Source organism: Lepidochelys kempii, chromosome 13 (genome assembly GCF_965140265.1).
Source record: "Lepidochelys kempii isolate rLepKem1 chromosome 13, rLepKem1.hap2, whole genome shotgun sequence".
Lineage (NCBI taxonomy): Eukaryota > Metazoa > Chordata > Testudines > Cheloniidae > Lepidochelys > Lepidochelys kempii.
The window spans coordinates 32,518,379-32,590,467 of NC_133268.1; the positions used below are offsets into that span (position 1 = coordinate 32,518,379).

The window sequence follows — 72,089 nt, forward strand, 5'->3', positions numbered from 1 at the left end:
AGTGTGATCTAGACAGGGGAGGAGGCAAATGAGTACAAAACAAATCTGGTCTATTTCTTGTTCTGACCCACTCCATCTATCTTTTACATCTTTGGCTGGCAGCAGACGGTGCAGAAGGACTGCATGCCATCCACATCTCATGGCTGCCTGGCATAAGATGGTACAATACGACTGCTAGCAATCCTCATCTCTTGCCTGCCTGGCATAAGATGGTACAGTACGACTGCTAGCAGTCCGTATCGCCTGCCCGCTCACCATAAGACGGTTCAATAGGACTGCAGGACTAAAGAGAATGACCTGGTGAAGTCACTCCAAATTTAGTCCCTGCACCCATGTCTGCCCAGGCGCTCCCAGCCAACGTGGCCAGGAGCACCTCGGACACAACGAGGACGACTACCAGTCGTATTGCACCGTCTGCTGCCAGAAGGCAATGGGTTGCTGCTACTGTGTAGCAAAGCCGTACCGCGTCTGCCAGCACCCAGGAGACATAGGGTGACGGTTACCTGAGCAGGCTCCATGCTTGCCGTGGTATGGCGTCTGCACAGGTAACTCAGGAAAAAAGGCGCGAAATGATTGTCTGCCCTTGCTTTCACGGGGGGAGGGAGGGAACGGGGGCCTGACGATATGTACCCAGAACCACCCGCGACAATGTTTTAGCCCCATCAGGCATTGGGATCTCAACCCAGAATTCCAATGGGCAGCGGAGACTGCGGGAACTGTGGGATAGCTACTCACAGTGCAATGCTCCGGAAGTCGACGCTTGCCTCGGTACTGTGGAAGCGCTCCGCCGAGTTAATGCACTTAGAGCATTTTCTGTGGGGACACACACACTCAAATATATAAAACCGATTTCTAAAAAAACGACTTCTATAAATTCGACCTAATTTCGTAGTGTAGACATACCCAGTGTTCGGGTACAATTTTCAAAAGCACCTAAGTGACACAGATATTATATTTTTATCATTTATTAGTTGAATTTTTCTTATAATAGCTCCCCGGTCATGGACCAGGACCCCATTGTTCTAGGCGCTGTACAGATGCGAACAAAAACATGCGTCCTGCTCCAAAGAACAAAACTGATGGAATTTTTCACAGTAATAAATTTAAGCTTGTGGGGCTATGGCCCCATTGACATTCATGGCACTGTGGCTGACAGGATATGTCCTACGTAGCAAAACTTCTCCACAGACTTGAGAGGAGTGGTATTGATTTTAATAACTGGGTAGACATGAATCCCTGGGCAAAGCTTGGTGCTGACCCATATAAACTGGGAAGACTAAAGCCTTTCAGGCTGCAGGAGACTAAACTGTTTGAACCCAGGCAGAAACAGAGAGAGTGAAGTTCCACCAGTGACCAAGGTCCCTGCAATGGCATGGAATGGATTAGCTGAGGTATGCCCAGGTGATCCCAGCAGGAGCCCCACGCTGCAGAGGATGGTGAAAACCCTCAAGGTCCCTGCCCAATAGGAACTAGGGGAAAAATTTCTTCCCCATCCCAAATCTGGTGATTTGAAGACCCTGCACACATGAGCAAGACCCACCAGCCAGCCATCTAGAAACACGATTATCCAAACCACCTCATAGCTCTGTCTCATCCCATTCCATGTCCCATCTCTAGTTGTAGCCAATCCCTGATGCTTCACAGGAAGCTGAGCCTGCCAGCCCTCCCCCCATCTGTGTAATTGTGCACTGTTAAAAAAAAATCACCATAGTATCTGAGCATCGCATAGTCTTTAATGTATCCTTCATATGCAACAGCTGTAACTGTTATGAAAATTAATGTATGTAGTGTTGTTGTAGCCGTGCTGGTCCCAGGGTATTAGAGGGACAAGGTGGGTGAGGTGATATCTCGTATTGGACCAACTTTTTTGGCGAGAGAAACCAGCTTTCTAGTTTACACAGAGCTGAAGAAGAAGTCAGTCCAATAACAGATATTACCTCACGCACCTTTTCTTATGAAAATTCATGACAGAGATCGGTTTCATTGACTTAAACTGAAGGAAACGCATGTGCAGTAAAAACTGTGTGTAATCCCTCTGGAGCCTGTGCCTTATTTTTTACTGACTCCTTATTAGAGGGAATGGAGCTGAATCTCTTCTCACTCACAGGTTCAAGGAGCTCAATCTATTTATCTTCACAAAGAGACGGTGAATGGGTTACTTGATTACAGTTTATAAGTATCTACTTGGGGGAAAATATTTAATAATGGGCTCTTCAATCTTGCAGACAGAGGTCTAACTCCATCCAGAGGCTGGAAGTAGAAGCTAGATAAAGTAGAAGCTAGACCCAACTGCTGGGCAGCTAAATTGCGGAGAGAGGGGAATCTCAATATCTTTGGAATTAAAAGGAAGATGTTAGTTACAAATTTAATTGATTTTCTTCTCTCCTTTAGATGCAATCAGTGGAAAACACTGAGTGGGGAAATCAAGCCACCATCACAAAATTCATTCTCGTGGGATTCGGAAATCTCCCTGAACTGCAGATTCTTCTCTTCCTGCTGTTTTCATTAGCGACTTTGTGACGATGGCCAGGAACATCCTCATTGTTGCTCTGGTTGTGGGTGATTAACAACTTCACACCCCCATGTATTTCTTCCTTAGAAAATTGTCCTGCTTGGAGACTTGCTACACCTAGCCCACCCTGCTCAGGATACTGGCCAGTCTCCTGACTTGGGACAGAACTATTTCTTTTGACGGCTGCATTGTACAAATGTATTTCTTTGGTTCTCTGGAGCTAAAGAATCTAGCAGCAATGTCGTATGATCATTATTTAGCAATGTGTAAACTCCTGCACTATGTAACCCTTATGAATAGGGTTCGGTCTCCTGCTTGCAGCTGGCTCTTGGATAAGTGCATTTCTGGCTCTTACCATAATAGCATTGTTCGTATCACAATTAACTTTTTGTGGCCCCAATGAAATGGACCATTTCTTCTGTGATCTCAGCCCTGTGTTAAAGCTCTCCAGAACTGACATCTTCTGATGGCACTTACAGCTTTCATATTCGGCTCGATTTTCACTTCCCCCCCAATTCTGTTAATTGTTATGTTGTCTGTTGCTATTATAGGCACCATCCTGAGACTCTCGTCTGCCACGGGGAAGCAGAAGTCCTTTTCTATCTGCTCCTCTCACCTCATGGTGGTTGCAGCTTTCTATGGGACCCTGACGATTGTGTATGTCTTACCCAACAATGATACCCTGGGGGACCTGAACAAAGTGGGCTCGGTCTTCAACATGGTCCTGACTCCCTTGCTCAATCCTCTCATTTACCGCCTGAGAAACTGGGAGGAAAAAGAGGCCCTGAGAAAAAGGTTAAGTAAATTTGTGCTGTGCACGAGAATGCAGACACTGTGAGCCAATTTATTTAGGATAAAATGAAATGGAGAGAATCTATGGTCCCATTGCAACAAATGGGAGTTAGGCACCTAGGTGCTCCTGAAAGTCTCAGTAGGTGCCTAAATATCTTTAAAGTTCTGGCTCCTGTATCCTAAGTTACTCAAAGGTCATCAAAGTTGAATTCAACCATATTAATAGAGAAAATAGTTTTTTAACAAAAAAAAATTAATGTAAAAAATGACTTATTTTACAAAAAAAGTTGTCACCAAAAAGATAAAAAACTTTTTTTAAAAATTCCATTTTTTAATGAAATTATATTTTTATAAAAAAGATTTGAGAGGTTCTTCCTCCTCTCCTTCCTTTTTGCCCTTTTTGTCCCTTTTTTTCAGTGGCAAAATGGGAAAAGGACAAAAGGTGCGTGACCATTTGGGGAAAATCGTACCTCTTATGAATGCTAGTGGATCCTGGGGATTGTCCATGCTTTTCTGTGTCAGACTGCAAACTTCTGTTTGATTTTAAGGCTGGTCTTTGCGTTCCTGCTGTCTTTTTGCTTCCACCCTAGACTAACATTCTAAGAGGTATAGTGAAGAACTCACAACAAAGGGTCATTCAACTTTGATGATCATTCATTTAAATGGAGCACTTGCTGTGATGGAACAAATAAATCCCACACTATCTTAAGGGAGTAGCAGGCTTAATTAGGGATGAGCCCCAGTGGGTGGATAATATAAAGGAAGGACTTCAGGGCAGTAAAAAGGAACAGAGTGAGTGGCTAGGAGTCCTGATTGTCTCTCCTAGGTAAGGAGACTGAGGGGGAGAATAGTACTTGGCATTCTCTCCTGTGATGGGAGCTCTGTCAGAGAGACCAGGAGCAGTAAAGGCTACATAGGGAGTTTTTACCCTGGTATTGGCCCGAGAGGGGGAAGGGCAGCAAGGGTGAAGAGACTCCTGAAGCATGCCTGGGAGAAGAATTCTAGGGAACAGCCCTGAGGGTCAGCGACTTGGGGGAGCTCAAACTCCAGAAAAAAAGCCCTGGGAACAAGCAATCTGTAGTAGATCAGGAAACAATTTTCCAGAGCCTGGGAGAGTTGATGAAGAGTTTGCCAAGGACTGGGCCCAGGGAGGACAGAAGAATTTATGTTCTTTTGTATTTTGCTGGACTCTTTGTTTTACCCCAGAAGGGATGGGACAGAAAGTGTCCTGGCTGCTGGGCCAAGTCACTGAACGAACGGACCACTAGCAGGCCTGAATAGTGTCTGGTGGAGGCAGCTGAGGAAAGCACCCTGCAACAAGGCACACAGCCATAAGGGGGTTGCATGCTGGTGAGACACCCTTCCACAATCCCCCTTGCACAACGGCCTTGCCACCTGGGGCAAACCCACTTTTTAACACCGAACTCCAGGGGTGTGGAAGTGTCCAACAATGAATCACCTGGTAGGGTGCATAGGCTGGGTCTACACTACTACTACTTAGAAGTTAGATGGCCTTAGCTATGTCTTTCAGGGCTATGAAAAATGTTATGCACTGAGTGCTGTAGTGGGATCAACCTAACCCCTGGTGTAGATGCAGATCGACAGAAGAATTATTCCATTAAACTAGCGACTGCCTCTCAGGCAGGTGAATTAACTAAACTGATGGAAAATCCCCTTCTGATGAAGAAAGCGTCTACATTATGGTGCTACAGCTATTCCATAGCTATGCTGGCCGAGCCCCCTCATCTAGACACCGCATACGCTGACAGAAAGAGTTTTTCTGCTGGTGTAGGAACAGCACCTCCCAAATGATGTTAGCTATGCAGAGAGTACCCTCTTCTGTCCACATAGCTGTGTCTAAACCAAAGGTTTTCTTGGCATAGCAATATTGCTTGGGGTGTGGGTAAGGGTAGGTCATGGCTTTGATCTCATGCTCAGTCTGACTTGGGAAGTGGTCACTTGACAAAGGGGATGGGAGGTTAGAGAGTCTCTCACCAGTTAGTTGAAAGAGAGAGTAGAAGGACACTGACTGCAGGGGTCAGAGATAGAGATTCAATTCAATTCAGAGAAGGAGGCATGAGCTACAGGAATGGGAATCCTAGGTACCATAAAGGACTCTGGCCCAAATCCTAAGAATGCCCCAGATGGGTGAGGAAACTGAGGCAGGGAAATATGCGTAAGTTTTCTACTGTTTTGTTCAACACAGTGTATTTCTCATTCAATCTAGGTAAAGAGTAATTGTGTTTAGAGGCCTTCGCAAAGCCTGTGCATCTGTTTGCTTTATCTTTCATCTGCCCCTGGAGCAGTGAACTGTAAACTGAGAGCACCTACGTGGGTGGATCTTTGGGATGGGGGGTCCTTGACCTACTAGGGCATCTGGGGCAGCAGCACTGGTCCTCGGGGACTAAGGTAACTGGGTCATGTCGTTCCATTTCCATGACGGGTTAGAAAGCAGAAACCATGCTGCAGCCTGCTGAGATCCGGGAAAGCTTAATGCACACATGGCTACAGTACTGGGACCCAACCCAGCTGCCTGGCAAATATCCAATTTTGGTTCCAAACAAACCAATTTTTTCCTCTATTTTTGAGTCAGCCACTGAACCAAAATCAATTTTTCGCTCAGTTCTAATCTTCAGGCACCTTATTATCTGTAAGGCCTGGCCCTAAGTGACTTATAAATACAAGTCCAACTCGCAGGTAGATGATTTAGGTAATAATATGTATTATCCACACCATATATACGTTAGTGTGCATTAAGTACAAATAATATTAAGCACAAATAAGACAGCATAGCCTAAATTGGCCTACGCCTTAACTATACCCAATTCTCTTATTCTAAGTATCCCATAACAGCCTGCATTATCAAAAGTCAGCTTTGGCTGAAGTATATTGTATAGTTGCCCAGATCAGGATAGATGATAATTTTAGCATAGTGACAGCTAGGGAGTTATTTTCACAGGTGTGTACTGGAATGACCCAGACAGGACAAGACATATGTCTGTTCTGCCCTAGTACAGGCCTAGCAGATGCTTTCATGCCCTTTGGTGCTTGAAATGCATCTCTTCAGACCAAGGAGATAATGGGTACACCATAGAAAGCTGAGACTGAAGCAGCTACCAGAAGCTCTCCGCTACCAGAAGCTCTCCTGTCCCACCGCTCCCGCTCTGCGGAGGTGGGTTACATGGGCAGGGGGGAGTGAGGGAGGGGGACACCCTGACATCAGCACTCCCCTTGCCCCCCCTGCTCTGCACAGCAAACAGCAAAGTGCCAGGAGCCGCTTGCAAGGGGCTACTCTGAAACCTGTCATTATGCAAGGCACTATATAGTCATGTGTCCCAGTTCCCTCAGCCTCTCCCATCCTTATTCAAAATGTGGGCATACCCTGCAAATTTTGTCACCTCACTGTTTACCTCTTTTTCCATATCATTTATGAATATGTTGAATAGGACTGGTTCCAGTACAGAACCCTGGGGGACACCACTATTTACCTCTCTCTATTCTGAAAACTTACCATATATTCCTACTGTTTGTTTCCTATCTTTTAACCCGTTACTAATCCATGAGAGGACCTTCCCTATTATCCCATGACAGCTTACTTTGCTTAAGAGCCTTCAGTCAGGGACCTTATCAAAGGCTTTCTGAAAATTTAAGTACACTATATCCACTGTCCTCACAGTTGTTGACCCCCTGAAAGAATTCTAGTAGATTAGTGAGGCATGATTCCCTTTACAAAAATGGTGTTGACCCTTTCTCAGAAAATTACGTTAATCTATGTGTCTGACAATTTTGTTCTTTACAATAGCTTCAACTAGTTTTCCTGGTACTGAAGTCAGGCTTCTAATTGCCTGGATCACCTCTGGATCCCTTTTTAAGAATTGGTGTCAAACTAGCTATCCTCCAGTCATCTGGCACAGAGACTTATTTAAATGATAGGTTACAGACTACAGTTAGTAGTTCTGCAATTTCTCTTTAATTTATCAATTTGTTCCAAAACCTCCTCTAATGACACCTCAATCTGGAACAGTTCCTCAGATTTGTCGCCTAAAAGGAATGGTTTGGGAATCTCCCTCACATCCTCAGCTGTGAAGACCAATTGAAAAAAATCATTTAGTTTCTCTGCAATGTCCTTCTCATCCTTGAGTGGTCCTTTAGTATCTCGATCATCCAGTGGCCCCACAGTTTGTTGAGCAGGTTTCCTGCTTCTGATGTATTTAAAACATATTTTTTCTATTACTTTTTGAGTCTTTGGCTAGCAGTTTTTCAAATTCTTTTTTTCCTTCCTAATTATATTTCTACACTTCATTTGCCAGAGTTTATGCGCCTTTCTCTTTTCTCTCTAGGATTTAGCTTCCACTCTTTAAAGGATGCTATTTTGCCTCTCACTGCTTCTTTTACTTTGTTGTTTAGCCACGGTGGCACCTTTTTCTTTCTCTTACTATATTTTTTAATTTGGGGTATACATTCAATTTGAGCCTCTATTATGGTGCCTTTAAAAAGTTTCCATGCAGCTTGCAAGGATGTCACTTTTGGTGCTGTACCTTTTAATTTCTGTTTAACTGAACCTCCTCATTTTTGTGTAGTTCCCCTTTTATGAAATTCACTGCTAAAGCGTTGGGCTGCTGTGATGTTTTCCCTGCCACGGGGATGTTAAATTTCATTATATTATGGTCACAATTATCAAGAGGTTCAGTTATATTCACTTTTTGGACCAGATCCTGTGCTCCACTTAGGACTAAATGAAGAATTGCCTCTCCTCTTGTGGGATCCAGGACTAGCTGCTCCAAGAAGCAGTCATTTAAGGTGACAAGGAACTTTATCTCTGCGTCCTGTCCTGAGGTGATATTTACCAGTCAATATCAGAATAATTGAAATCCCCCATTATTATTGAGTTTTTATTTTAATTTTCCCTCTAATCTCTCTGAGCATCTCACAGTCTTTCTTCTAGCATTGGTATATAAGCACTTTAAAATCTTGTCACTTTTTAGCTGTCTGCCATTACATGATGTAATTGAATGTGCCTTTTTACATTTGACTCTTTCTCATCAGATCCTACCTGTATTTTACCATCTTCCATCCTTTCCTCCTTACTAGGACATAGAGAGTCTCCATTAATAGACTCTCCCCTAAGAGATGTCCCTGTCCAAACCATGTGCTCCTCTGCACCTGTCGGCTTTCCCCCAGCCCTTAGTTTACCTCTCTTACCTTTTTAATTTTAAGTGCCAACCTCTTAAGGATAGGAGTCTTCCTCTGTTTATTGACAACGAAACTTTTCCAGTGGAGAGATGCAGTGGCACGAGGTTACCTGCTCCAGGTTTCTGCCAGTGTAACCGACAGCACAACCTGACTGCGTGTACTCCATCAATATTTAATGATTTTCTGTTTCTAGGTACATATTATGGAGAAAGCAGAAGTAAGAAATCAAATGCCCATTGTGGAATTCATCCTTTTAGGATTTGGGAATGTCCCTGAACTGCTCATAAGACCTGACTTTCCTCCCCCACCTAAATAAAAAGAAAGGAATGAATTAAAATGAATAGGAAATGAGACCAAAATCACTAGAAAACTTTTCAAATCTCAGCCTAGATAGTGTCACACGGGCCTCCCTCATCACAGACAGCAATACGCTATACACCTAAAAATATTTACCACCCAAGTTTGACAAAAATGAATTAAAGAATAAAATCTCACTGAGACTCCCTGGTATTTTTGTTCTTCCTCCCAATTTTTGGGCCATGTGTTTTGCCAAAAAATAGCATGATTCCCCTGCTCTCCTTGAAACTGGTTAGGTGTCCATTGCTATCCTGACCACTCATCCCACCCTCCTGCTGTCCCCTGATGCAGGGCCATGTGGGGTTCATAGACAGGGGTATGTACAGTTTGTGGACTCATGTATCAGGCTTTGTTTGGATGGAGAGTTGATTTGGTCAGCTCGAAGTGATTCATGAATTTAACTCAAATTAACTGAATGCTTTCAGCAAATATCAATCAGGATCTTTCAGGATTTAGATGCTGGGCAGCAACCCGGCCTGTTTTAACATTTACCCTGATGGTTAGAGCACTCATGTGGAGTGTGTATGTGTGTGTGGAACACCCACGTTCAATATCCCCCCTGCCTGATGCGGAGCTGGAGTCTTCAGTCTCCCGCACTGGAATACTCTCTGCATGAGTTCACTCTCTCTTGCTCCTGTTAAAGTGGTTCCGTTTGGTATAAATAATTAAATAATCATTGAAACAGGGAGTTGAACCTTGATCTCTTTGTAGCTAAAATGTGCATCTTAACTACCAGGCTACAGAGTCATCCTTGGACTTGCTTTCAAGCTCAATGACTATTGTGGTAAACCCAGGACAAACAGCTACAAAAGGGGGGTAGTAACTAGTACTAGGGGATGAAAAGATATCCACTGAGGAGAGATAACCAGGGGGCAATAAGGTTCAGCTGGAAAAGGGGTTGCTAGGGTACCAATTAGGTTCAGCTGACTCCAACTACTTGGGACCTTTTTAAACCCTCCCCTGGATGGAAGGAGGGGAGAGTGAGAGGAGCGAGTAAGCTGCCAGTAGGCTGTTTGCAGCAAGACACCAGACCTTTCCAGTAGGGAGGCTGCACTCAATCCCCACAAGGGAAGGAAAATAAGCACAAGGGACTGACTGAGGAGAGGAGTAGCAGGACCCTGTGCCACCTATAAGGGTTCATCTTGCCCCAAACCTGAGTTTCCAAGGCTAAGAAGGACTGAGCCTACTGAGGCAAACAAGGTATTTTGCCACACTATTCATTCTCATCTTGAATGACAGTGACTAGTCATTGGGCTAGGACAAGCAAGTGAGAATGACTTCATAGCTTGGTGGTAAGGCTTTTGTTTTCCATAACTGCCAGAGAAATGAAAAATCATTGGTTCACTGAGGTCTAATTGTCATCTTCTGCCACAGAACATCTGGCAGGACAGAAATACACGCTGAATGGGTTATCCATCAAAGGTTGTGTGTCCTGTGGTTAAGACATAGGTATGAGAATCATGAATCTTCGTTTCTCTTCCTAGATCAGCCACCTCTCCCTGTAGGCCAGAAAGTTTGTCACAAAGAAATTCATCCTTATCCAGAGTGTAGTGTATTGAAAACTGTGTTAAAATTACAAGCTATCATTCTGAGTGTAAGGGGTTTTTCTGGTCCTGCTTGCAGATGTGGAGCTCTGTATGGAAACATATGCTCTGGTTGTCGTGAGTCATTCTGCAGCCTCCCAGCCTAGAGCTAGGCCTCTTTGTTTGAGGGAGCAGCCTGCTTTGTCTCTCAGTTTTTGTGTCGTATGGGTCTGAATTCTATGAAATATAGTAATGTTACATTGCAACCTTCAAGCAAGACTGTTTTATGTTTTTATCTGACTGTGAACATAACACAGATGCATGGAAAAAGAGGTTGGGAAATGGGATTTTTTTCTCACGGGGGGGTTGTTTTTAAGCACAATACAAAAAAGGTGACTTACAGCTGGTCAAAATTCAGTGTTTTTTTGCAGCAATTGTGAATAACTTTTTTTGTTGAAAAACTAAAAAAGTTCTGTTTTTCTGCAACCACAAACCATAATGTTTGGGCTGAAGATTGTGGAGGACTAACAATTTTGGGATGGAAACTAAACACTTAGCAGCTGAAAACTGATTTTGTTTGTTTGTTTCTTTGTATCTGACTTATTATTATTATTATTTGGAGGTTGTCTATTTCTGACAAAAAAAATTAGAATGTTTGAGGAAAGCCAACACAAATGTTCATTTTACTGAAAACCTATTTTCTTGAAAAGAAAAATTGATGGAACAATGTCAACACTCCTGATGTGAACAATAACTGATTTTCCAAAGCGTCTGAGTGACTTAGGAATGTACGTCCCAATCAAAGTCCATTGAAACTGCGCACTTAAACACTTAGGGATGTGTCTACACAGCAAAGAAAAACCCTGGCTGGCCTGTGCCAGCTGACTTGGGCTGAGGGGAGGTTTCATTGCTGTGAAGCCATTCAGGTTTGGGCTGCAGCCTGAGCTCTGGGCCCTCCCACATCACAGGGTCCTAGAGCCCACGTTCCTTGAGTCTACACTGCAATGAAACAGCTCCGCAGCCCAAGCCCCATGATCTTGAGTCAGCTGGCACGGGGCAGCTGTGGGTTTTCTTTGCTGCATAGACATAGCCTTAGGCACTTTGGGGAATCCTCCCCAACATCTCTTGCCTTTCAACCCCAAGAGTAAAATCCCCCATTTTAGTGTAGGGTTTCAGAAGCACTCAGTGCAGACCTAACTCTGTGTCTTTGATAGTATTTAAGCACTTTTGCAAATCCCACATCTACCTACAAATGGAATTGTTATTATGTTTCTGTTAAGCAGTAACACAGAAAACTGAACAGGTCGGTGAACTACAAATAAAGAAACAGATTCAGAGTAAGTGCTTCCGACTCCTCAGGCAGTGCTATTCAGCCATATCACTATTACTATTATTCTTACTAGCCTAGTACCTTGGCACACCATTGTGCTAGGTGCTGTACAAACAGAGAACAAAAAGCCAGTCCCTGCTGCAAAGGGGGGACTGTACAATCTAAGTTTTCCCAGTTTAATTGGACAGTTTGCTCTTGCTCCTTTTCATTTGGCAGGAGAAGCTGAAAGCTGCTAGAGATTACTAGGGAATCAGGCCTTAAAATTAAGATAAATGAAATGATATCTACGTATATGGAGGCCAGGGTTGCAGGCCCATCCTTAAGGCTGATATCCATTTTGTATTTAAGACACGGATTTTGTCCTTGTTATCCCAGGACAAAATAACCTGTGCAGGAGAATTTTATCGTGGGTGTCAAATCACAGAAGAAATGGCTACTTTCACTGGGACCAGAAAAATGGAGGCACAAGATGTTGATGAGGAGATTTATATACTAATCATGGAGCTGCTAAGCCTGGAGCCAACTGCTAAATGGGTACAGGCCTTGAAGTCTATGAGAGGTGCACAGTGCAATGGGTTCCCTACAGGAAACGCTCTGTAGTTGCCAAGTACCCAAGGAAATATTATTCTGTGATATAGGCTCTGACAGAAAATATTATTATTCTCAGTCGGGCAATACATCAGCATCTGGGGTATGATGGAGGATGTTTAACAGGTCTCCAAGCAGAACAAATTTCCCAGGACCACAGGCGTGTGAAGGTGGTGATGAACGGCAACTAAGGTGGAAAGGTAGATGATGAGAAACATCAGAAAAAGTAGGACCTGCATCTCATAGGGGTTCTTAGATCCCATCAGTGTGAAAGTGGTGATGGATGTTTGGTTTCCTCTTCCTTTACTGAGCATCTAGCTAAATGAAATAAATGAGAATCAAGTGGAGATTATAAAATAGAAGCAAAATGTAGTATCACCTGTATAATTTTAATGTGTTCACAAATATCTCACTGTTACATTATTCTTACCTTATATGTTTGCCATCTTCACATCACTTAGATTTTAGGGGCCAGAATTTTCACAGATACCATTGTCATCATATAGTCTGACCTCCAGCATAACACAGGACAGAAACATAGAATCATAGAATAACAGAGTTGGAAGGGACCTCTGGAGGCCATCTAGTCCAACCCCCTGCCCAGAGCAGGACCAATCCCAACTAAATCATCTCAGCCAGGGCTTTGTCAAGCCTGACCTTAAAAACCTCTAAAGAAAGGGATTCCACCACCTCCCTAGGTAACGCATTCCAGTGTTTTACCACCCTCGTAGTGAAAAAGTTTTTCCTAATATCCAGCCTAAATCTCCCCCACTGCAACTTGAGACCATTACTCCTTGTCCTGTCATCTGCTATCACTGAGAATAGTCTAGATCCATCCTCTTTGGATCCACCTTTCAGGTAGTTAAAAGCAGCTATCAAACCCCCCCTCATTCTTCTCTTCCATAGACTAAACAATCCCAGTTCCCTCAGCCTCTCCTCTTAAGTCATGTGTTCCAGACCCCTAATAATTTTTGTTGCCCTTCGCTGGACTCTCTCCAATTTCTCCACATCCTTCTTGTAGTGTGGGGCCCAAAACTGGACACAGTACTCCAGATGAGGCCTCACCAGTGTTGAATAGAGGGGAATGATCACGTCCCTCGATCTGCTGGCAATGCCCCTTCTTATACACCCCAAAATGCCCTTGGCCTTCTTGGCATCAAGGGCACACTGACTCATATCCAGCTTCTCGTCCACTGTAACCCCTAGGTCCCTTTTCTGCAGAACTGCTGCCTAGCCATTCGGTCCGTAGTCTGTAGCGGTGCCTTGGATTCTTCCGTCCTAAGTGCAGGACTCTGTACTTGTCCTTGTTGAACCTCATCAGATTTCTTTTGGCCCAATCCTCCAATTTGTCTAGGTCCCTCTGTATTCTATCCTTACCCTCCAGCGTATCTACCACTCCTCCCAGTTTAGTGTCATCCGCAAATTTGCTGAGGGTGCAATCCACACCATCCTCCAGATCATTTATGAAGGTATTGAACAAAACCAGCCCCAGAACCGACCCTTGGGGCACTCCGCTAGATACCGGCTGCCAACTAGACATGGAGCCATTGATCACTACCCGTTGAGCCCGACACAGAACTGCCCCAAAATAATTCCTTTTGGAACTTTTAAAGGTATTTAGGCACCTAGTGGGATTTTTCAAATCATCTAGGGACACCTAAATTTTAATAGGTGTTAAGCACCTGGACGCTTTTGCAAAGGCAGCAAGTCTCCTAAATACATCCTGATGATGATGATTTAGGGTAAAATTCACAGGGCCAGCAAAAGGTCTTTGTAACCCAATGGTCAGTGTGTGTACCTGATCTTCAGAGGATATGAGTCGGTTACTGTCATAGCTAAGCAGACTTGGCACTTTAGAGCAACTTGTAATAGTTTAAACTTTTTAGCTCTGTGGGTCTCGGTTTCAAACCCCAGTGGGTTGGCTAAGATGATGGCCATTTCACATGCATCACATAAGGCCAACCTAATTGGCAAGGACTGGAGAACATAAAAGAGAAATCAGAAATTTTGAAAGCTGCCTAATGGAATTGGGTGTCCAAATCCCCTACGCATCTTTGTACATTGCAGCCTCAGGGTGAAATTAACTGAAAATCACTTCAGTCCCACCCAACCTCTAATTTGAGGATTTAAGGGAGATTTAAGTATAACAAAGGCCTTGTGCTGGTCCTGTGCACAGCAGTGAATTTCTCTCTTGTCTATTTAGTCTGGATTTTAATAGAGCCTAAGGGAGTTGGGCACTCAATGCCAGTGAACACTTTTAGTCTCCTTTGACAATCAGAGCCGGAGACTACAAAGTCTTTGGAGGCTGGGATTGTCTCACTATGTGTTTTTTCTAGAGCCTAACACAAGCGGTCCTTCATCCCTGCTGGAGCTTCTAGACACTAAAATCATCATCATCAATCATCATCTCAAAGGAGAACACAAGGGAAAGATTTGACATCTTTCCTAGGCCAGATGAATGGAAACTCTGTAATTTGGGGTATGGAAAGCAATGCACATTCCTTGGTCAAAGTCACTCTCCAGATTTCTTTTACAGCAAAAATAAGAGAAAATCAGCACATTTTCTCTGCCCCTTCCTGCCAGAAATGCTGATGCAGGCTGTGTCTAAACCATATCTGGTTTAGGTATGTCTTTAGAGATCTGAATCCAGACTGGTTAATTCTAACTGTTTTTTTTTCAACCAGCCATTCAAACTTTTGTGAAAATTCAAATTTTCAGACACTTTGGAAAAATTCAAGAATATTTTGCATTAACATTTTTTCACCATTTTTCAACCAAATTCATAGGAATTGAATATTCAGATGTTAGGCAGCTCTAATATGCCTTATTGATTGATAGAGGGTGTGTATGGAGAAAGCGAGCCAGAGCACTATTTGGTTGTAGCCAGAGTACTCCCCATGGATGTGAGAGTCCCCCAGTTCAATTCCCCCATTCCGCCTGAAAGGGTGAAGTAATTTGACTAGTGATCTTCTATCTCCTATGTAAGTGACTCAACTACTGAGCTATGGGATATTCTGATGTGGGTTCCATCAATCTTTTCTGTGTAAGCTGTTCCAATGCCTAAGCCCTAAGGGCTAGATTTACAAAGGGGGCTCAGTGCTGCAATGGCCAACTTTAGGCACCCCGCAGCCTGGCGGAATCTAGAGCTCTGAGTCAGGTGCTGAGGGTGCTTATACAACGCCGGGGCAGTTAGGTACCTAAGAAAGTTGTTAACAAAGGCCAGCACGCTGAACAGGTAACTGCCTGAGCATCTTCACCCTGATGAGATTTGAAAGCATCCATGAGCTACAGATCCTGCTCTTCCCAGTGTTTCTCATCATCTACCTTTCCATCATGGCCATGAATTGCCAGATAGTAGCTTTCGCTGTAGTTGACGATCACCTTCACACCCCCATGTATTTCTTCCTGGGGAATTTGTCCTGCTTAGATGTCTGCTACATATCCTTCATTATACCCCAGATGCTGAAGTATTTCCTGACAGGGGATAACACTGTTTCTGTTAGCTCCTGTTTCATGCAATTATATTTTTTGGGGGTTCTCAGTAGCTAGAGTGTTTCCTCTTATCAGCTATGTCTTACGATCGCTATTTGGCCATATGCGACCCATTGCTCTGTTCATCCCTCATGGACTTCAAGGCCGGCATCTAATTAGCGTCTGGGTCAGAGAGGCACGAGCAGCAGGTGGCGGTGGGGGGGTCTTGGGGGAAGGGGAGGCGCAGGAATGGGAAGAGGCAGAGCAGAGGCGGGAAGAGGAGCAGCATGGGTAGGGCCAGGGGGTGGAGAGGCACTCGTTCAGTGGCAGTACTCCAAAGGCAGCAGGACAGGGCTCCTCCAAAGGGAGGTGTGCTGCATCCCATTTGGGGAGGCTTAGCCTCCCTTGGCCTAATATACCCCTGTCTCTGGTGAGAGAAACCTCTTTTGTGCCTTGTTGCCTCTGAGATCTGCACCAGAGACAGGCACCAGTTCATCCCTACAGTTCTTCAGAGGATGGGTTTGTGGCCACTGATTTCACAGATTCTTTGATCCTAGCTCCAGCCTTAGCACAGGGGGCAGATATAATGTACGTGGATGTTCTGGGGCTGTTTTTCTATGGATCCAGGTTCTTTCCCCTGCCTGTCAGGAGAGAAAAGATCAGCTTTGAGATCATAGACGCAATAGTTTGTAGGCAGCTGACTCTGGGATGACAGACATGGCAGCTTGTGGGAGGTAACACCAGGGATATGCATCACTATTGTAGGGGGAGATGCATAGAGACCATGCTGACAGGGAAGGTGAGATGTGCTTGCAGAGATTACATTTTTAAATGATAGATCCTTTTCTATTCTAAAGGGGTTTACAGGTATTTGCTGGGTATTTCAGAAGAGCCTAAGTCAGTTAGGAAGATAACAGCCCACAGGCCTATCACTGCCATCACTGTCTGAGACCGTCGCATGATTAGTTCTGTGTCACTAGCCTTCTTCCATGGCAAGGGCTCTAAGTTGCTAAAACCTGCAATGCATTTTTTCTGCGGCAGGTTGGAGATGGAAAATGGACCAGAGAAGAGCCCAGATCTGCATATAAAACCAGAGTGAAATTCCCACCGTGGACTTCTTTCAGTTAGAATCTTTCATGTTTTTAAGCTTTTGAATAACTTTAGTCTGGAATTTTCTCAGTCGGCCCATTTCAGAATTGTTCATGGAGTCACACATTCTGGGACCAGAAGAGGCCAGAGAATTTTCCCCAGAATAATTCCTACAGCTAGCTCTTCTTTTCTATAAGATCTATCTTGATTTACAAACTGTCAGTGTTGGAGAATCCACCACAACCTTGGTAAGTTGTTCCAATGGAGTTGGGCACCTAACTCCCTGAGAGCTGAGAGCACCTCCCATTTACATGAAGATCCTAAAATGCTTAAAGGTGACTTACTTCACAACAGATCAAGGTGTAGCCCACGCTGAACTAATGAGGCACCTCTCTACTGGCTAGAGCACATACAGAGCACATCTGCTACAGGCTTTGAATTAATGGCTCTGATCTTTTATCTCAGCCAGTAGACACTGATGTGTTTCTATTGAGAGGTTATGAGTTCAACCCTTGTATATGTCCCTCTCAAATTCCCACAGCAGCCTAAGAAATGCAGCAGCCTCTGGAATCTCTGAAGTCTAGATGAGGGAGTGATCATTCCCCCACTGCCTTCCACCCAAGTTCTCCACCTAATTACTTGCACGGCCCCAATCATCACGGTACCCATGTGCCTGACAATCCTTAATGAATTAACCTACCCAGACTCCTGCAATGTAGGGGAACTATTGCTAATCTCAATTAAGAGAGGAGGAGCAGAGACAGGGATTTTCAAAGGACCCGAAGAGTTTAAGCATCCAACTTCCAACAAAGATCAGCGGAGGTGGGCACCTAATCTTCTTCTGCCTTGAAAAGCCAAGACTGAGAGGAGGTGAGAGTTATCCGTAGTCACAGAAGTTGTCTGTAGCAAAGCAGAGACTGAACCCAGCTCCTGAGAGTCTAGTGCTCTACCTTCAACGCCATCTTCTCCAACTACTCAGACCAAGCTGAAGCCATCCTTTATGGTCAAGGTTTTTAGAGACAATTGGCATCCTTTTGCAAGACATGTCAACAGACTGCAGATGGGAAAATCTGTTTGTGGGAGCTTTTTTGCCCAATGGTTTTTCATCTGAAAATGTCAATCAAAATTAACTTTTTCCTTTAATTTAAAGCAACATTTTCTTTTGAAAAGACTGTCATGACAGGAAAAAAAGGTTGGACGGAATCAAAATATTTAATGGGAAAATTGTTTTTTTTCAATTATTTCTTTTTGCTTTTTCATGAGAAATTTTCAAAATATAATGAAGCTTTTCATTTCACTTGGATACAAAATGTTCACTTCTTACACTTTTGCATGGTGAATTGTGAGAGAAAGTCAAACTTTCTCCCACTTTTCCACCCTAAAATTGTGGAAAGGAAAGTATGAAAAGTGGGAGTTTTTATTTTTTTTTTTAAAGGAGGGGAAAAAAGACTGAAAATCCAAAGCCTAAACATCGAAAAAAAATGGAGAGGTCTAGAGCATCAAAGTTGAGGATGGATGAATGGACACTGTAAGGAACAGGGACACTTTTGTAGAGCAAACCACTCCCTGTCACTCCCAGGACAAGTTCACCACTCGAGGAGTAAAGAGGGTCTGCTGAGTCAGGATTCTCCTGAATGCAGCTGAGCACACAGTGTTTAATTGAGAAAAAATATGAAAATTTCCAAACAAAATTTGTTTGCTAACATGGATTTAACAAAAATGTAATATCAGTCACTTAGGCTATGTCTACACTACTGCACCAGATCGACGCTCTGGGGATCAATGCACGGGGAGGGGGTCAATTTAGCCCGTCTACTGAAGAACCTGTCAGACCACAGATCGCTCTCCGGTGAACCCCAGTACTCGATCCTGAAAGAGAAGAGTAAGGTAAGTCGACGAGAGAGTGTCAACCTCAGCTATGCTGACTCCAGCTACGTTACCATAGTAGAGTACACATAGTCTTAGAGCAGTGGTTCCCAAACTGGGGTTCGTGAACCCCTGGGGGTTTGCAGAACGTTACAGGGGGTTTTCCAGAAAAATGTCACTAATGGTGGCCAGAGGACCCCGGGCATTGGAGGCAGGAGGTGGGAGCCAGTTGCAGGGCAGACAGCCCAAGCCCCAAGGAGAGCAGGGCCAGACAGTTGGGGCTGGCAGCCCGAGCCCTGCCCCCATCAACGGGGGAACCGGCAGCCCAAACCCCAGCACTCCGCACAGGGCTGGCAGCCCGAGCCCCAGGGAGACTGGGGCGGGGCAGTTGGGGCTGGCAGCCCTAGCCCCAGCGGTCAGCGGGACCTGCAGCCCGAGCTCAGTGGAGCTCAGTTGACTGTGGCGTCCAGCAGCAGGAGCCCCACGGAGTGCGGAGGAAATTTAAACTTAAATCCCTGGAAATATTCATTTTTAGGAGTGGGTTCATGAGATCTCAGAATTTAGAGAAAGGGGTTCACAGGCTGTTAAAGTTTGGAAACCACTGCCTTAGAGGGAGAAGTGGGTAGAATTACAAAAAGGCCATAACTGTTGTTGTTGTTTCTGTTTAATTGCAGATATATTTTAAGTCCACAAAATGGACCAGTAGAATCTCACCACTACAATGGCTGAATTTGTGCTCCTGGGACTCACCCAGAGTCCTGAGTTACAGCATTTTTTTGTCATTGCCTTCTTCATAGTATATGTGACCACTTGGTTGGGAAATTTCACCATCATCACCACGGTGATCTCTGACCGCCGGCTCTCCACCTCTATGTACTTCCTCCAGGCCAACCTGGCTTTCCTAGATGTCAGTGACTCATCAGTCAATACTCCCAGATTACTGTTGTGTCTCCTCTCCCAGTGTAAAACTATCTCGTTCAATGCCTGCCTCCTCCAGATTTTCTTCTTCCACTTCATAGGGGTCGCAATGGTATTTTTCCTTATAGGGATGGTAGTTGATTGGTATGTGGCCATCTACAAATAACTGAGATACTTGATTATCATGAACCGGAGTGTGTGTGTGGGGATAGTGGCACTGACGTGGCTGGCTGGATTTGCTCACTCTGCTGTTCAGATTGGACTGCTCCTCCAGCTACCATTCTGTGGGCTGAATGTCCTGGACAGTTTTTACTGTGATGTCCCACAGGTCATCAAACTGGCCTGCACTGACACCCATGTGATCAAGCAGAAGATGGTCTTCAATAGTGGAGTACTCCTTCTAACTGTATTCATCATTTTGCTCATTTCCTACATCATCATCTTAGTCCAGATCAGGTTGCATGTCACCGATGGGAAGTGCAAGTGTTTGTCCACCTGTGGAACCCAGATTACTGTGGTGTATTTAATGTTCATACCCACCATCTTCATCTATGCTCAGCCCTTCAAGAAGTTTGCCCTGGACAAAGTGGTTTCTGTCATTGACACAGTAATCACTCCAGTGCTGAACTCAATGATCCACACGCTGAGAAATGCTGAGATGAAAAAGGCCATCAAGAAACTGATGAGCAGATTCCTGTTCTCATGCAGGAAACTAAAAACATAATTTATTTTTGAATGATCATTTCCATTAGAAACTAGATCTTAACATATCAGAGAGGGGATGGATATGCCACATGAATTGTGTATCCTATCGAAAGAGATCACATCCTGCACACTATTATGTTGTGTGCATCAATAAATTATGGAACAAGGGCCATAATCTCCACTGAAATCTGTGGAGCCAGTTGGTGCAAATCAGCCTAGCTCCATTGGAGTAAATGGATCATATCTCCAGCTGGTGTAAATCAATGTACAGTAGTTGCTGTGATGAAGTGAGGTTTTTTTCCACCTTGTTATGTTGCATGTGTCTTACTGTCCTATACTAATACTGTATGGACCTCAGTTTCCCTGTGTCTAGGTGGTGGGAATTGGGTGTGTGACTTTTGCCCTCAGGGCAGGTGAGGCTGCCCAGCTGTCTGCACATAGGCAACGGCTGGTGCCCTTCAGAACCTGAGATCCAGGAGGAGGATGAGACCAGGTGACACTGCCCGGGAAGCAGGACAAAGCCCGGGAGAGGAGCAACAGGCGTGCTGGAGGTCAGGCAGTGGGGTTCAGGACATTTTGCGGTGTGGGACTGGAAGAGGGAGAGTCCAGGGTGTCTGTCCTGGGACCCTGCCCAAGATGAACTTGGCTGAAAGTCACTGATTTCTGTGCTAACAAGTTCTGTTCCATGCTGTGTACCTCTCGACTAATAAACCTTCCATTTTACAACATTGGTTGAGTCACAGCTGACAGAGGAGTTGGGATGCAGGGCCCTCTAGCTTTCCTAGGAGCCCCACCTGGGCAGACTCACTGCGGGAAGCACCCGGTGTGGAAAGGGATGCTGAATGCTGTGAGGTCAGATCCAGGAAAGTCGAAGCTGTGCAAGCTTCTTGCCCTGGTGACAGTGTGCTCAGAGATGAGGCTCCCCCGGAGTCCTGGCTGGCTTCATATGGAGTAGTTCCAGAGCATCGGCCCGGTGACTCCATGACAGTTGCATTGGAGCCAATAGACCATATCCCCAGCTGTAAACCTGAATAGCTCCATTGGAGTCAATGGGTCAGATCCCCAGCTGCTGCAATTCATTGTGTTTCCTGAATATTTTCCAACAGCAGAGGATTTCACCCTGAGAAGTTTTGGTAAAAAAAATATTCTATGAATATTTCCAGTACTGAAAATAAGATCATAGTCTTCTCAGGAGAAAAAAATTCAAATAAATTAAAAAATATATGTAATTTAAATAATTCTTAACTGGTAGGAGTCTTTTATTATAAAATGTTCCTCTAAATTAACTAGAAAATTCTAATATTTTATGGTTTATCCTTTTCTCTCTTGTACAATTATACAGCTTATTTATATTTCCCATGTGACAAGCCGGCAGTATGATTTATCTTTATTTTTACCAAGAATTAGTGGGATTGGATTGTTTGTTTTAACACAAACCTTCCATTTCTATTTCTATCTTTACAGGTTCAACTAAAGTTGTCTTTGACTATCTAATCCTGATGTAAAGGTGTATTTATAAATAAAGCTGGGCAATCTTTGTTCTTTAGTTGAAAAGGTTTTTGTTAATGTGTGTTTTTTTTTTTAAATTGACAATCAGGAAATAAAAATTTTCATACTTTTCCAGATTTTCAGAGGAAAAAAATTAAAAAATATTCTCTCATTTACTTCTTTAGGTTTTATTTTTTCCCCCACTTTTCTCCTTCCCTGCCCTTTTTCCTTAGAAAAAGAGGAGAAAGTAAAAAAGAGAACCAGGAGAGAAGTAGGGAAAAAAAGGAAAACTGACAAAAACAAAAAAAAAACCTGTGAAAAACCACTGACTTATCAGGGATGCCCATGGCTGGAGATGGGACAATTGAGGGTGTGAGATGGGCTCTGAGGTTGCACTGAGCATTCTCCCTCTTAGGTGCTTGGCTGGTGGGTTTGAACATGCTCAGGGTCTAACAGATGGCCATATGTGGGCTCAGAAAGGAGTTTTCCCCCAGTTCAGATTGTCAGTGAAGTTGGGGATTTTTCACCTTCCTCTGCAGCACTGGGTGATGGTCACTCACCAGGATTATCTGGGTATACCTCAGTCATTTTCCTACCATTGAGGTGTCCTCTGTCATGGGTGCATCCCTGTCCCTCCTATTCTCTGCGTGTGGCACATAACAGCCTAGTCTCCTGTGGGCCGTAATACTTTGTTCCAATTTCAGTGGCTGGATTTAGTGTGAGGGCGCTGAGTGATGTTAGCAGCCTGGGCTACACAGGGAGTCAGACTAGATGATGTAGCAAACAAAACATGTTTGAACACAGCCAAATGCAAAGGTATTCATCAAGGAACAAGGAAGAAAGAGCTAAAGGCAGAACAGGAACCAGTGGCTGGAAGCTGAAGTCAGACAGATGTAATTTAGACACAAATTTTTAACATTAACCATCGCAACACGCTACCAAGGGAAGTGGTGAATTCTCCATCTTTAGATGCCTTCAAATCCAGATGGGGTGCCCTTCTAGAAGATGTTGTGGGGCATAGGGGCCATTGAGTCCTCACCAGACCACAGTTTGGGTGGCTTCCCTTTTCTAGCACTCACTGACTCCTTCCCCTGCTTGGGGCATACCAGAGTGTCTCAAAACAAAAAACAGTGCAGGGAGGATCAAAGTAAATAAAGGGGAAAGGGGGGTTAGTCTCTTGGTCACTCCTTTGGGGCCTAGCTTGTCTGTAGGCTTTTTAGTGTCCTGCTAAAGATTAGAGTCCATCCTTAGACCCTCACACCACCTTTTTGTAACCTTCATTCTGTATCAGGGGCAGACAGTGTCAAGGGCAGCTGGGTCCATGACTCACTCTCCCTTTGCTGATCTGCCCTTGTAGCCAGCTTTCTCCCAGCTATCTGCTCCTACTTGCCAACCCTTCCTGTGGCAGGCTTTCCCTTTTTGAATCCAGTCCTGCACGTCTCTGTCTAACACACCGTACTTCACTCTCCTCCCATATTTGGGAATATAGTCCAGGAATATGGACATAGACTTCTCTTGTTATAACTCACTTGACCCACTCCCCACCTGGAGGGGAAAGAAGCAGGAGCCTTTCTATTAATCATCCTCCGTATATTTCTTAAACAAGCACCTAAGTGACAAAGGGATGTAAGTCCCATTGACTTTTAATGAGACTTAGGCACTTTGGAAAACATTACCCAAGTGTTCTGATCACTCATTCCCACTTCCCTCTCAGAGCCAAGGAAAGAAATAAGGGGTTCTGACTACCACTATCCTTCTCAAAACACTTCATCATGTTCCCCTCCCAGGTAGAGAAGGAGACCCCAGGAGTCATGGGTTTTTCTCTCTCTCAGGAGTCAAGGAAACATCTAACTTTTCTCTGAGTCTCATATGTTTTCCAGCAACTCAACACTCAGTTAACTCCACACAAAGAAAACACTTGCAAAATTTAAATCCAAAAACTGAAACTTCTGTGAACTTTTTCATAATCCCACTTGGAATCAAAATGACATGTGCATAATGCCCAAGGTAGCATCTTTCTTGACCATGTCTAGTGAAACTCTGATGGATTCCAGAGGATTTTTCATCCTAATACCAGTGTTAGTGGAAGGGTCAGAAATGATATAATAAGATGACTTTTGAGGCTGATTCCTCTTTCAGCCTAATGTGACAGTCTGTATCCCTATGTTCACCCTTTTTACAAAACTAGAATGGATTTTGTACAAAGTATACCTTGTGAGGTATCATTTAAAAACTCATAATGTGCTGATCATTATTGTCATGGTAAAATATGTGTGGTAACATTGTAGGTAAAGTTATAAGATTCTACTGTATAACATTATTGAGGCATATTCCAAGCAGGCACAAACCAGTCCCTCAAAGACAAAAGGCAAACTGATGCCTCAGCCAGGTGTCAATGAAATTAAATGGACTATCACATGGTTAAGTGGCCATTCTTTGGCAGGAAAAAGGATGTGAGCAAGGAATTTACATGTTGGCAAAGAAACAGGTGGAAGTTCCCATCGCGCAGACTTTCTGTCTCCTGAACCCCTGCTGGACATGATTCTCAAAGAGGAGGAAAAATATAAAAATGGAGAACAGACGCCCCAAATGTTCTCTCCCTTCATCTCTACTCATGTCAGCCACAACACCTGAAGAACAAAGGAAACAGCTTGGGACTGGAGGGGTGTTCCTGATGGATAGATTCAGCCAGCAAGGCTGCTAGAACATGTGGCGAGAGAGACTTGCACTTTGAATTCACTGAACTTGTTTAAGGCTGCTAAGTTGGCAATGCTACCGGTGCTACTGTTCTTGGAGCTCTGGTGTTAGCTGCACAGAGAGTGAAGCGTGCTGATTCAGCAGATCTCCATGTTATGCATAAAGAAAGACCACAGGCTCTGTACAGTGGGGAGGGCACTTTGCCCGGTTAATTGTCGACAAAGCACAGTACGAGGTCCTAATAGAAACACTTAACATATGGATGCCCATGAGAATGGTACTGGTTCAGTCAGGACACCAGAATCCTGTCCCCCTACATCTGCCCAAAGATGCTCCTCCTATGACTTCTCCTTTTATACATTGAATCATATGACTGGAAGGGACTTGGAGAGGTCATCTAGTCCAGTCCCCTGTATCTATGGCAGGACTAAGTATTATCTAGACCATCCCTGATAGGTGTTCGTCTAACCTAATCTGAAAAACCTTCAATGATGGAGATACCACAACCTTCCTCCTTGATACAAACAAGTTATGTATCACACTCCAGATGTTGTTAGGTTTCAGAGTAACAGCCATGTTAGTCTGTATTTTTGCAAAAAGAAAAGGAGTACTAGTGGCACCTTAGAAACTAACCAATTTATTTGAGCATAAGCTTTCGTGTAGCTCACGAAAGCTTATGCTCAAATAAATTGGTTAGTCTCTAAGGTACCACAGTACTCCGTTTCTTTTTGCAGATGTTGTTAGTTACCATCCTCATCCGGATACCTGCCAGTTTGAATAAAACATCCTTATCTGTTATCCTCTCATCCCCTCCTTATCTTTTGAGGTGCCCACGTGTTCCTGTGCCATCTCTTAGGAATGCATCTATGTGGTTACCTGAGAAATCTTGGTATTTTGGTCAGGAATATCCTCGATTGGTTTGATGACACCTAGTGTGTGCTACTACCTTGCCAAGTCCAGGCCTACTCTGGTTCACGGCCTTTGGTTCATGCTGCTGGTTTTGCCGAGGGCTCCAGCAAGACCTGTGGGTGGCATTGACCATTACATTCTCCAGGTTGCACTGCTCATCCAGCTCCCCTTCTGTAGGCCCAATATGCTACACAGTTTCTCCTTTGTTGCCCCGCTGGTCATCAAACTGGCCTGCACTGACATGTACATGATAAAGCTGCTGCTGGTCTCCAGCAGTGGGCTGGTCGCCACAGGAGCCTTCATCGCGTTGTTCATATCCTGTACCATCATCTTGGTCCACATAAGGGCACACGTCATGCAAGGGAAGCACAAAGCCCTGGATACATGTGCCACTCAAATCAAGGTGCTGAGATTGCATTTTGGGCCCTGGATTTTTATTTATGACTGGCGTTTCCAGAAGTTCATGATGGACAAGCCAGTGTCTGTGCTGCACAGTGATCATAGAATCATAGAATCATAGAATATCAGGGTTGGAAGGGACCCCTGAAGGTCATCTAGTCCAACCCCCTGCTCGAAGCAGGACCAATTCCCAGTTAAATCATCCCAGCCAGGGCTTTGTCAAGCCAGACCTTAAAAACCTCTAAGGAAGGAGATTCTACCACCTCCCTAGGTAACGCATTCCAGTGTTTCACCACCCTCATAGTGAAAAAGTTTTTCCTAATATCCAATCTAAACCTCCCCCACTGCAACTTGAGACCATTACTCCTCGTTCTGTCATCTGCTACCATTGAGAACAGTCTAGAGCCATCCTCTTTGGAACCCCCTTTCAGGTAGTTGAAAGCAGCTATCAAATCCCCCCTCATTCTTCTCTTCTGCAGGCTAAACAATCCCAGCTCCCTCAGCCTCTCCTCATAAGTCATGTGTTCTAGACCCCTAATCATTTTTGTTGCCCTTCGCTGGACTCTCTCCAATTTATCCACATCCTTCTTGTAGTGTGGAGCCCAAAACTGGACACAGTACTCCAGATGAGGCCTCACCAATGTCGAATAGAGGGGAACGATCACGTCCCTCGATCTGCTCGCTATGCCCCTACTTATACATCCCAAAATGCCATTGGCCTTCTTGGCAACAAGGGCACACTGCTGACTCATATCCAGCTTCTCGACCACTGTCACCCCTAGGTCCTTTTCCGCAGAACTGCTGCCTAGCCATTCGGTCCCTAGTCTGTAGCGGTGCATTGGATTCTTCCATCCTAAGTGCAGGACCCTGCACTTATCCTCATTGAACCTCATCAGATTTCTTTTGGCCCAATCCTCCAATTTGTCTAGGTCCTTCTGTATCCTATCCCTCCCCTCCAGCGTATCTACCACTCCTCCCAGTTTAGTATCATCCGCAAATTTGCTGACAGTGCAATCCACACCATCCTCCAGATCATTTATGAAGATATTGAACCAAACCGGCCCCAGGACCGACCCTTGGGGCACTCCACTTGACACCGGCTGCCAACTCCAATGCTGAACCTGAAGATCAACACCCTGAGAAACACTGAGATGAAAAGCCCATCAGGAAGTTAATAGAGAGGAAATCAAAACTTTGATAGACTTGTGCAGTGATTAGTCGGAAGGCTCCTGCATCTTTCCTCTGGCTTCAGGTGGGGAGTGGGTCTAGTGAGATATAGCAAGAGAAGTCTGAGTCCAGATTCCTGGGCTATATCCCCAAATCTGTGAGGAGAGTGGGGTCCAGTGGGTTAGACAGGGGTGTGCGGGACTGGATTCAAAAAGGGAAAGCCTGCCACATGAAGGGATGGCAAGTAGGAGCAGATAGCTGGGAGAAAGCTGGCTATAGGGGCAGATCAGCAAAGGGAGAGTGAGTCATGGACCCAGCTGCCCTTGATACTGTCTGCCCCTGATACAGAATGAAGGTTACAAAAAGGCTGGGTGGGGGTCTAAGGATGGATTTTAATCCTGAGCAGGACACGAACCAGCCTACAGACAAGCTGGGCCCCAAAGGAGTGACCAAGAGACTAACCCCCCTATCCCCTTTATTTACTTTGATCCTCCCTGCACTGTTTTTGTTTTGAGAGATTCTGGTATGTCCCAAGCAGGGGAAGGAGTCGGTGAGTGCTAGAAAAGGGAAGCCACCCAAACTGTGGTCTGGTGAGGACTCAATGGCCCCTATACCCCACAGCATCTTCTAGAAGGGCATCCCTCTGGATTTGAAGGGATCAAGAGATGGAGAATCCACCACTTCCCTTGATAGCTTGTTGTGATGGTTAATGTTAAAAATTTGTCTAAATTACATTTGTCTGGATTCAGCTTCCAACCACTGGTTCCTGTTATGCCTTCTTCCCCTAGATCAAAGAGCCTTTTAGCACCTTCCTTTCTTGTTCCTCGATGAATACCTTTCCATTTGGCTGTGTTCAAGCACATTTCATGTGAGTTGAACTGACTTGTTAAGTGATCCAGAGCACGCTGTGTCACTTCCCTGTCCTCATCGTTATTTACCACTCCACCAATCTTTGTGTCATCTGCAAGTTATATCAGCAGATGTATTTACTTCCAGATCATCGATTAAAATGCCGAGTGGCATCAGCATTGAAGAATCTCACTAAAGCAGGGGACAGCAACCTATGGCAAGTGTGCCGAATGAGCTGATTTTCAGTGGCACTCTGCTGCTGGCTTGGTGTCCCATCCGCTGGCCCCGGGTCCTGTCTGCCGGCCCCCTACCAGCCAGGGTCCCGGCCACCAGCCCCGGAGACTCTGCTGCTGGCCTGGGGTCCTGGCTGCCAGCCCCTCTCAGCCTGCTGACAGCCTAGGGTACTGGCCCCTGGCCCCTGCCAGCTGGGGTTCCATCCACCAGCCCCGCTCAGCCCGCTGCTGGCCTAGGGTCCCAGCCGCTGGCCCAGGGCTCTATTCCTGGCCTTGGCCTGGCGCTCTGCAGCCGCTCCCAGCTTTGGCCCACTGGCCCCAGCCTGGGGCAGTGAGGGGTGTAGCCAGGGGCAAGAGCGGGCTCAGCTCAGCACCCGCACCTTAAAAATTATTCCAGCGCCACTGGGATATTTTTAAGTTCTGATTTGCTGCTTATACCACGCCACGTGGAACAGCACACTGCGTTTGATGGTGTGCATGCCGTCTGTTGCAATTTTTTTTTTTAATGTGAGTTGAGGGGTACATTTGACAAAATGCCAGCTCCTAAGAAAGCAAAGTTAGATGTCCATTCATTTCAGCCTTCTTGGACAGACACATTTGAATTTATTCAAAAGAAGGGCCTTGCTCTTTGTGCTTTCCTTTGTGAAAGTGTTGTTTGTCGCACATCAAGTGTTCAACAACATTTTGAAATGAAGCATGAGATAACCTTTCATGATGAAGCAGACAAGGCAGAATCGATCAAAAAGGCAGTAGCAGGATAGGAGAAGCAAAGCAGTGTTTTTAAATGCTTAAGTGTAAGTAAAAATCAACCTACAGAAGGAAGTTACAAGATTGCACAGTGCACTGCAAACAAAGGAAAGCTGTTTACAGATGGGGAATATATAAAAGAAGTTTTTCTCAGCAGTTCAGAGGTTTTGTTCAATGATTTTCCAAATAAAGATACGAGCGTATCTAGAATAAAAGAACTGCCTGTCTCTGCCAGAACAGTTGAGAGACGCATAAGCGAGATGGCAGAAAACATTACAAAAAGCAGACGACTACATTAAAAGACACAGCAGTGTTTAGCATTGCAGTTGATGAGAGCGTGGATATAAATGAAGTTCCACATTTGGCAGTTGTTTCAAGATATTGTGCTTCTGATGAAATCCCAGGGGAACTTTGTTGACTAAAATCCCTGCATGGCACAACAAAGGGGGAAGATATAGTGGAAAGTTTTGTAAACCATTTTGAAGAACGAGGAGTTAACATCAGAAAAATATTTTGTGTGACAACAGATGGTGCTCCTGCCATGGTCGGAAAACAGAAGGGATTTGTAAAGTTATTTGAAGATCAAATTGGCTGCCCGACAGTCAAATTTCACTGTATCATCCATCAAGAAACCCTGTATGCTAAAATTTCTAATTCAGAGCTTAAGAATGTGATAATGCAGTGATGCAAATTGAGAATTTCCTTGTTGCTCGATCTGCTTTGACTCACAGACAGTTTCAAGCACTGCCAGAAGAGATGGACAGTGCTTATAATGACATTCCACTTCATAGCAACATTCGGTGTCTAAGTTGTGGCAAGGTTTTGGTGTGCTTTGTAAACTGTTTTGATACAATCGAGGCCTTTTTGTCTGAAAAAGCACAAAACTACCCCAACCTAGATGATGGCAAATGGCTGTGTAAACAATGGCTCACCTAAACAAACTCAACCTCTGTCTCCAGGGTGCTGGGCAAATGGCTCTGGATCTTTATGAAGCCTGGAAGGCATTTGTTGTAGAGCTAGCGTTTTTTTCTCAGGATATTCGAACTTCGATTTTGCACTACTTCCAACACATACAAGAGCTATCGACACATTGCACTGTCAGTGTTGATGAGATTGGAACGTACATGCAAGAACTGGAATCAGGATTTTCTGACAGATTTCAAGATTTCCAGCGATTTGGCCCAATGCTTTCTTTTCTAATTAAACCTGAAAAGTTCAACGAAAGTGACTTGGATTTGTCTGTATTTCAGTGAATGGGTGCTGAAGATTTCGAGATGCAGCTCATTCAGTTAAAAATCTCAGAATTGTGGGCATCAAAGTTTGGAGAGCTGCAGAGCGCACTTGAAGCTACCGAGAGAGATCATGGGGCCTCTATTCTGACCTGCTGGACGTCCCTGCCAGTGAAATTAAACTGTTTGAAGAAAATTGCTGTTAGGATATAGATATTCAGGCCTGTCTGTAAAGGCCTATACTCTAAGAATTTAGGTGAATTCTTATCACTTGGCTAGTGATAGAGGTATAAAAGAAAGAATCAAAACCACTGTCTGCCAGTGTAAGGGCCTTCTCTTACTGTGACAGTTTGTGGCCCTGTGCTTAGGCTCAGGCCTTTGGCTAAGCATCAGAGGCAGCCATAAGCTGGGAAGCGAACGGTCACATCCTCACATTCCAAACTAGTCACATTGAAATAAGGTGCTATTGGGCTGTTAGGCACTATCAGGACAGGATTGTATTCCTATCACCTCCAGAGAAAGGGAAGTGCCTAGAAAATGTAAAAGGAAACTTAGTTTGATAGCATCCTGTCTGGCAAGAACTCACTTATCAATAGCTGGGATGTGAAATCCTCACTTCTGTGTTGTTTTGTCATTATAGTTCCCACTTTGCTGTTGTTTGTCTGTATAATCTCTGTCTGGTTCTGTGATTGTTCCTGTCTGCTGTATAATTAATTTTGCTGGGTGTAAACTAATTGAGGTGGTGGGATATAATTGGTTACATAATCATGTTACAATATGTTAGGATTGGTTAGTTAAATTTCAGGAAAATGATTGGTTAAGGTATAGCTAAGCAGAACTCAAGTTTTACTATATAATCTGTAGTCAATGAGGAAGTGACTGGGTGTGGGTGGGGGTGGGCATGTGGGTGTGTGAGATGGGAACAGGGAATGGGGGTAAGAAAATTGGAATCATGTTTTGCTAAAGGGGGAGATGGGAACAGGGAATGGGGGTAAGAAAATTGGAATCATGTTTTGCTAAAGGGGGAGATGGGAACAGGGAATGGGAGTAAGGAAGTTGGAATCGTTTGGCTAAGGGCAGGAATGGGAACAGGGACACAGGTGTAAGGCTTTGTGGTGTCAGAGCTGGGAAGGAGGATACTAAGGAAGGAAACAGGAATCATGCTTGCTGGAAGTTCACCCCAATAAACATCGAATTGTTTGCACCTTTGGACTTCGGGTATTGTTGCTCTCTGTTCATGCGAGAAGGACCAGGGAAGTAAGTGGGTGAAGGAATAAGCCCCCTAACAATTGCGTTTGCAATACTTTCAGCATTTGGATCCACATACCTGTGTGAACAGGTATTTTCACACATGAAATCTGTCCTCTATCCCTCTCGGTTAACAACAGATCACTCAGAAGCCTGTGTGCAGTATCCAAATACGTGCCAGACATTGGAAAACTCAGCAAGGAAAAGTAAGGGCAAGGATCACACTAATCTGATAAGATCTGCATTTTCATTTAATTTTAAATGAAGCTTCTTAAACATTTAAAAAACTTTATTTACTTTACATACAACAATAGTTTAGTTCTATAATATAGACTTAAAGAGAGAGACCTTCTAAAAACGTTAAAATGTATTACTGGCACATGAAACCTTAAATTACAGTGAATAAATGAAGACTTGGCCCCCCACTTCTGAAAGGTTGCTGACCTCTGCACTAGAGGGTGAATCCTCATTAATGACTTTTTTTTTAAAAGTATGCAGTGTAGTTGCAGCCATATCAGTCCCAGGATGTTAGAGAGACAAGGTGGGTGAGGTAATGTCTGTTATTGGACCAACTTCTGTTGCTGAGAGAGACAAATTTTTGAGTCACACAGAACTCTTCTTCTGGTCTGTGTGGAGCTCTGTATGGCTTGAAAGCTAGTCTTTCTCACAAGCAGAAGTTGGTCCAATAGAAGATATTGCTTCACCCACTTTGTCTATTTTTTTAGATCAATCAATTAACCAATTCTTAATCTGTTTAATATGTGCTGTATCAATGTTCTGAAGTAACATTTTTTTAAATTAGAATGTCAAGTAGCACTAAGTCAAACACTTTTGATGCCTAAATACAATACTAAGCTCTTCAAAATCTCTGCTCAGCTCGCAGGAGTGTGCACTGTCTCTTCTTCTGGCATATTTTACAAAAATTGGAACTTCAGCAGGAGGGAGGAAAGACACCCACCTCAGTATACCCTACAACGCAGCAGTTAGGACAGTCATGTGGGAGGTAGGTGACCTGGGATAACATTGTTGCTCAGAATGAGGCAGATTGGAGGTTTAAACTGGGGTCTCTAACATGCTTGGTGACATCTTAAAACACTAGGCTTCTGGTTACAATGGTGCACATAGTCCCTTCTTTTTGTGCAAGAAAGGGCTGACCTGGGTTAGCTGTCTGAGTCCAGGTGAGTGAGCATAAGAACATAATATAAGAAAGGCCATACTGGGTTAGGCCAATGGTGCATCTAGTCCAGTATCCTGCCTACAATAGCCAGTACCCGAAACTTCAGAGGGAATGAATGGGACAGGGAAATTATTGAGTGATCCATCCCCTATTGCTGAGTCCCAGCTCTGGGAGTTGTAGGTTTAGGGAGACCAAGAGCATGGGGTTGCATCCCTGACCCTCTTGGCTCATAGCCATTGGTGGACCCATCTTCCATGAACGTATCTAATCCTTTTTTTGAACTTGGTTATACTTTTGGCCTTTACAACATCCCCTGGAAACGAGTTCCACAGATTGAGTGTGAGTTGTGTGAAGAAGTAATTCCTTATGATTGTTTTAAACCTCCTGTCTTTTAATTTAATTGTTTGACCCTTGGTTATTGTTTTATGAGAAGGGGTAAATAACACTTCCTTATTCACTTTTCTCACACCAGTCATGATTGTATAGACCTCGGTCATATCTCCCTTGGTCGTCTCTTTTCTAGGAAGAACAGTCCTCATCTTTTTCCATCCCCTTAGTCATTTCATTGCTGTTTTCCTCACTTTATCCAATTCTAACATATCTTATTTTGAGACGATGTGACTAGAACTGCACGCAGTATTCAAGGTGTGAATGCACCATGGATTTCTATGGGGGGCATTATGATATTTTCTGTTTTATTATTTATCCCTTTCCTAATGGTTCCTAATATTCCATTAGCTTTTTTGACTGCCGCTGCACATGGAGCAGAAGTTTTCAGAGAGCTATCCATGATGATCTGTTTCTTGAGTGGTAATAGATAATTTAGATCCCATCATTTTGTATGTATATTTGGGATTATATTTTGCAATGTGCAATACTTTGCAATGATCAGCACTGGATTTCAATTGCCATTTTGTGTCCCAGTCACCCAGTTTAGTGAGATTCTTTTGTAACTCTCCAATCATCAGATTTGGATTTATCTATCTGGAAGGCATGGGATGCACTGTCCGGGATGGCATGGGATGCACTGTCCTGGGTTGGGGGTTCCACAACCACCGCTCCCAAGAGAAGGAGGCAAGTGGTGGTGGTCGGGGACTCTCTCCTCAGGGGGACTGAGTCATCTATCTGCTGCCCCGACCGGGAAAACCGAGAAGTCTGCTGCTTGCCAGGAGCTAAGATTCACGATGTGATGGAGAGACTGCTGAGACTCATCAAGCCCTCAGATCACTACCCCTTCCTGCTTCTTCACGTGGGCACCAATGGTACTGCCAAGAATGACCTTGAGCGGATCACTGCGGACTACGTGGCTCTGGGAAGAAGGATAAAGGAGTCTGAGGTGCAAGTGGTGTTCTCGTCCATCCTCCCCGTGGAAGGAAAAGGCCTGGGAAGAGACCGTCGAATCGTGGAAGTCAACGAATGGCTACGCAGGTGGTGTCGGAGAGAAGGCTTTGGATTCTTTGACCATGGGATGGTGTTCCAAGAAGGAGTGCTAGGCAGAGACGGGCTCCACCTAACGAAGAGAGGGAAGAGCATCTTCGCAAGCAGGCTGGCTAACCTAGTGAGGAGGGCTTTAAACTAGGTTCACCGGGGGAAGGAGACCAAAGCCCTGAGGTAAGTGGGAAAGTGGGATACCGGGAGGAGGCATGAGCAGGAGCACGTGAGAGGGGAGGGCTCCTGCCTCATACTGAGAAAGAGGGGCGATCAGCAGGTTACCTCAAGTGCCTATATACAAATGCACGAAGCCTGGGAAACAAGCAGGGAGAACTGGAAGTCCTGGCACAGTCAAGGAATTATGATGTGATTGGAATAACAGAGACTTGGTGGGATAACTCACATGACTGGAGTACTGTCATGGATGGATATAAGCTGTTCAGGAAGGACAGGAAGGGCAGAAAAGGTTGGGGAGTTGCACTGTATGTAAGAGAGCAGTATGACTGCTCAGAGCTCAAGTATGAAACTACAGAAAAACCTGAGAGTCTCTGGATTAAGTTTAGAAGTGTGAGCAACAAGGGTGATGTGGTGGTGGGAGTCTGCTATAGACCAGCGGACCAGGGGGATGAGGTGGACGAGGCTTTCTTCCGGCAACTCGCAGACGTTACTAGATCACAGGCCCTGGTTCTCATGGGAGACTTCAATCACCCTGATATCTGCTGGGAGAGCAATACAGCGGTGCACAGGCAATCCAGGAAGTTTCTGGAAAATGTAGGGGACAATTTCCTGGTGCAATTGCAGGAGGAACCAACTAGGGGCAGAGCTCTTCTTGACCTGTTGCTCACAAACTGGGAAGAATTATTAGGGGAAGCAAAAGTGGGTGGGAGCCTGGGAGGCAGTGACCATGAAATGGTCAAGTTCAGGATCCTAACACAAGGAAGAAAGGAGAGCAGCCGAATACAGACCCTGGACTTCAGAAAAGCAGACTTTGACTCCCTCAGGGAACTGATGGGCAAGATCCCCTGGGAGAATAACATGAGGGAGAAAGGAGTCCAGGAGAGCTGGCTGTATTTTAAAGAATCCTTATTGAGGTTACAGGGACAAACCATCCCGATGTGTAGAAAGAATAGTAAATATGGCAGGGGACCAGCATGGCTTAACAGTGAAATCCTTGCTGCTTTTAAATACAAAAAAGAAGCTTACAAGAAGTGGAAGATTGGACAAATGACCAGGGATGAGTATAAAAATATTGCTCGGACTTGCAGGATTGAAATCAGGAAGGCCAAATCACACCTGGAGTTGCAGCTAGCAAGAGATGTTAAGAGTAACAAGAAGGGTTTCTTCAGGTATGTAAGCAACAAGAAGAAAGTCAAGGAACGTGTGGGCCCCTTACTGAATGAGGGAGGCAACCTAATGACAGAGGCTGTGATTGCAGAGCCATTGGCCATTATCTTTGAAAACTCATGGTGATCGGGGAAGGTCCCTGATGACTGGAAAGAGGCTAATGTAGTGCCCATCTTTAAAAAAGGGAAGAAGGAGGATCCTGGGAACTACAGGCCAGTCAGCCTCACCTCAGTCCCTGGAAAAATCATGGAGCAGGTCCTCAAGGAATCAATTCTGAAGCACTTAGAGGAGAGGAAAGTGATCAGGAACAGTCAGCATGGATTCACGAAGGGCAAGTCATGCCTGACTAATCTAATTGCCTTCTATGACGAGATAACTGGCTCTGTGGATGAGGGGAAAGAGGTGGACGTGTTGTTCCTTGACTTTAGCAAAGTTTTTGACACGGTCTCCCACAGTATTCTTGCCAGCAAGTTAAAGAAGTATGGGTTGGATGAATGGACTATAAGGTGGATAGAAAGCTGGCTAGATTGTCGGGCTCAATGGGTAGTAACCAATGGCTCCATGTCTAGTTGGCAGCCGGTATCTAGCGGAGTGCCCCAAAGGTCGGTTTTGTTCAATATCTTCATAAATTATCAGGAGGATGGTGTGGATTTCACCCTCAGCAAGTTTGCAGATGACACTAAACTGGGAGGAGTGGTAGATATGCTGGAGGGTAGGGATAGGATACAGAGGGACCTAGACAAATTGGAGGATTGGGCCAAAAGAAATCTGATGAGGTTCAACAGGAACCGAATGGCTCGGCAGCAGTTCTGGAGAAAAGGACCTAGGGGTTACAGTGGACGAGAAGTTGGATATGAGTCAACAGCGTGCCCTTGTTGCCAAGAAGGCCAAGGGCATTTTGGGATGTATAAGTAGGGGCATTGCCAGCAGATCGAAGGATGTGATCGTTCCCCTCTATTCGACATTGGTGAGGCCTCATCTGGAGTACTGTGTCCAGTTTTGGGCCCCACACTACAAGAAGGATGTGGAAAAATTGGAAAGAGTCCAGTGGAGGGCAACAAAAATGATTAGGGGACTGGAACACATGACTTATGAGGAGAGGCTGAGGGAACTGGGGATGTTGAGTCTTCAGAAGGGAAGAATGAGGGGGGATTTGATAGCTGTTTTCAACTACCTGAAAGGGGGTTCCAAAGAGGGTGGCTCTAGACTGTTCTCAGTGGTAGCAGATGACAGAACAAGGAGTAATGGTCTCAAGTTGCAGTGGGGGAGATTTAGGTTGGATATTAGGAAAATCGTTTTCACTAGGAGCGTGAATGCATTACCTAGGGAGGTGGTGGAATCTCCTTCCCTAGAAGTTTTTAAGGTCAGGCTTGACAAAGCCCTGGCTGGGATGATTTAATCAGGGATCAGTCCTGCTTTGAGCAGGGGGTTGGACTAGATGACCTCCTGAGGTCCCTTCCAACCCTGATATTCTATGATTCTATGATCTTGAGTAATTTTTATTTTCTGCAAATCTTGCCAATTTATTTTTAACCCTCATTTCCAGATCATTTATAAATATGTGGTATAGCAGTGGATGCACTATTTACCTCTCTCCATTGAGAAAACTGACCATTCATTCAAATTCTTTATTTCCTATCTTTCAACCAGGTACTTATCCATGAGAGGACCTTCCCTCTTAACTCATGCATAGTTTGCTTAACTCATGCATAGTTTGATGAGGGACTATAGTGGTTATGCACTTTTCATGCTGCATGGGTGATGTCATATTCAACAGTGTACTACACTGCCCCAGCAGGAAGGGGGAGAAAGCAGACAAAAAAAAGTATAATCTGGTGTAAAACTGGACAAGTGGCCTCACTCCGTCCAAACACCCTCAGTGAGGCCCTTCACCCCAAATCCTTGGCGAGTTTTTCCAGTTTCCACTTTTCACCCTCATCCATCTTTATCCAACACTGAGAGTCTCCAAAGGAAGAACTGACTCAGCTTGAGTATCGGATCCCAGGCAGAGTTTGAAATGTGATATGTATGAGAGAGAGACAATGTGTGTGTGTGGTTGTGTATTTGCTATTCCCCATGGCTGTAACCACTAGACCCGTCTCCACTCCCAGTGCTCTGGGCAGAAATTTGGAGTCCTGTTGATTGTTTCCTTTCAGCTCCAGGGCCCTCTGATGAATCTGGCGAATGGCACCATCCCAATGAACAAGTTCATCCTGCTCAGTTTCCACGCCCTAGGCCAGCAGAGCCGTGCTCTCCTCTGTGCTCTTCTCTCCTCCACCTACGCTGGAACACTGGCAGGCAACCTGTGCATTGTATGGGCTATCCTGCAGGACCCTGCCTCCAGCGCCTGTCCATATTCATCCTGTTGGGGAAATTCTCCTGGCTGAAGATCTGCTATGTCATGGGGAGTAGATGGCCAGTCCTCTGTGGAGAAAGAGGTGGTTAGGGACTATTGAGAAAAGCTGGACATGCACAAATCCATGGGGCTGGACGAGTTGCATCTGAGAGTGCTAAAGGAATTGGAGGCTGTGATTGCAGAGCCATTGGCCATTATCTTTGAAAACTCGTGGCGAACGGGGGAAGTCCCAGATGATTGGAAAAAGGCTAATGTAGTGCCAATCTTTAAAAAAGGGAAAAAGGAGGATCCTGGGAACTACAGGCCAGTCAGCCTCACCTCAGTCCCCGGAAAAATCATGGAGCAGGTCCTCAAGGAATCAATCCTGAAGCACTTACATGAGAGGAAAGTGATCAGGAACAGTCAGCATGGATTCACCAAGGGAAGGTCATGCCTGACTAATCTAATCGCCTTCTATGATGAGATTACTGGTTCTGTGGATGAAGGGAAAGCAGTGGATGTATTGTTTCTTGACTTTAGCAAAGCTTTTGACACGGTCTCCCACAGTATTCTTGTCAGCAAGTTAAAGAAGTACGGGCTGGATGAATGCACTATAAGGTGGGTAGAAAGTTGGCTAGATTATCGGGCTCAATGGGTAGTGATCAATGGCTCCATGTCTAGGTGGCAGCCGGTGTCAAGTGGAGTGCCCCCAGGGGCCGGTTTTGTTCAATATCTTCATAAATGATCTGGAGGATGGTGTGGATTGCACTCTCAGCAAATTTGCGGATGATACTAAACTGGGAGGAGTGGTTGATATGCTGGAGGGCAGGGATAGGATACAGAGGGACCTAGACAAATTGGAGGATTGGGCCAAAAGAAATCTGATGAGGTTCAATAAGGATAAGTGCAGGGTCCTGCACTTAGGACGGAAGAACCCAATGCACAGCTACAGACTAGGGACCGAATGGCTAGGAAGCAGTTCTGCGGAAAAGGACCTAGGGGTGACAGTGGATGAGAAGCTGGATATGAGTCAGCAGTGTGCCCTTGTTGCCAAGAAGGCCAATGGCATTTTGGGATGTATAAGTAGGGGCATAGCGAGCAGATCGAGGGACGTGATCGTTCCCCTCTATTCGACATTGGTGAGGCCTCATCTGGAGTACTGTGTCCAGTTTTGGGCCCTGCACTACAAGAAGGATGTGGATAAATTGGAGAGGGTCCAGCGAAGGGCAACAAAAATGATTAGGGGTCTGGAACACATGACTTATGAGGAGAGGCTGAGGGAACTGGGATTGTTTAGTCTGCAGAAGAGAAGAATGAGGGGGGATTTGATAGCTGCCTTCAACTACCTGAGAGGTGGTTCCAGAGAGGATGGTTCTAGACTATTCTCAGTGGTAGAAGAGGACAGGACAAGGAATAATGGTCTCAAGTTGCAGTGGGGGAGGTTTAGGTTGGATATTAGGAAAAACTTCTTCACTAGGAGGGTGGTGAAACACTGGAATGCATTACCTAGGGAGGTGGTGGCATCTCCTTCCTTAGAAGTTTTTAAGGTCAGGCTTGACAAAGCCCTGGCTGGGATGATTTAGTTGGGGATTGGTCCTGCTTTGAGCAGGGGGTTGGACTAGATGACCTCCTGAGGTCCCTTCCAACCCTGATATTCTATGATTCTATGATTCATAATCACAATGCCACGGATGCTCTCTGACCTGGTGTACTGCAGCATCCCTATCTCCTTCCGTGCCTGCTTCATGCAGGGCCACTGAGTGCTTCTTCCTTTCCACAGTGCCACTAAGTGCTTTTTCCTCTCGGACATGGCCTTGGATAGGTTCCTAGCCTTCTACTGCCCCTTGTGCTGCCCTGTATTCATGTCCCACCAGCTCTGCTGGGCCCTGATGGCCTCCTGATGGCTCTCCAGCTTTCTGTGGTTCATGATGCACATACTCCTCATTTCCCAGCTCTCCTTCTGTGGCCCTGTGGTGGTGTATGCACATCCTGTCCCACTTCAGAGTGGATTGTGGGTGCCCTGACACCATGGTTACAGTCTGCCGGACTGTCTTGGACCTCAGAAAAGTGTGGCCTAATGGCAGAATCAAAGCAGCAGCCCTTGAATTATGGGTTGCGTTGCCTAATGGCGCGAGACAATATGGCTGCCTACCAGCCTAGGGTGGTGTGGCCTAGTGGCTAGAGTCAATATAGCCATCCTCGAATGCAGGGCAGCATGTCCTAATGGTCAAATCTGGGGGCTGTCACCAAAAGGGGGGGGCGGCAGGGGTAGGGGGACCTGAGTCCATCCAACTCCACCGGGTTCTGACCCAGGGCCCTAGGAGTGGCAGAGTGGTCTGCCACTGGGTCAGCAAAGAATCCAACTGCAACATGCTGACTTTACACGGGTAGGAGACACCACATACCCTATCTCCCTGGGTCACTTCCTACTGGGCTTCCTGAAGCTTCAGCACATATGACATTGGGGTGTCTGGGCTCCTTGGCATAGATACTCCCTGGACTCTGACTCTAACTGGTCAGCTATAGACAATAGGTCTACCTGGCCCCATTGCTGGCTGCTTCTTGCACGACAGCTTTCTGGACTGAACAGGCCTGAGCACCCTCATCATCTTCACCACCATTCTCTTCATCCTGGCTTCCTATGGGCTAGTTAACAGGGCAGTGCTGAGGCTGCCCTCAGGGACTGAGCAGCACAAGGACTTGCAGCTGGTGATCATGGTCCTATTCTACGGCTCTGTCTAGTCAAACTGGCAGCCTCGGGGAGCAGCAGGAAGGTGGTGACTCTCTTCTACACAGTGGGAACCCTGCTGATCTACAGCCTGCTCAACCTGCTGATCTACAACCTGAGAAACAAGGAAATGAAGGAAGCTCTGAGGAGGATGCAGCTGGGGGAGCGGTAGGGGGTTCTGCTCTGGCCCCAGTCTGTAAAGACCGGCCTGTCAGGCATTGGTCAATGGAGTATGAGGACTTCCCCTTCCAGGGGGTGCTTGGTCCAGTCCTGCAGGGGGAACACACATAGAATTTTACGTGACCTGCAAGGGTCACTTGTAACATAAAAAATGGCTGTTTGATGATACACCCAGATCACAAGGGGAAATGGGGAGGGTGTGGGGGTATATGTATCCTTGCTCTAGGAAATGAGCCCTGCTGAGTGTGTGTGTGCAGGGGGTAGGAAAGCGAACCAAGTGCATGTGCAGGGAGGCTGGCTCGTATCTCTGCCCTTTTTGTACAGCTGTATTTTACAATTGTTACATGGATAAATGAGTTATCACACTTAGATTCAGAGAGTAAAGTTCTGCTCTTCTTTTCTCTGCTGTCAATCAGGAGCAACCCTGATGATGTCAAGAAACTGACACATATGCAGGGGGGACCAAAATCATGGCAACATTATATTTGTATGTTACAGACCACACTCCTTTCCCACAGCCAGGGATAGAACCCAGGAGCACTGACTACCTCCTCCCCTCACTGCTCTTATCCACTAGGCCCAAGCACCCTCTAAGAGCTGGAAAAGGAACCCCAGGAGTCCTGGCTCCCAGACCAGTCCTCTGACCACTAGAGCTCACACCCACTGCCTGCGCTGTGTTGACTCGTGGCATTAACGGAGGCTGTCCAGGAGGGGCGTCCCTCTGGTATCTTTCATGGGAATTAGAGCCCCTTAATAAATCACACAGACCAGACTGCAAATCATAGACTATCAGGGTTGGAAGGGACCTCAGGAGGTCATCTAGTCCAATCCCCTGCTCAAAGCAGGACCGATCCCCAACTAAATCATCCCAGCCAGGGCTTTGTCAAGCCTGACCTTAGAAACCTAAAAGGAAGGATATTCCACCACCTCCCTAGGTAACCCATTCCAGTGCTTCATCACCCTCCTAGTGAAATAGCTTTTCCTAATATCCAACCTAGACCTCCCCCACTGCAACTTGAGACCATTACTCCTTGTTCTGTCATCTGCTACCACTGAGAACAGCCTAACTCCATCCTCTTTGGAACCCCCTTTCAGGTGGTTGAAAGCAGCTATCAAATCCCCCCTCATTCTTCTCTTCCGTAGACTAAACTATCCCAGTTCCCTCAGCCTCTCCTCATAAGTCATGTGTTCTAGTCCCCTCATCATTTTTGTTGTCCTCCGCTGGACTCTTTCCAATTTTTCCACATCCTTCCTGTAGTGTGGGGCCCAAAACTGGACACAGTACTCCAGATGAGGCCTCACCAATGTCGAATAGAGGTATAGATACAACCCAGGTGCACTGACTACCCCCTCTCCACATTGCTCTTAGCCACTAGACCCAACTGCCCTCTGAGAGCTGGAAAAAGAACCCAGGAATCCTGGTTCCCAGACCAGCCCTCTGACCACTAGAGCTCATACCCTCTGCCTGTGCTGTGTCGACTCATGGCATTAATGGAGGCTGTCCAGGAGGGGTGTCCCTCTGGTATCTTTCATGGGAATTAGAGCCACTTAATAAATCACACAGACCAGACTGCAATTAGCTTGTGTTGATGTCTGAACATTTCTTGCTCTGGGTATTGATGACTTGGGCCGCTGGCGAAGCCAATTAAAGAGCTAAGCTGAGTTTGCCGCTGGTTCCTGCTTGAAAAGTTGGAACCAGGCAATTCAAAGCAAAAGTTATCTCATCTCCTCATAGAGCTCAGCACAGATCCCAGTGCTAGAGAGGGGTGGGGCTGAGAGTCAGGACTGAGGGGCACGGGCAGAGAGGGGAACTGGGCCTCCAGGATCTGTTCAGATCTTGGTGTCTAGCAATGAGCAGAGCTATTGAATATCAGGTTCAAATGGGCCCCTGCTCTGCTGGGAACCAACCCACACATTCTATATGGGACTCACTGCACAGAGTAGGCAGTGATACAGCAGGGAAGAGGTGAGGGTGGAGGGGCCTTGATGGGCTTGCTAGGGGTCTCCTAGTCCCAGTGAGATTTCTTCCCTCCTGGGATCAGCCCTTTCGGTTAGTATATTGGGGCAGAACCTGGGTCTCACTGAGTGCAAGGGGAGGTGGGACCATCTTTAGCAGAGAGCATGGGAAACGGGGACTCTCTGTCCCTCTCAATAGTGGGGATCGCCCCATTCTAAGGTACCCTGCACCCCGGCCACACCAGTCCCTCTCTGTAGGGGAAACAGCCCCATTCTGAGCTCCTCATATATGCCCCCCCACCCCAGGTACCCAAGTCCCTTTCCACAGGGGGGATCACGATGTTCTGAGCTCCCCCATCTACACCCCTCAGCATAGCCACACAAGCCACACCCTTCATCCCCACTCCAACCAGCCCCCACATACTGACCCCTCACCTCCACTCAGTACAGCCCCACCAGCCAGGGCCCTGTTGCCCACTCCATCCAGCACCCACAGCCAGGCACCTCACCCCCAATCTGTCCTGTTCCCCCAGTCAGGCCCCTTTCCCCCAATCCATACAGCCCCACCCCACGTCCCTCACCTGCAATCTGTCAAGTCTCCCGAGCCAGAACTCTGACTCCCAATTTGCCCCCCCTCCACCGCAAGCCAGGCCCCTTACCTCCCATCTGACCAGCAGCCCTCCTCCGCAGCAAGGCCCCTGAACCCCACTCTCTCCATCCCAGACAGCTAGGCCCCTCATCACCCCCAATCTGTCCGCCCCACCATTGCATGTCATCAAGCACCCCCACCCCACCCCACTGCCAGGCCCCTGACTCCCACTCCATCCAGCTCCCCGCCATCCAAGCCCTTCAGCCCCACTCCTTCAAGCCCCCCTGCCAGATGATCCCTCAGCTGCATTTCATCAAGCCCTCCCCTCCCCGACAGCTAGTCACCTCACGCCCACTCCATCCATCACCCCGCTTCATCCAGCCCCGCCAGCAAGGCCCCTGAACCCCATTCTAGCCAGCCACCTCATCTAGGCCCCACACCTCCATTTGATCCAACCCCCCCAATCTCCAGCCAGGCTCCTGTCCCCTGCTCCATCCAGCCTCCAAAACCAGGCCCCTCATGCCCACTGCTTCCAGCCCCAAAGCCCTTGAACCCCACTCTATCCACCCTCACAAACACATCCCCCTCCGCCACTTTACCCAGGCCCCCCGTCCAGGCCCCTCACCCCCACTCTGTCCTTCCCCACCCAGCAATGCCCCTGAACCCTACTCTGTCCAGCCCCCACAAAAAGACCCCCACCCTAACTCTGCCCAGCCCCCACATTCAAGGCCCTCCCCCCACTCCAATCAACCCCTCCCCCACAGACATGCTCCTCACCCGCACTGTATCCAGTCCCCATAGCCAGGCCCTTCACCCACTCCAGGTATCACCCCCACTCTGTCCAACTCCTGTCCAGCTAGGCCCCTCACCTCCAGGACCCCCTCTCCATAGCAAGGCCCCTGAAGCCCAATCTGTCCAGGCCCCATAACCAGGCACTTCACCCCCACTCCATCCAATGCCCCCCAGACATACACCCCACAACCAGACTCCTTACCCCAACCCGTCGAGCCCCTCCAGTCACCCCCTCACTCCCACTGCAGCCAGCCTTGCCATCCAAGCCCCTTACCCCCCATTGTTAGGGGGCTTATTCCTTCACCCAGTTACTTCCCTGGTCCTTCTCTCATGAACAGAGAGCAACAATACCCGAAGTCCAAAGGTGCAAACAATTTGATGTTTATTGGGGTGAACTTCCAGCAAGCATGATTCCAGTTTCCTTCCTTACTGTCCCCCTTCCCAGCTCTGACACCACAGAGCCTTACACCTGTGTCCCTGTTCCCATTCCTGCTCTTAGCCAAACATCAATCATGATTCTATGATTCTATGATTCTAGTCAAACATTGGGAGTCAAACATTTGGAAGATTGGGCCAAAAGGAATCTGATGAGGTTCAATAAGGATAAGTGCAGGGTCCTGCACTTAGGACGGAAGAACCCAATGCACAGCTACAGACTAGGGACCGAATGGCTAGGCAGCAGTTCTGCAGAAAAGGACCTAGGGGTGACAGTGGATGAGAAGCTGGATATGAGTCAGCAGTGTGCCCTTGTTGCCAAGAAGGCCAATGGCATTTTGGGATGTATAAGTAGGGGCATAGCGAGCAGATCGAGGGGCGTGATCGTTCCCCTCTATTCGACATTGGTGAGGCCTCATCTGGAGTACTGTGTCCAGTTTTGGGCCCCACACTTCAAGAAGGATGTGGATAAATTGGAGAGAGTCCAGCGAAGGGCAACAAAAATGATTAGGGGACTGGAACACATGACTTATGAGGAGAGGCTGAGGGAGCTGGGATTGTTTAGCCTGCAGAAGAGAAGAATGAGGGGGGATTTGATAGCTGCTTTCAACTACCTGAAAGGGGGTTCCAAAGAGGATGGCTCTAGACTGTTCTCAATGGTAGCAGATGACAGAACGAGGAGTAATGGTCTCAAGTTGCAGTGGGGGAGGTTTAGATTGGATATTAGGAAAAACTTTTTCACTAAGAGGGTGGTGAAACACTGGAATGCGTTACCTAGGGAGGTGGTAGAATCTCCTTCCTTGGAGGTTTTTAAGGTCAGGCTTGACAAAGCCCTGGCTGGGATGATTTAACTGGGAATTGGTCCTGCTTTGAGCAGGGGGTTGGACTAGATGACCTTCTGGGGTCCCTTCCAACCCTGATATTCTATGATTCTATGATTCTATGATTCCAATTTCCTTACCTCCATTCCCTGTTCCTATTTCCCCCTTCACCCAAACATGATTCCAGTTTCCCCACCCCCATTCCCTGTTCCCATTGCCCCCCCAGCCATCCACTCACCCACCCTGATTGACTGTAGACTGTATAGTAAAACTTGAGTTCTGCTTAGCTATACCTTAACCAATCATTTTCCTGAAATTTAACTAACCAATCCTAACATATTGTAACATGATTATGTAACCAATTATATCCCACCACCTTAATTAGTTTACACCCAGCAAATTAATTATACAGCAGACAGGAACAATCACAGAACCAGACAGAGATTATACAGACAAACAATAGCAAAGTGGGAACTATAATGACAAAACAATACAGAAGTGAGGATTTCACATCCCAGCTGTTGATAAGTGAGTTCTTGCCAGACAGGATGCTATCAAACTAAGTTTCCTTTTACATCTTCTAGGCACTTCCCTTTCTCTGGAGATGATAGGCATTATCAGGACAGGATTGTATTCCTAACAGCCCAATAGCACCTGATTTCAATATGACGGGTTTGGAACGTGAGGATGTTACCGGTCGTTTCCCAGCATATGGCTGCCTCTGTTGCTTAGCCAAAGGCCTTAGCCTAAAAACAGGGCCTCAGACTGTCACAGTAAGAGAAGGACCTTACACCGGCAGACAGTGATTTTGATTCTTTCTTTTATACCTCTAGAACTAGCCAAGTGATAAGAATACACCTAAATTCTTAAAGTACAGGCCTTTACCGACAGGCCTGAATATCTATATCCTAACACCCACTACAGTCAATACCCCTCAGCCAGGCCCCTCACAGCCACTCCACCCCCACCCCCAGGAAAGCCCCTGAACCCCACTCTTTCCAGCCCCAAAACCAAGCCCCTCACCCCCACTCTATGCAGCCTCCCCAGCCAGGCCCCCTCATCCCTCTTTGTCTAGCTCCCTTTGTTGGGGACACTGGGGCATGGCCACTAGGTAACTCGAGGGGATGGAAGACCACGAGTGTCGATGAAGCCCCCTTGCACTAGGCCCAGGTGTCCTTGGCCCCCTCTCCTGCCTGGAGGCACTCGCAGCAGCTCTGCATACTAGGCCCAAGTGTCCTTGGCCCCCCCGCCTGGAGGGACACACAGCAGTTATGCTGAGAATCTGCAACAATATGTTGCAGAGTCAGACTGCCTGAAATTAAGCAAGGCCACACAGGGCAGATATGGAAGAACAATGCTGAATAAAGTAGCTTTATGTATAGTTTAACAAATGATACAGAGAATCAGGGAACTAGCTGGGAACTGGATTGGCTGGCTATATGGATACTTGGGGCAGCTTGCTATTGGATAAGTATGCTGGGAAAAAGGATGTATAAAAGCCTGTGTAACTTCCTGCTCTGTGTGCAGGATTTGAGATTTTATTCTCCCTGTACCTTTTTGCAGCTGCAAATAAACTTTTCTGCTTCTCCACCCCGTTGTGATTATTGGGTGTAGCACACCGGGTAACGAACCACTCAAGCTGTTGTTCAGCCTCTCGGCACTGGGTGCCGGCAACACCTTCATCAGGCTTTTCACACCCATTCTCTCCAGCCCGTTGGCAGGCCCCTCATGCCCACCCCATCAAGTCCCCCACCCAGCCCCCTCATCCCAACTCTGCCCAGCCCCCACATCCAGGCCCCTCCCCCACTCCAATCAAGCCCCCCAGTCATGCCCTCACCTGCAAGACATCCATTCTCCATCTCCAGGCCCCCTCACCTCCCACTCCATCCAGGCACCCAGCCAGGCCCATCACCCCCACTCTATCCAACCCCCGTCCAGCAATGCCACTCACCTCCAGCATCCCCTCTCCGCAGGAAGGCTCCTGAACCCCAATCTGTGCAGCCTCCACAACCAGGCCCCTTACCTCCCACTCCACCCCCCCCCGGAAGGCCCCTGAACCCCACTATTTCCAGCCCCACAACTAGGCTCCTCACATCCCACTCCATCCAGTTTCCCCAGCCAGGCCCTCACCCCCACTTTGTCTAGCTCCCACAACCAGGATTTTCACACTCAATCTGTCCAGGCGCCCAGCCAGGCCCCCCAGCTGCACACCATCAAGCCCACACCGCCAGCTAGGTCCCTCAACTCCACTCTCTCCAGCTCCCCAGCCACACTCCTCGCTGATACTCGGCCCAACCCCCCATTTTCCGCCCCCCCCCCACCAGGCTGCTCTCCACATTCCAGCCAGCCCCCAGAAGATTACCCTGTTTATTTTGGTGAAAACTGGAAAAACCTGATTTTAAGTGGCAAGTTTTCCAGTTTTCACTCTCATCTATTAGATTCTGACCAGAGTGGGGATTTGGGGCTGACCAGAGTGAGGACAGGGCCCAGCCTGGGGAACAGCTTGGCCTAGAGAAGCAGGGAAGTGTGCAACCTTCTAGTTAATGATTAATGAGGTGCCAGCTAAGTATAGGACCCACACTATGGGAAGCTCGGAGTTTTGCTTTTCCCTTGGCTTGGCAAAAGAGAAACACATCATCTCCCCGCATTGCAAGGTCTACACTTGCCCTGTGTTTATAAAGCATCTTCGCCCTTCCACTCCATGTACATAGCACAGGTGAGATGTCGCCAGCTCTGGGATGGGGCAGCTGGGTGACAGCCGCAGAGTGACACTACATGGAGATGGCGCACCTGCAGCTGAGATGTAGCCAGCTCTGGTGTGACGTAGCTCGGTAACAGCGACGCAGCAACACTGCATGGAGATGGCTCGCCTGGTGCTGAGATGCAGCCAGCTCTGGGGAAGGATGGCAGGGGAACAGCCACAAAAGGATGCCGCAAGGAAGTGGCTCGCCTGGCACTGCGGTGTAGTGTCTGTGTCTGCTGCTGTCTGCTGGAGGGAATGAACCCTGCTCAGTGGGTGCAGAGAGCGGGAGAACCCAGCACCTGGTAGAAGATGGAGCACTGCCTTAGTACTGCCAGCCCGGGCTTCAATTTGTCATGTGTCCGAGGGGCTGGTGCTGGAGCTTTCAATGTGGCCTCATCCTGACACCCCCAAGGCCTCTTTGTGCGCGTTGGGAGCTGTGTGTGTGGAGGTCTCTGTGTGTGTGTGTATTTGGGGAGGGCTGGGGGGTGGGGCTGTGTGTGAGGAAGGGCAAGTGTGGGGGGGAGGCTGTGTGTATGTGGGAGGGGAAATCGGTGTGGGATGTTTGTATTAGTGCTGTATGGAAGGCTTGGCGGGGCTCTCCCTGACACTCATACAGGGATCAAATCCAAACCTGGCCGCTCCTACCCACCCCAGAGACCAAGTCCCAGGGACCCAGTGGGTCAGAGAGCAGATATCAGCCCCCTCTTGCCCAGCTCCCTTCACAGCAGAGGCGGAGAGAGAAGGCTGAGATCTCACAGCCAGGTGGGTTTTCACACACAGCTTCCTTCTTGCTCCCATTCTTCCTTGGCTGCTGCACTGTTCTGCCGCCCACACCACCCTGCTCCAACACTAACCCAGCCATGCACAAGTGCAGGCTGGAAATTAGCAGGAGGTTTCTAACCATCAGAGGGGGGATGTTCTGCAACAGCCTCCCAGTAGGAGTTGTGGAGTTGAGCAAATTAGTTTTAAGGGTGAGCTGGACAAATATATGGGTGTGATTGTATGATGGGGCTGCTCGTGATGGTGGGGTCAGGGCAGGGCTCAGCAGCCCAGGGGCTCACTTCCAGTAAATGTTCTATGTCCCTGAACCTCATGCTTCAGGGTTCAACTGGCCATTGTCAGGGGCCAGAAAGGGATTTCCACCATCTGTTCTGAGAGGTTTTTGTTTGTTTGGTTTTTAAATCTGCTTCTTCTGAAGCACCAGGCTATGTCCATGGCTGGAGATGGGATGTTGTGGGCTGGGCCAGGGCTCTGAGGTGGAGTTTGGGGTGTGAGATGTATGAAAGAGACTGACTGTGGCTGTGTGCGCGAGTCCCTACTGCGGTAACTACTAGACCCCTCTCCAGTCCCAGATCTCTGAGCAGCCCCTTAGAATCCTGTTGATTGTTTCCTTTCAGCTCCAGGGCCCCCGGATGAATCCAGTCAATTGTATCATCCCGGTGACCAAGCTCATCTTGCTGGGTTTCCCCTCCCTGGACCGGCTAAGCCGCAATCTCATCTGTGCCCTTTTTTCCTCCACCTATATTGGGATGCTGGCAGGCAACCTGTGCATTGTGTGGGCCGTTCTGCGGGACCCCCGCCTCCAACGCCTGCCCATGTACATCCTGCTGGGGAACTTCTCCTGGCTGGAGATCTGCTACGTCACGACCACCATGCCCTGGATGCTCTCTGACTTGATGAACCCCGGGGTCCCCATCTCCTCCCATGCCTGCTTTGTGCAGTTCTATATCTTCTTTTGCATGGGGACGACCGAGTGCTGCTTCCTCGCAGCCATGGCTTTGGACAGGTACCTGGCCATCTGCCACCCCCTGCGCTACCCCGTCCTCATGTCCCCCCACAGATGCTGGGTGCTGGCGGCCTCCTGCTTGGTCACCGGCTTCTTGTGGTTCGTGGTGCCTGTCATCCTCATCTCCCAGCTCTCCTTCTGCATCCTCACCCTGGATCATTTCGTCTGTGATCCAGGCCCACTGCTGGCTTCCTCCTGCTCCCCAGCTCCCAAGGCTGAACTGGCCACCTACATCCTGAGTTCCCTCATCATCTTTGGTGCTGCCTTCTTCACTCTGACCTCCTATGGGCTAATCGTCAGGGCAGTGCTCAGGCTGCCCGCGGGGCCGGGAGGCACAAGGCCTTCTCCACCTGCTCCTCACACCTGGCCATCGTGGGCCTCTTCTGGGGCTCTGGCATGGTCACCTACATCAGCCCGTCAGCTGCAGGGGGCAGCGGGAAGATGTCGACCCTCTTTTATGCACTGGCAACCCCCCTGCTTAACCCACTGATCTACAGCCTGAGGAACAAGGAGATGAAAGATGCTCTAAGGAGGACCCTGCTGGGGAAGCTGTAGGAGGTTCTGCTCTGGCCCCAGCCTCCAGGGACTGGCCGGTCAGGGGTGTGTGCAATGGGATATGAGTTCTTTTCCTTCTAGGGGTTGCTCACTCCAATCCTGGAGAGTGAACACACACAGCATTTTGCATGATCTGTAGGAGTCACTCCCAGTATAAAAAATGCCTGTTTGATGATACAACCAGAATGCAAAGGGAGCTGGGTGGTGGGATTTGTGTGTGTGTGTGGGGGGAAGGTGGGCGTATGTGCCCTGCTGCGTGTGTGTGTGTGTATAGAGGCTGGCTCACATCTCTGCCCTTTTTGTGCGGCTGTATTTCAAGATTCTTACCTGGATAGATGTATGTTCACACTTAAAGCCAGAGAGAAAAATTCTGCTCTCATTTTGTTTGCTGTCAATTAGGAGCAACCCCTGTGATGTCAAGAGACTGACAGGTGAGACGCAAATCACGGCAGCTGTATATTGTTTTTTTATGGACCTCATTCCCCTTTCACAGCCTTGGATAGTACCCAGGAGTCCCAGACACCCCCTATCTCCTGATCCAACCCACTCAATCCCATTTGCCTCCCACAGCCAGGGATAGAACCCAGGAGTACCAGCACCCCAGATCTAACCCACTAGACTCCACTCCCCTCCCATAGAAAGGGAACAGAAAGAAGAAGACACTCTCTAACAATGAGAGGAATTGGATTCTGGAATACCCTCCAAACAGGAGTTACGGGAGTAATCAACTTCATTCATTTTGAGGATGAGCTGGACAAATCTATGCGTGGGATTTTTTGATTGAATCTCTTGTGATTGGGAGGAGGGGGTAGCAGGGCTTGGCAACCCATAAGGTCCCTTTTGGTTCATGTCTGATGATCCTAAAAGCTCATAGAATCATAGAAGATTAGGGTTGGAAGAGACCTCATCTAGTCCAACCTCCTGCTCAAAGCAGGACCAACACCAACTAAATCATCCCAGTCAGGGCTTTGTCAAGCTAGGCCTTAAAAACCTCAAAGGATGGAGATTTCACCACCTCCCTAGGTAACCCATTCCAGTGCTTCACCACCCTCCTAGTGAAATAGTGTTTCCCAATATCCAGCCTAGACCTCCCCCCTTCAACTTGAGCCCATTGTTCCTTGTTCTGTCATCTGCCACCAGTGAGAACAGCCTGGCTCCATCCTCTTTGGAACCCCTCTTCAGGTAGTTGAAGGCTCCTACCAAATCCCCCCTCACTCTTCTCTTCTGCAGACTAAATAAGCCCAGTTCCCTCAACCTCTCCTCATAAGTCATGTGCCCCAGCCCCTTAATCATTTTTGTTGCCCTCCAGCTTCATGCTTCAGGGTTACAGCTAGTCACCTGCAGGGGTCGGGAAGGGATTCCCCCCACCAAAAAAAAATTTCTATTGACATTTTCTTCCTCCAAAGCATCAGGGATGGCCACGGCTGGAGATGGGACATCAGACAGAGTAGGCCAGGGCTAGAGATGAGACATTGGATGGGGTAGGCCAGGGCTCGGAGGCAGTATTCTCTGTCTCGAGTGCTTGGCTGGCTGGTTCTCGCTCACATGCTTAGGGTCTAACTGGTCGCCATATGTGTGGTGGGAAGGAATTCCCCTTTGGTCAGACTGGCAGTGACCTTGGGTTTTTCCATCTTCCTCTGCAGCTTGTGGGTGCAGGTCAGTTGCCATGGGGGGGAGGGATAGCTCAGTGGTTTGAGCATTGGCCTGCTAAATCCAGGGTTTGAGTTCAATCCTTGAGGGGGCCATTTAGGGATCTGGGGCAAAAATTGGGGATTGGTCCTGCTTTGAGCAGGGGGTTGGACTAGATGACCTCCTGAGGTCCCTTCCAACCTTGATATTCTATGATTCTATGACTATCTGGGTGTATCTCCTTTAATCATTTCCCTGCCATTGCGGGGGCCTTAAGGAATGGTGCATATCAGTCCCTACTTTTCTTTGCCTGTGGCACATCACAGTTTAGCCTTCCAAGCACTGTCCTACTTTGGTCTATTTTCAGCTGCTGGGTGGTGTCAGTGGCCTGTGATCTACAGGTCAGACGAGATGATCTGGTGATCCTCTCTGGCCTTAAACTCTAACCCAGGAGTCCAGACTCCCACATCCTGCTCTAAGCCACTGGATCCCACTTTCCCACTTCTCTCCCAGAGCAATATATAGATCCCAGGAGTGCTGACAACCCATCCCTCCCCACTCTAAGCTACTGGACCCCACTGCCCTCTGAGATCTGGTAACAGAACCCCGGAGTCCTGGTTTCCAGTCCAGCCTTCTGACCACTGACCTCACACCCTCTGCCTGTGCTGTGTCAACTCTTGGCATTAACAGAGGCTGTCCTTCTCTGAGAGTTGTCTAACTTTCATGGGAGTTAGAGCCACTTAATAAATCATACAGTCCAGACTGCAAATCCCCTGGCGGAATTAGCTTGTTTTGATGTCTGAATATTTCTCGCTCTGGATATTGATGATTTGGGTTGCTGGCAAAGCCAATTAAAGAGTTTGATACTGCTTCCTGCTTGAAAAGTTGGAGCCAGGCAATTCAAAGCAAAAGTTATCTCATCTCGTCAGAGAGCTCAGCACAGATCCCAGTGCTAAGAGAGGGGTGGGAGCTGTGGGTCAGGATTTTTGACAGGCCGTGTGTGCAAAAAATTTCTTCTGTGCAAATTTTTGAAGCAGAGTTCAAATTTGTGCGCCATGTGGCAAATGCGCCCAAGCGAGTAAAATGCTTATACATTTAAAAAGTTTTAATTTGCAATTTGTAATAATAATAGTTTTACACCATGTTATTTTATAAATGTCATTTTTAAATACTTAGAAAAAGGAAATTTAACCATTCTTCATGAAGCACAAGTTAGTTTTAAGCATTACGCTTTATGATCTTTTTTATAGACAATCACGAGCTGTCAAGGTTCCTCCCCCACTCTGAACTCTAGGGTACAGATGTGGGGACCTGCATGAAAAAACCTCCTAAGCTTATCTTTACCAGCTTAGGTCAAAACTTCCCCAAGGTACAAAATATTACACCCGTTGTCCTTGGACTGGCCGCTACCACCACCAAACTAATACTGGTTACTGGGGAAGAGCTGTTTGGACGCGTCCTTCCCCCCAAAATACTTCCCAAAACCTTGCACCCCACTTCCTGGACAAGGTTTGGTAAAAAGCCTCACCAATTTGCCTAGGTGACTACAGACCCAGACCCTTGGATCTTAAGAACAATGAACAATCCTCCCAACACTTGCACCCCCCCTTTCCTGGGAAATGTTGGATAAAAAGCCTCACCAATTTGCATAGGTGACCACAGACCCAAACCCTTGGATCTGAGAACAATGAAAAAGCATTAAGTTTTTTACAAGAGGACTTTTAATAAAAAATAGAAGTAAATAGAAATAAAGAAATCCCCCCTGTAAAATCAGGATGGTAGATATCTTACAGGGTAATTAGATTCAAAAACATAGAGAACCCCTCTAGGCAAAACCTTAAGTTACAAAAAAGATACACAGACAGAAATAGTTATTCTATTCAGCACAATTCTTTTCTCAGCCATTTAAAGAAATCATAATCTAACACATACCTAGCTAGATTACTTACTAAAAGTTCTAAGACTCCATTCCTGGTCTATCCCCGGCCAAGAGGACTACAGACAGACACAGACCCTTTGTTTCTCTCCCTCCTCCCAGCTTTTGAAAGTATCTTGTCTCCTCATTGGTCATTTTGGTCAGGTGCCAGCGAGGTTACCTTTAGCTTCTTAACCCTTTACAGGTGAGAGGAGCTTTCCCCTGGCCAGGAGGGATTTCAAAGGGGTTTACCCTTCACTTTATATTTATGACACGAGCATATATCAAGCACATATTAATCATGATCATTATCAGTCCATAGGCTTCTGCTCATTGGTGTCCACTTTCACCTTTCATTCTATACACATGTCCAAAAAGATTTTGATAAACATATAATAAAGACAATTTAATAAGTATGCCATTATGTCAATTTATATGGGTTTTCAGATAGAGACATCATAAGTAAAAAAAGAAAAACAAGAGTTTGTGTTTTAAATTTAAAATTTTCCTAAAAAATATCAATAAATAATTATCAGCCAAGAATAAGATATGCAATTACAAATGCATTTTAATTTCCTTATTGGTTGAAATGTCCAAGACTGCTAAACTAACCTTACTGTTTTTCCCTGCAATCTTTTTTCATTTGCCCATTCAATATAAACTCTGTCCAGATCTATCAGTCCTCCATCCAGCTGTTGACTGTTAATACACATCAGCATGTCCAAATGATCTACTTGTAAACGATTCCATAGTTTGTTTTTTAGAGTGGTCATTAAGCTATAGCCACGCTCACAGTCTGCACTTGATGCTAGGAATGTTCCTCCAATATCCATCAACTTTGCAAGATCCTGAAACTATTCGTTCTGGTGAGTAAACATCACCATATCTGGGAAATTTAAAACCAATTGGCTTTTGATTCTTTTGGCTACTGCAAACTTGAAGTCATTGTACTGACTGACTATAACAATCTCTTCAACAACAAAGTCTTTGTATTTTGAATATAGGGATTTGACAGATGACTCTGTTGTATGGAAATCCAACTTCCATACATCGTTCCACATTCTTCCGGTTGAAAATTCTCAAGAAGCTCTGGCATCTGAATAATATGCACAAACCACTCCTTTGTCCTCATCATATGTGAATATTTCACAAAGTTTAAGAAGCATTACACTATGTGACTTCGGTATAACCGTCTCTATAGTTTCATCCAGCCATCCAGATTTAAATGAAGTTGTTGTTCTCTTACATGTTAGACCTCTAGACAGTGACATTTTGGAATTGATTTTTACCAGATTGGTTTATTTAAAATTAAAACTTTTATTATATGACTATCATTTCAATGCGCTTAAGAGCATGACTCAGCAAAAGGGCAAACGGGAGATCATTCAGATCAGGATACCAGAAGTTTGTGCATAGCTCCGATCATGTCCATGCATCTGTGGCAAAAAAATCAGGAAAGTGGAGATGTGTGGGTCCCGACCGTCCCAACGTGATCAACATTACATGTTCGAAATGTTGGCGGGGAGGGGTACGATTCATTGCCCTCCTTTCCCTTCCCCCCCTTGCCAGCTAGTAGAATCTGGCTGTGTTGATAGATGGCAGGAAAGCAATGTCAAAAGTCGCCTGTAAATGGTATTTTGGCCTGGCTCCCATTTCTGTGCTCGGTGTTTCGCTGTTTGCGCGGGGTTTAGGATCTGTGTGCGCGTGCGCACACACGCTCAGCTTAGAGGGAATGGTGATCAGGACTGAGGGGCACGGGCAGAGAGGGGAGCTGAGTCTTCAGGATCTGTTCAGCTCTTGGTCTCTGGCAATGAGCAGAGCTACTGAGGCTCAGATTCACATGGATCCCTGCTCGGCTGGGAACCAACCCACTCATAACACATAGGACCCACTGCACAGAGCAGGCAGGTGTCACTACTGCCCTGCAGTGATAGGGAAGAGGTGCAGATGGAGGGGGCTTTGATGGGCTTGGTAAGGGTCTCCTAGTCCTACTGAGATTTATTCCCACCCAGGATCAGCCTGTGGAGTTGGTTTATTGGAGTCCAGGGGGCAGAGCCTGGGTCTAGCTGAGTCCAAGGGGAGGTGGGACCATCTTAAGCAGAAAGAGCATGGGAAAAGGGGCATCTCTGTTCCTCTCCATAGTGGGGATCGCTCCATTCTAAGGTACCACGTCTATGCCTTGCACCCCAGCCACAACAGTCCCTCTCTCTAGGGTGAACAGCCCTGTTCTGACCTCCCCATATATGCCCTCCACCCCAGGTGGCTCTCCACAGGGGGAATTGCCACGTTCTGAGTTCCCCCAGCTATATCCCCCAGCACGGCTACACAAACCACAGCCTTCACCTCCACTCCACCCATTACCCCCAAGCCACAACTCACACTGCACTCATCTCACCCCCCCCCAGCCATATCCCTGTCCCCCACTCCAGCCAGCCATCCCCCGTCCCCCACTCCAGCCAGCCCCCCACTCCCCACTCCATACAGCCCTCCCCTCAGCCACCCATTACCCCCCAACTCAATCCATCACCCCAGAGCCACACCTCTCACCACACTCCAGCCCCTACCCCCCCCCCAGCCAGGCCCCTCAGCCCCAGTTCATCCAGCCCCACCCACCAAGGCCCCTGAACCCCACTCTGTCCAGCCAACACAACCAGACTCCTCACCCCCACCCCAGCCAGGCCCCTCACCTCCACTCTTTCCAGAACCTCCCTCCACTGCAAGGCCCCTGAACTTCACTTTGCCCAGCCCCCACAACAAGCCATCCCACCTCTACACCATTCACCCCCAGAGTCAGGTCCCTCACCTCTACTCCCTCCATCCCCACAGCCTGGCTCATCATCCCAGCTCATCATCCCAACGTCATCCAGCCCCCAAGCCTGGACTGTTACCCCCACTCCATTCAGCTCCCCCCACCCCCACCAGGCCCCTCTCCACCACTCCAGCTACCCCTAGGAGATTACCCTGTTTATTTTTTTGCAAAAACTGGAAAAGCCTGATTTTAAGGGGCAAGTTTTTCCAGTTTTCACCCTCATCCATTGGGCTCTGGCCAGAGCGGGGGCTAGAGGCCAGCCATAGTAGGGACAGGGCCCAGCTGGGTGAACAGTTTAGCCTAGGGAAGCAGGGATGTGTGAGACCTTCTAGTTAATTAATAAGAATGTTTAATAAGGTGCTGGCTGAGTATAGGGCCCACTCAATGGGGATCCCATAATGGGTTATGCTTTTGCCTTGGTTTGACAAAGGAGAAACACATCACCCCCCCCACAGCACGAGATCTGCACTTGGCCTGTATTCATAAAACATCTTTGCCATTTGACTCAATGTACACAGCACAGGTGAGATGCAGCCAGCTCTGGGGTGGGCAGCTGGGTGACAGCCGCAGAGTGACATGGCATGAAGATGTTTTGCCTGATGCTGAGATGCAGCCAGCTCTGGGGCAAGGTAGCTTGGTAACAGCCACGCAGCGACACTGCATGGAGATGTTTTGCCTGGTGCTGAGATGCAGCCAGCTCTGGGGAAGGATGGCAGGGGAGCAGCCATAAAAGGGCGCCGCAAGCGGATGGCCTGCTTGGTGCTGAAGGGCAGGGTATGTCCCTGATGCTGTCGGAGGGAGGGAATGAACCCTGATCTGTGTGTGGAGACAGTGAGAGAACCCAGCACCTGGGAGAAGACAGAGCACAGCCTTAGTAATGCCAGCCCCGGCCGGGATTCAACATGTAACCGAGGGGCTGGTGCTGGGTCTTTCAATGTGGCCTCATCCTGACACCCCCAAGGCCTGTTTGTGGGGACTGGGAGCTGTGTGTATGTGTGTGAAGAAATCTGTGGGGTGTGTGTGTCTGTGTGTCTGTGTGTGAAGCTGGGTGGGCTCTCCCTGGCACTCCCCTGGGGGTCCACAGATCTTTCAGGGATCAAATCCAGATCTGGCTGCTCCTAAACACTCCAGAGACCAAGTCCCAGGGACCCAGAAGTTGAGAGAGCAGATATCACACCGCTCTCACCCTGCATCCTTCAAAAAAGAGGCAGGGAGAGAGGAGGATGAGTTATCACTGACAGGTGGGTTTTCACCAGGGATCCTAGTTTTCCTTGATAAAAACCCCAAATTCTGTGATAAAAAAACATAAAAATCTGTGCTTTTCCATGATTAAAATGGAACACTTAATTTTAGTTTCCCTATCCCCAGTAAAATGTAACCATGCTTATCCAATCTAATAGGGACCGGAGCCAGATTGGATCATCAAAAACTGCAATCATCCATAGAGCTTCATCCCTGGTTCAGTTAATACACAGAGCTGGATAATGGAGACTCTGGTAAAGAGGATACTAAGAACATAAGAACAATCAGACTGGGTCAGACCAAAGGTCCATCTAGCCCAGGATCTTGTCTTCTGACAGTGGCCAATGCAAGATATTTCAGAGGGAATGAAAAGAACAGGTAATCATCAAGTGTCACCCATTCCCAGCTTCTGGCAAACAGAGGCTAAAGACACCATCACTGCCCATCCTGGCTAATAGCCATTGATGGGCCTATTTTCCATGAATTTATCTATTTCTTTTTTGAACCCTGTTATAGTCTTGACCTTCTCAACATTCTCTGGCAAAGAGTTCCACACGTTGACTATGCGTTGTGTGAAGAAATATTTCTGTTTGTTTGTTTTAAATCTCCTGCCTCTTAATTTCATTTGGTGACTCCGTAGTCCTTGTGTTATGAGAAGGAGTAAATACCACTTCCTTATTTACTTTCTGCACATCAGTCATGATTTTATAGACCTCTATCATGTCCCCCCTTAATCGTCTCTTTTCCAAACTGAAAAGTCCCAATCTTATTAATTTCTCCTCATATGAAAGCTGTTCCATTCCCCCTAATTATTTTTGTTGCCCTTTTCTGTACCTTTTCCAATTCCAATATATTTTTTTTGAGATGAGGCGACTACATCTGCACACAGTATTCAAGATGTGGGCACATCACGGATGTATATAGAGGCAAGATGATATTTTCTGTCTTATTACCTATCAATTTCTTAATGATTCCCAACTTTCTGTTACCTTTTTCGACTGCTGCTGCACATTGAATGGATGTTTTCAGAGAATTATCAACAATGACCCCAAGATCTCTTTCTTGAGTGGTAACAGCTAATCTAGACCCCATCATTTTATATGTAGAGTTGGGATTATGTTTTCCACTGTGCATTACTTTGCATTTATCAACATTGAATGTCATCTGCTGTATATGTTTTTATTTTTTTTACAAAATATAAAAACTAAAAATTCTCTGCAAAAATGCAAATTTTGTGTTTTTCCTATTTTTTCTGTGGAAGACAGATTTCTAGGATCCCTGATTTTCACCTACAGCTTCATTCTTGCTTTGATTCTTCTGTGGCTGCTGCATTGTTCCGCCACCCACCCTTCTCTGCTCCAAGCACTAAGCACTCCATGCACAAATTCAGGCTGCAAATTAACAGGAGATTTTGAACCATCAGAGGGGGGATGTTCTGCAGCAGCCTCCCACTAAGAGTGGGGGAGCAACTTATTTTTTAGAGAGAGTTAGAGAAATCATAGAATATCAGGGTTGGAAGGGACCTCAGGAGGTCATCTAGTCCGACACCCTGCTCAAAGCAGGACCTATCCCCAATTTTTGCCCCAGATCCCTAAATGGCCCCCTCAAGGATTGAACTCATAACCCTGGGTTTAGCAGGCCAATGTTCAAACCACTGAGCTATCCCTCTCCTCCCCCCCAATGTTTGAGTGTGATTGTACGATGGGGCTGCTTGTGATGGTGGGGGGGCAGGTCTCAGCAGCCCCGGGTCTCACTTCCAGTTAATGTTCTATGTTCCTAAAGCTCATGCTTCAGGGTTTCAGCCGGCCATCGGCAGGGGGCAGGAAGGAATTTCCACACCTCCACCCCATGTATTCAGAGAGGGTTTTTTTTTCCCTTTTTAGTTTTTAAGCTGCTTCTTCTGAAGCACCATGTGATGCCCACAGCTGGAGATGGGACACGAGGTGAGGTGGGGAGGTGGGGTGAGCCAGGGCTCTGAGGTGGCACTGAGCATTCCTTGTCTCAGGTGCTTGGCTGGCTGGTCCTTGCTCAGATGCCCAGTGTCACACTGATATGTGGCCTGGGGAACCACATCTAGGAACCACAACACAACATTATTAACTTACCATTTTAATAAATTCAGGACATAGTATAAAATGCACTTATTAATTTAAGATTTTGATCAAATTTAGGCAAAAATAATACATAATTCCTAATTTAGTATGTTAAAATTTGAAAAATAAGAATTTATTATTATTTTAATCATAACAGGAATTCATATCCTATGTAAATATTAATTTAACATGTGAAGTGAATCTAGAAATCAATGCAGTATGGATTTAATACTAATGAGTAACTCTAATATTAATGAGAAAGTATTTCCACTGAATGTAGGAATGAAAACAATATTGAATTCTTAATTTATTATTTTAATCACACAAGTAATGAATATAATATATAGTTATTCATTTATTGTTTAAACTGAAGATAGAAATGGTTAGCATATATAGTTACTAATTTATTTTAATTAAATATAGGAATTGATATCTTAGGTAGTGATTTATTTTAATAAAATTATAATATAGTTATTAATTGTATGTTTTAATCAAATCTAGGATTTTTACATTCTGAGTCTCAGAATTAATATGAATTGCAACTCAATCAATCTACCACATTAATCTAATGTGGAAAACATAATGTGTAAATTGTCTGCAGCAGGGACCTTGTTTTACTTCTGTGTTTGTGCAGCAATTAGCAGAATGAAATTGTAGCCTGTGACTGGGACTCCTAGGGGTTACTTAGAATCATAGAATCATAGAATATCAGGGTTGGAAGGGACCCCAGAAGGTCATCTAGTCCAACCCCCTGCTCGAAGCAGGACCAATTCCCAGTTAAATCATCCCAGCCAGGGCTTTGTCAAGCCTGACCTTAAAAACCTCTAAGGAAGGAGATTCTACCATTCTACCATTCTACTTCAATATAAATAAACAATAAAATAATAAATAGTGTAATTATCAACCAACTCGATACATTAAAACACATGTACTGATTGTTTGTAGAGTTTAATCATATCACTATATTAATATAGATTTTACTATATTAGATCTAGATTTTCCTTCTGCAGAGCCTTCATGGCCAGTCCATGACTGATGTTGTCCTTGGATCCAAACAAAGGGTAAGAGATTTTTAAAAGTCCTCTTGATTCAGTTGTGTGTCACTCATTAATTAGATATGGGGAAAGGTTTGGGGTAAAATTTTCCTAGGTGCTTAAGTCTAATCCCATTTCCAAAAGGGATTTGAGGTCAAAATGTGAAAGGGATTTAAGTGCCTAAAGATGCAGCCCAAGCCCAAGAAATTTCAATTTAGCATCAAAGTGCAGGGAGGAGGGAATGTTAAATCAGCTCCCTGTGCTTCTCTGAGCATCATCTACTGTATTGACCTGCACAGATGGGGTTTGTGATCCTAGGCTGGTCCAGAGAAGCTGATCCAGCTATGGAATGAGGAGCAAGAGTTCATTGGCCAAGAAGAACAGCTGGCTGAATGTCTCATAGAAGGAGCTTTATCCAACCAAAAAGGTTTCAAAAGGCAGAATAAACCCAGTTTAAGCATCAGATCCCAGGTAGTTTGGAATGTGATATGTATGAGAGAGAGAGATTGACTGTGACTTTGTGTGTTTGTGTGTGTGGGTGTGTCTGCTATTCCCTACTACAACTTCTATCCCAGATCTCTGGATAGAACCTTGCTACCCTGTTGATTATTTCCTTTCAGCTCTTGGACCCCTGAAGAATCCAGCCAATGGCACCATCCTGGAGACCAAGTTCACATTGGTGGGTTTCCCCTCACTGAGTCAGCAGAGCCGCACTCTCCTCTGTGCCCTTCTCTCCTTGGCCTATGCCGAGACGGTGGTAGGGAACCTGTGCATTGTGTGGCAGTGCTGCGAGACCCCCACCTCCAATGCTTTCCCATGTACATCCTGCTGGGGAACTTCTCCTGGCTGGTGATCTGCTACGCCACATCCACGGATGCTTTCTGACCTGCTGTCCCTTGGCGTCCCCATCTCCTTCCACGGCTGCTTCCTGCAGTTCTACTTCTTCTTCTCTCTGGAAAGCACCGAGTGCTTCTTACTTTTGGCCATGGCCTTAGATAGGTACCTGGCCATCTGCCACCCCTTGCGCTACCGCGTCCTCATGTCCCACCAGCTCTGCTGGGCCATGGTGGCCTCCTGCTGACTCTCTGGTTTCCTGTGGTTCATAGTGCCCATCGTCCTCATCTCCCGGCTCTCCTTCTGTGGACCCGACACCCTGGATCATTTTCTCTGTGACCCAGGCCCATTGCTGGCTGCCTCCTGCACCCCAGCTCCCTGGACTGAACAGATCTGCTCCACCCTGAGATCCGTCATGATCTTCATTCTGGCCTCCTACGGGCTTGTCATCAGGGCTGTGCTGAGGCTGCCCACAGGGGCCAGGTGGCACAAGGCCTTCTCCACCTGCATCTCACACCTGGCCATGGTAGGACTGTTTTATGACTCCATCATGGTCACCTACGTCAACCCATCAGCTTCCGAGAGCAGCAGGAAGATTGTGACACTTTTCTACACAGTGGGGACCCCGCTGCTCAACCCGCTGATCTACAACCTGAGAAACAAGGAAGTGAAGGAGGCTCTGAGGAGGACCCTGCTGGAGGAGCAGTACAGGGATCTGCTCTGGCCCCAGACTGCAGGGACTGGCTAGTCAGAGGGTAGGCACTGGGATATGAGGCCCTTCCTCTCCAGGGGGTGCTGGCTTTAATCCTGCAGGGGAAACACACAGCATTTTACATGATCTGTAGGGGTCACTTGTAATATTAAAAATGACTGTTTGTTGATACAGACAGAACACAATGGGAGCAGAGGGAGGTGTGGTGGTGTATGTGTCCTTGCTGGAGGAAATAAGCCCAGCTCAGTGTGTGTGTGTAGGGGATAGGAGAACAAACCAAGTGTGTGTGCAGGGAGGCTGGCTCCCATCTCTGCCCTTTTTGTGCAGGCGTATTTTTGTGAAGCGAGATAAATGTGTTATCGCACTTAAATCACAGAGGGCAACATTCTGCTCTCCTTTTTTCTGCTGGCAATCAGGAGCAACCCTAGTGATGTCCAGAGACTGGCATCTGTGTAGCTCTTGCCAAAATGATGGGGACATTATATTTGTATGTTATGGACCACACTTCTCTCCCACAGCCAGGGTTAGAACCCAGGTGTCCCAGTACCCCTCCCCCCCAATCAAACCCCATAGTCCCCACTCTCTTCCCATGGCCAGAGACAGAAATGAGAAGGTCTCTAACCATCAGATGTGTAAGGTCCTGGAGCAACCTCACAAAGGGAGTGATGGGGGTTAAAGAAATTAATGAGTTTAAATGGATCATCAGATAAATTAAAGAGTGGTATTGTATGGTGGTGTTGGCAGCCCTGAAGGTTCCTTGTGGTTCATGTCTTATGTTCCTAAAATCTTCAGGGTTTCAGTTAGTCACCTGCAGGGGTGAGGAAGGGATTCCACCCCACAAAATATCTATTTTGGAAGGGAGGGGGTTGTTTGTATTGTCTTCTTGTTCTGAAGCTCTGGGATAGCCACAGCTGGAGCTGGGGCACTGGGTGGGGTGGGTCAGGGCTCCTATGTGGTACTGAGCCAAACTCTCTCTCAGGTGCTTGGCTGGCAATTCTTGCTCACATGCTCAGGGTCAAACTTGTTGCCTGATCCTTTTAATGGTCAATAATTCTTGTATTGGTTGCCAGTTGATCTGATTAATGAACTGGGTGTCAGATGGTTCTTGTCCCAGAAGGCTACCCTGAACTAAAACCAATAAGTTCAATATCTTGTAGGGAACCTAAAGGTGTAGAGCAAAGCAAAGCCTTGGAGATCTTTATTAAAATCAGTATAAAAGCCAGAAAAGCTCCAAGCCACATGAACAGATAGAAATAATACAGTACGGGGGATATCTGTTGTATCAGTATGAGCATAGGATCTTTGATTTGAATACTACACCCTTCCTTGAGGACCTGGTGGAAAGTGACAAAGGACAAGCCCTGTCTCTGACATGCCAAACAAGTCCGATGGTCGAGGTTCCTCAATGCCCAAAATTGATGGTAGATAACAATAGAGCCGAAGGGTCAAATGATGGAAAGCTCAGGTTGGTTTGACCTATTTTGGTTGGTTTGCCCCGAGCACTATCATGAATATTCATGCTTATGCTTAGCCTTCCATATCCAAATCTAACTTCCTCACCCCCCTAATATTGGGTGCACTGATCCGATAGGTTACCATCTTAATATATATTAAGGCCATTTAACCCATTACCATGCCTGTCGCCTCTTGCTGAGACAGATTTGTGGTTATCACTTCCATGGTCCTATGGTTTCCATTTACTATTAGGTTCTAACTTCTACCATTAAGCAAGCTATTCCTAGTTCCCCCAAATCCAAGGGTAACTGTGGGGCATTTATCTACACCAGACATCACAGAGAGGCCTACTATACTTGACTATACTTATGCTAACTTGCTTTAGTTAAAGTCTGACAGGATACAGGCCTGTAGGTTCCTTGCATAGGCGCTGACTCCATGAGTGCTCTGGGGTTGGAGCACCCATGCAAAAAAATAGGGGGTGCTCAGCACCCACCAGCCATCCTCTGATCAGCTGTCTGGTGGTGGGCAGGAGGCACTGGGGGGAGGGGAAGACTGGGGTAGGAAGAGGCAGAGCAAGGGTGGGACATGCTCAGGGAAGGGGGCGCAGGTGGGGAGGGAAAGGGCAGGGTCTTGGGGAGAGGGTGGGAAGGTGCAGAGAAAGGGTGGGGCCTTGGGAGAAGGGGCGGAGTGGGGATGGGTTCTTGGGGCACAGCAGGGGTGGAACACCCACCGGAAAGAAGAAAGTTGGAGCTTGTGGTTCCTTGTGTTACAGCTGGGTATAATGAAGACAAGCAAGCCCGACTGGCCAGAAACTGGTCACCGTATGTGAGGTGGGGCAGGAATTTCCCCCCAGCTCAGACTGACAGTGACCCTGGGTTTTTCAATCTTCCTCTGCAGCATGTGGGTGTGGGTCAGTTGCCAAGATTAGCTGTGTGTATGTCCTTTAATCATTTCCCTGTCATTGTGGAGACTGGTGCACATCAGTCCCTGCTATTCTCTGCCTGTGGCACATCACAGTTTAGCCTTCTGAGGTCTGTAATACCTTGGTCTAATTTCAGTTGCTAGGCGGTGTCGGTAGCCTGAGATCTACAGCCAATGAGCCTAGGTGATGTTCTGGTCCCTTTTGGCTTTAAACTCTAACTCAGGTGTCCAGACCCCAACCCCACTGCTCTAACCCATTGGACCCACTTTCCCACTCTCCTGCCATACGTATAGATACAAGCCAGGTGCTTGGTATCGGTCTCCTAGTCCAGTGGTTCTCAACAAGGGGTACGTATACCCCTGGGGGTACGCAGAGGCCTTCCAAGAGCGACATCAACTCATCTAGATATTTGCCTAGTTTTACACAGGCTACAAATAAAGCACTACTGAAGTCAGTACAAACTAAAATTTCATACAGACAATGACTTGTTTATACTGCTCTATAGACCAATGTTTCTCAAACTGGGGTCTGTGGATCCCCGGGGGTCTGTGAGGGTACTTCACAGGGTCCCCGAGTCATGGCCAGCTCCAGGGGGTCCACGAGTCATATCCTGGGCTGCCAGCCCCACTGATCAACTCCTTCCCCTCTCTCACAGTGCCTCCTGCACGCTGGGGAACAGCTCTTCAGCGGTGTGTAGGAGGCGCTGGGAGGGAGGAGGAGAAGCGGGGATGGGGCACGCTCAGGGGAGGGGGAGAAAAGAGGTGGGGAAGAGGAGGGGCAGGGGTGGAATGGGGGCAGGAAGAGATGGGGTGGCCCTTGGATAAAAGGTGTGGAGTGGGGGCAGGGTCTGGGGCTGAGTGGGGATTAAGCACCCCTGCGGAAAATTAGAAGCTGGCTTGGGGGTCCGCAACATTTTTAAAATGAAAATGGGGGTTATCAAGTTGCTAAAATTTGAGAACCGCTACTATATACTATCCACTGAAATGTAAGTACAATATATTCCAGTTGATTTATTTTATAATTATATTCTAAAAATGAGAAAGAAGGAATTTTTCAGTACTAGTGTGGCTGTGACACTTTTGTATTCATATTTCTGATTTTGTAATCAAGTAGATTGTAAGTAGATTGATAATTTGCCATTATCCAGTTCGAGGTGAAACTTGGGAGTACGCAGGACAAATCGGACTTCTGAAAGGGGTACAGTCATAGAATCATAGAATCATAGAATATCAGGGTTGGAAGGGACCCCAGAAGGTCATCTAGTCCAACCCCTTGCTCAAAGCAGGACCAATTCCCAGTTAAATCATCCCAGCCAGGGCTTTGTCAAGCCTGACCTTAAAAACCTCTAAGGAAGGAGATTCTACCACCTCCCTAGGTAACGCATTCCAGTGTTTCACCACCCTCTTAGTGAAAAAGTTTTTCCTAATATCCAATCTAAACCTCCCCCACTGCAACTTGAGACCATTACTCCTCGTTCTGTCATCTGCTACCATTGAGAACAGTCTAGAGCCATCCTCTTTGGAACCCCCTTTCAGGTAGTTGAAAGCAGCTATCAAATCCCCCCTCATTCTTCTCTTCTGCAGGCTAAACAATCCCAGCTCCCTCAGCCTCTCCTCATAACTCATGTGTTCCAGTCCCCTAATCATTTTTGTTGCCCTTCGCTGGACTCTCTCCAATTTATCCACAACTCTCTCCAATTTATCCACATCTGGATAGGTTGAGAAACATTGTCTTATCCCAGTGAGATTTCTTCAAACCTGGGAACAGACCTCTGGGTGGGTTTATTGGGGTACCAGGGGGCAGAGCATGGGTCTAGCTGAGTGCAAGGGAAGGTGAGACCAAATTAAGCAGAGAGAGCATGGGAAAAGGGAAATCTCTGTCCCTGTCCTTGGTGGGGATCGCCCCATTCTGAGGTCCCCTGACTGCCTCGCAGCCTGTTCACACCAGTCCCTCTCTGTAGGGGGAACAGCCCCATTTTGAGCTCTCCATATTTGTCCACCCACCCCAGGTACCCACCGCCCTCCATTCATCCCCACCCAGCCAGGTCCCAGAACCCCACTTGGCCCAGACACCAGAACCAGGCCCCTCACCCCCACCCCAGCCAGACCCTTGCCCAGGCTGGCCCCTCAATCGCACTACATCCAGCAGCACAACCAGGCACCTGATCCTCACCCCACCCAGCCCCCCCACCCACAGTCCTCTCACCCCACCCAGCCCTCCAGCCACACCCCTCAGCCCCACTCTTCCCATCCCCCCAGCAAGGCCCTCACCCACACTCCTTCCCAGCCAGGCTTCTGACCCCCCCCACATCAATTACTCCCACAGCCAGGCCACTCACCCGCACTCCATGCAACCTCCCCGCACACACCCCTCACCTCTACTACATCCAGCCCCACCCCCGCCCCCTCACCCCAGCTAGGGCAACAGCTTGGCCTAGAGAAGGAGAGAAGTATGTGACCTTCTAGTTTACTAACAAGAATGTTTAATGAGGTGTCAGCTGAGGAAAGGGCCTACACAATGGGGATCCCATAATGGGTTTGCTCTTCCCTTGGCTTGGCAAAGGAGAAACACATCATTCCCCCCCAGCGCGAGGTCTGCACTTGGCCTGTGTTCATAAAGCATATTTGCTGTTCCGCTCCATGTACACAGCATGCATGAGATGCAGCCAGCTCTTAGGTGGGTTAGCTCAGTAACAGCCACAGAGTGGCACTGCATGGAGATGGCTCAGCTGGTGCTGAGATGCAGCCAGCCCTGGGGAAGGATGGGAGGGGAGCAGCCACAAAAGAATGCCTCAGGGGGATGGGTCGCCTGGCACTGAGGGGTGGGCTAGGGTATGACCCTGCTGCTGGAGGGAATGAACCGTGCTCTGCTGGTGGACAGAACAAGAGAACCCAGCACCTGGTAGAAGACGGAGCACTGCTTTCTAACTGCCAGCCCCTGCCTGGGATTCACAATGTGCCCCAGGGGCTGGAGCTGGGACTTTCAATGTGGCCTCCTTGGTACTCCTCTGGGTGTCCATAGATCATTCAGGCATCAAATCCAGATCTGGCTGCTCCCACCCGCTCCATAGACCAAGTCCCAGGGTTCCAGCAGCTCAGAGAACAGATATCAGCCCCCTCTCGCCTAGGACCCTTCACAGCAGAGGCAGAGAGCGGAGGCTGGGATCTCACAGCTAGGTGTGTTTTCACATACAGCTTCCTTCTTGCTTTGATTTGTCCATGGCTGCTGCTCTGTTCTGCTGCCTGCCCCTCCCTGCTCCAACCACTAACCCAGCCATTCAAAAATGCAGCCTGGCAATTAGCAGGATGTTTCTAACCATCAGAGGGGGGGAGGTTCTGCAGCAGCTTCCCTGTAGGAGTTCGGGGGGCAACATAGTTTTAAGAAAGAGGTAGAGAAATGTACGAGTTTGATTGTATGATGGGGCTGCTTGTGATTGTGGGGGGCAGGGCTTAGCAACCCCAAACTCACTTCCAGGTCAATGGTCTATATTCGTAAAGCTCATGCTTCAGGGTTTCAGCTGGCCATTGGTAGGTGCCAGGAAGGGCTGTCCCACCCCCCTCAACCCATGTATTCAGAGATGGTTTTTTTTGTTGCTGTTTTTAATCGGCTTCCTCTGAAGCACCAGGAGAGGCCCACAGCTGGAGATGGGACACAGGGGGGAGGGTGAGGGGGAATCAGGGATCTGAGGTGTCACCATGCATTCCCTGTCTTGGCTGCCTGGTACTTGCTCACGTGCCCAGCATCTGAGTGATATGTGGGCTGTGGAAGGAATTTCCCCCCAGTTCAGACTGGCCATGACCTTGGGATGGTTTCACCTTCCTCTTCAGCGTGGGGGGTGGGCCACTCAGCAAGACGAGCTGGGTGTATCTCTCATAATCGTTTCTCTGCATTGTGGGGGCCTCAGGCACTGGTGCACCCTAGTTCCTCCTATTCTCTGCCTGGGGCAAGCAATAGTCTAGTCTCCTGTGGGCTGTGATACGCTGGTAGGTGGGTCAGTTTGCAGATGCTGGGTGTCAGGAATATACAGAGGGTCAGACTAGATAACCAGATGGTCTCTTCTGGCCTTCAGTTCTATGGCTCCATACCATTGCCCTCCTGAGCCAGGAATAGAACCCAGGAGTCCAGGCTCCCAATTGTTTGTGCCCTAAACCACTTGCCCCCTGCCCTCTCAGGCCCTAGACTGACACACGTTCAATTCCAATGGCTAGTTTACATGGTGGAGAAAGGTACTGTGTTTTCAGATTCTAACCTCTTCACCTCTTCGGTGCAGGTTAGTGCTTCCAACAAGCATCCCCCAGTCCTCCCAGTAATGACCCAGTAAAACCAGGGATGACCATACCTTCAGCAGGTATCAGCAACCTTTCAGAAGTGGGGGGCCAAGTCTTCATTTATTCACTGTAATTTAAGGTTTCATGTGCCAGTAATACATTTTAACGTTTTTAGAAGGTCTCTCTCTATAAGTCTGTATTATAGAACTAAACTATTGTTGTATGTAAAGTAAATGAGGTTTTTAAATTGTTTAAGAAGCTTCATTTAAAATCAAATGAAAATGCAGATCTTATCAGTTTAGTGTGATCCTTGCCCTTACTTTTCCTTGCTGAGTTTTCCAATGTCTGGCACGTATTTGCATACTGCACACAGGCTTCTGAGTGATCTGTTGTTAACCGAGAGGGATAGAGGACAGATTTCATGTGTGAAAATACCTGTCCACACAGGTATGTGGATCCAAATGCTGAAAGTATTGCAAACGCAATTTTCTTCAAACAGTTTAATTTCACTGGCAGGGACGTCCAGCAGGTCAGAATACAGGTCCCATGATCTCTCTCGGTAGCTTCAAGTGCGCTCTGCAGCTCTCCAAACTTTGATGCCCACAATTCTGAGCTTTTTAACTGAATGAGCTGCATCTCGAAATCTTCAGCACCCATTCACTGAAATACAGACAAATCCAAGACACGTTCGTTGAACTTTTCAGGTTTAATTAGAAAAGAAAGCATTGGGCCAAATCGCTGGAAATCTTGAAATCTGTCAGAAAATCCTGATTCCAGTTCTTGCATGTACGTTCCAATCTCATCAACACTGACAGTGCAATGTGTCGATAGCTCTTGTATGTGTTGGAAGTAGTGCAAAATCGAAGTTCAAATATCCTGAGAAAAAAACGCTAGCTCTACAACAAATGCCTTCCAGGCTTCATAAAGATCCAGAGCCATTTGCCCGGCACCCTGGAGACAGAGGTTGAATTCATTTAGGTGAGCGGTGATGTCATTTAGAACCATAAGCTTACACAGCCATTTGCCATTATCCAGTTCGGGGTGGATCCAGTTCATACAAAAAGGCCTCGATTGCATTAAAGCAGTTTACAAAGCTCACCAAAACCTTGCCACAACTTAGACACCGAATGTTGCTATGAAGTGGAATGTCATTATAAGCACTGTCCATCTCTTCTGGCAGTGCTTGAAACTGTCTGTGAGTCAAAGTAGATCGAGCAACAAGGAAATTCTCAATTTGCATCACTGCATTCATCACATTCTTAAGCTCTGAATTAGAAATTTTAGCATACAGGGTTTCTTCATGGATGATACAGTCAAATTTGACTGTCAGGCAGCCAATTTGATCTTCAAATAACTTTACAACTCCCTTCTGTTTTCCGACCATGGCAGGAGCACCATCTGTTGTCACACAAAATATTTTTCTGATGTTAACTCCTTGTTCTTTAAAATGGTTTACAAAACTTTCCACTATATCTTCCCCCTTTGTTGTGCCATGCAGTGGTTTTAGTCAACAAAGTTCCCCTGGGATTTCATCAGAAGCACAATGTCTTGCAACAACTGCCAAACGTGGAACTTCATTTATATCCACGCTCTCATCAACTGCAATGCTAAACACTGCTGTGTCTTTTAATGCAGTCGTCTGCTTTTTGTAATGTTTTCTGCCATCTCGCTTATGCGTCTCTCAACTGTTCTGGCAGAGACAGGCAGTTCTTTTATTCTAGATACACACGTATCTTTATTTGGCAAATCATTGAACAAAACCTCCGAACTGCTGAGAAAAACTTCTTTTATATATTCCCCATCTGTAAACAGCTTTCCTTTGTTTGCAGTGCACTGTGCAATCTTGTAACTTCCTTCTGAAGGTTGATTTTTACTTACACTTTAGCATTTAAAAACACTGTTTTGCTTCTCCTATCCTGCTACTGCCTTTTTGATCGATTCTGCCTTGTCTGCTTCATCAAGAAAGGTTTTCTTGTGCTTCGTTTCAAAATGTTGTTGAACACTTGATGTGCGACAAACAACACTTTCACAAAGAAAAGCACAAAGAGCAAGGCCCTTCTTTTGAATAAATCCAAATGTGTCTGTCCAAGAAGGTTGAAATGAATGGACATCTAACTTTGCTTTCTTAGGAGCTGGCATTTTGTCAAATGTACCCCTCAATTCACAGTGAGAAAAAAAATTGCAACAGACGGCATGCACACCATCAAACGCAGTGTGCTGTTCCACGTGGCGTGGTATAAGCAGCAAATCAGAACTTAAAAATATCCCAGTGGCACTGGAACAATTTTTAAGGTGCGGGTACTGAGCTGAGCCCGCTTTTGCCCCTGTCTGCACCCCTCGCTGCCCTAGGCTGATGCCAGTGGGCCAAAGCTGGGAGCGGCTGCAGAGCGCCAGGCCAAGGCCAGGAATAGAGCCCTGGGCCAGCGGCTGGGACCCCAGGCCAGCAGTGGGCTGAGTAGGGCCGGTGGATGGAACCCCAGCTGGCAGTGGCCAGTGGCTGGTACCCCAGGCCGGCAGCGGGCTGAGTAGGGCCGGTGGATGGAACCCCAGCTGGCAGGGGCCAGTGGCTGGTACCCCAGGCCGGCAGCGGGCTGAGTGGGGCCGGCGGCCAGGACCCTGTCTGTCAAGGGGCTGGCGGCCAGAACCCCAGAGTGGCAACGGTGGTGGCCAGGCGGATGGGACCCCAAGCAGGCAGCAGAGTGCCAGTGAAAATCAGCTCACATGCTGCCTTCATCACAGGTGCCATAGGTTGCTGACCCCTGCTTTACAGCCTTACCCATTTCAACCTGACCCAGTATCACTCACTGTGAATTTAAACCGATATAGCTAAATGAATGTAAAATGTGTTGTAGGTATTCTTACTTCAGTTTAAACCTGATTATTCTGGGTTAGTTTAAATCAATTAGGAATAGGTTTTAGTTAACCTGAAATCATCTTCTCTGAGACCAAAGTAAGTGTGTCCACACGCTGTTTTAATTATACCCGTTTAAA

The 72,089-nt window shown here is 46.9% G+C and overlaps 4 pseudogenes; all 4 read left to right on the forward strand.

Moving 5' to 3' along the window:
• Positions 1-19,415: 19,415 nt before the first annotated feature.
• LOC140897186 (olfactory receptor 4D2-like) lies at positions 19,416-20,363 on the forward strand (annotated as a pseudogene).
• A 17,070-nt stretch (positions 20,364-37,433) lies between these two features.
• On the forward strand, positions 37,434-40,497 carry LOC140897187 (olfactory receptor 11G2-like; annotated as a pseudogene).
• An 8,756-nt stretch (positions 40,498-49,253) lies between these two features.
• On the forward strand, positions 49,254-50,182 carry LOC140897269 (olfactory receptor 11G2-like; annotated as a pseudogene).
• A 7,040-nt stretch (positions 50,183-57,222) lies between these two features.
• LOC140897188 (olfactory receptor 11H6-like) lies at positions 57,223-62,486 on the forward strand (annotated as a pseudogene).
• Positions 62,487-72,089: the final 9,603 nt, after the last annotated feature.